At 45.5% G+C, this 71,711-nt stretch overlaps 3 protein-coding genes and 1 non-coding gene across 7 annotated transcripts; 3 read left to right on the top strand and 1 right to left on the bottom strand.

The window, feature by feature from the left end:
- Positions 1-2,643: 2,643 nt before the first annotated feature.
- LOC119650752 (collagen alpha-1(XI) chain-like) lies at positions 2,644-35,354 on the top strand. 4 transcript variants are annotated; one of them, XM_038053843.1, is made up of 13 exons: positions 2,644-2,780; positions 17,930-18,198; positions 28,489-29,784; positions 29,853-30,424; positions 30,484-30,561; positions 30,628-30,738; positions 30,803-31,063; positions 31,119-31,407; positions 31,587-32,215; positions 32,269-32,844; positions 32,907-33,716; positions 33,800-34,918; positions 34,980-35,123. In XM_038053843.1, exons 2-13 carry the CDS (start codon positions 18,027-18,029, stop codon positions 35,121-35,123), a joined length of 6,057 nt encoding a protein of 2,018 aa, XP_037909771.1. In that variant the 5' UTR covers positions 2,644-2,780; positions 17,930-18,026. The 4 variants fall into 4 exon arrangements, with proteins under 4 accessions (XP_037909771.1, XP_037909773.1, XP_037909770.1 ...); XM_038053845.1 differs by having other exon boundaries at positions 2,690-2,888; positions 34,980-35,354; XM_038053842.1 differs by having other exon boundaries at positions 2,692-2,843.
- Positions 35,355-45,077: 9,723 nt separating this feature from the next.
- LOC119651385 (small integral membrane protein 4) lies at positions 45,078-45,820 on the top strand. The gene is made up of 3 exons (XM_038054964.1): positions 45,078-45,216; positions 45,284-45,497; positions 45,561-45,820. Exons 2-3 carry the CDS (start codon positions 45,344-45,346, stop codon positions 45,671-45,673), a joined length of 267 nt encoding a protein of 88 aa, XP_037910892.1. The 5' UTR covers positions 45,078-45,216; positions 45,284-45,343; the 3' UTR covers positions 45,674-45,820.
- Positions 45,693-46,020, top strand: LOC119651387 (protein brawnin). The gene has a single exon (XM_038054965.1). The coding sequence runs from the start codon at positions 45,731-45,733 to the stop codon at positions 45,923-45,925; it is 195 nt and encodes a 64-aa protein (XP_037910893.1). The 5' UTR covers positions 45,693-45,730; the 3' UTR covers positions 45,926-46,020.
- Positions 46,021-54,786: 8,766 nt separating this feature from the next.
- Trnal-uaa lies at positions 54,787-54,870 on the bottom strand. The gene has a single exon. It is a non-coding gene; the product is annotated as a tRNA-Leu (tRNA).
- Positions 54,871-71,711: the final 16,841 nt, after the last annotated feature.

Genomic DNA, 71,711 nt, shown 5'->3' on the forward strand with positions numbered 1-71,711 from the left:
GGAAAGTTAAAATAAGGACTTTTGAAAGACTGTCGAAGAATTCATCGAACAGATAGGAGGACAAGGGAAGTATACGCAACATATAATAAAAGGTGATACAATCATAGGGGGTAGAAGATGAAGAAAAGATGGATTGAGCTCGGCGGGGGTACTTAACCGCGATCAGGGCACCTCCGCCAGCAGACTTACCTGAAGCTATGCAATCTCTGCCGCAGCGAAAGACAGAGAACCCCACGAGGAGGATCCAAGCACGTTTCAGTGATACAGATTAGACGATGTTCGAAAGCCAGGGCAGAAAGATTGAAACACGACAGATTGGTACGTAGACCTCTCACATTTTGATAATAAAGACTTGAGCTACTTGACAAGTTATTTGCATGAGGCGATCATTCCATTTTGGACAATTTGCATTTGAACCCAGCGCACGAGTTCCTCTGGTACTAGGTGTTGTCGTAGAGCATACCAGATTAGTTCGTGTGATACACCGTCTTTACGTGCTTTCTCCCGATGCAGAAATGCAATGGAAAGAGAGCGATGTTTCTCACGGTGTTTCTCCATGAATAATGGCGTAGTGAATATTGTGTCAGTTGTTTCACAGTTTTTGAGAAACCGGGCTTGATTCACGGTTATTTGAACGATCTCACGAATACGGTTGTTAAGAATGCGTTCAAAAATCTTCATGGCATGGGGCAACAACCGAAGCGGACGGTCATATGAGCATTCTGCTGGATCACGTTTCTTTTTCCATATTGAAACTTCCCTGGCACTTTCTTGCCAGTCGGATGTTGTTCCTGAATAACCCGGTTGAGGAATTGATTGAGCCAGACTTCGGTGGCGCTGAGAGATGGAATGGCTCCAAAAGTCGGGAATGCTTGTGGAAGTGGAGGATGAACGAATTCAAACAAACAAAGTACCATAATGAACTACTTACCTGACTTGGTGATCCGGAGAGTTGCAGGGGCCGCTTTGTGGATCGTGTTTAACTTGGTTTCACGTTTTACCACATTCGTAACGGTTGGTAATCACTTAAGCCAGATCATTTCTTCTTTCTTTTCTCTTTGTAGTCGTGACGGTGGTAAAATGTGGGCGTCCTTGGATTCGATTTGTTTTTTACTGTTCCCACTATAAAGTGTTGGAAGATGAGACGATCTTGTGATGAACCACATATTCATTACTACAATATCATGGTGCTCTGAGGTGGCGGGGAGGAAGGCGGGGCGGCAACCCTGTCGGCTGAACCAAAACCAAGTGGTCGAGGAGAACCTCCACGCGGTGGCACCGGGAACCGCTGTGTCGCATTGGCTTGTCGGCCGTGATGCAGTGGGCGAATGCTCCAAGGCCTAATTAGGGCGATCAGACCCGAGTCTGCACGGGGACTCATCGGTAGAGATTTAGGTAGGTCTTGCATCCACCAGTATGAATGCTAAGTCATGTACTTGCATAGACTGGTACCGTTGTTGCTTGTCACAGCGGGGCTCTGATTGTGGTCCCAAAATCAATCCGTGTCTTAAGAAGACCGTAGGATTAAGTCTCCACGACAGGCACTTACGTTAAAACCCAAGGACTTAACTACAATATCATGGATATTGCAAAATCGACTATACGTTCGCCACACTCATTGCGCGCTTCTGCTTTGTCACCCACATGATAATTAAGGTCGCCATCTTTCTCGGCACCAGGCAGACCTGTCTGTGGTATGTACGCAGTGAAGAAGTGAATAGTGGGGTTCGATTGATATAATGGTGACCTTTATGCGCAAAGAGCCTTGCCTATTTTTGGACAGAACCGAGGCCCGCCCTGCTGCGTCGACTGAGGTGAATGCCCTAGCATTTTTCCGAGGGTCACTCAACCCGACCATTTTGTTTTTAACGAGATTGGAAGCTTTTGTTTGGTCGACCTGTTGCAGGACTAGTTGTCACGAGAGATCAGGAAGGATTTAGCATAGTAGAATATTTATTTATTATTTATCTCTTTCTCTGACCTCAGCACTTTATTTTTGTTTTACTTTAACCCTCGTCCTTTATTTGGGTTGGAACAAGCATGCTCTCTTTTTGGATTTGAATATAATCTCCTGAGAATAGGTGTTCGCTTTAAATATCTGAGTATTCGTATCCAGGGCAGTATATTTTGATATGGGGAGACTTATCATTCAATCTCATCTTATATTCTAAATTTAGAATACAGTTATATCTTGGATGACATAGAATGCATAGATTGCCATCCAGAATGCCCTTATTGCTCCAAATAGCACTGAAATGACTTTTCCAACTGATCCGCATGATCAACTAACACAGAGCTCCAGATAGGGAAAGTGTGGCAATGTCTTAACCAGATAGTACCCAATGTCCGACAATGTAAGATGCGTCCCACTGATTAGTCAACGGTCGATTTGTCTAAAGCAATCAATTCAATGATTGCGCGCATCTCATGATTCGGACGATTCGAAACTTCATTCATGCCAGTTAAAAAACGCACCAGAATATTTGACGGAGTTGACCGTCTGATACCGCTTGCCTACTTCAAGAAAATTCTTCAGCGGCGTCTTGTAAGAAGTTCAGATCACTTAGTTTAATTTAGAACAGATTTCAGATGGTTTCTAATTGGAGAGGAAGCAATATTATCAATAATTGATAACTTCTTGTGAACGAAGAGACTCCAGATTCTCCAAATTCGAGCTGGTTTGCCAAGACTCGAATCAGTTGAAAATTGTCGGTTGGCCGTTAGACAGTGCTCGGGAAGATCTCCCAAGGAGTGGTTGTCTGATCCTACTCAGTTCTGTTGTGAGTGAAGAACCAAACGAATAATAGATACTCGCATGTGCTGGTGAAACAATAGTGAAAGTGGTACTGGCAGAAGTGCAAATTTCGTTGCTATGAAATAATGCAGAAGTGCGTTGAATATCGAACACTAGTGCATCCGCTATTTTTTTGAAATTCACTCGAAAAGCAAACGTCGTCAATTTGAATAATTCTTCCGAGTGCCGAAAAGTGTTTTGAGCGATAAAGACTTGCAACTTCCTTGTTAAGGCCAAAAGTTATCAGACAATTATTAATGTAGCATAGTACCATCTTTTTTCAAAAAAAAGCAGTTGATTTTCGAATATAAAGATTTCTAAATTTTGGTTTTTTTTGTCGCCTGATAATCGAACTCTAACGTTCTCTGGGTATTTCGTAAATTGAATTTTGAAATTTTTTTCCGGTTTCAATGATTTCACACAGAATGAAAAAATGTTGTCGCAAAACTGAACTTTAGGATTAGCTTCAAGAGAGGTCTCTTATCAGCGGAGATGACCAAATACCCTAAAATATCTTTAGTGCAAGATACGGATTATTTTGAATGGAATAGTAGTAAGGTGAAAAGTCAATTAAGTAAATAGTTGTTGAGATAGGAGGTTTCAAAATAAAGTGAAAGTAGAAGTCGGATTAAAGCTCCAGAAAGATTGCAGCGGAACGTACGTAAAGAGTCATTATCGTGTACTGGGTGATCTAAATCACAGGAAATATCTCTTCCTACTATATTACAAGGTTACACTTCTATGCCCCTTGGACTACTGTGGAGATAGCACAAGCTATAAGGTGGCCAATCTTGTTCTATCAGCTGTCCCCTGACTTTCGTTAACTTGCTTGTTCTAACCAACATGGAGCATAGGAAAGGAGAATTTTAGAATAGGTTGTACTGACGAGGATTAGCTCCATATAAAGGCGAAGACAACTTTTTTTTATTTCCTAAATGTAGCTTTTTATAAAGTTTTTGCTAGACTTTAAATAAAAGAATCAGATTAAGGAGAGTGTGAACAGTTGGTTTCCGAAATGTAGTATTTACGATTTACGATGCTATCTGTATCTCCGAAACCTGGCTGGACGATGCCATATTAAATTCCGAGCTCCCCGAACGGTACTCCACTTTCCGCTGTGACAGGGACCGGGATGTATCTCGTAAGTCCACCGGCGGTGGGGTCCTAACCGCAATAAAAGATACACTCCCCGCCAAACTCGTCTTCTCCTCCTCTGGCTTTCCTTTTGATTGCATTGCTCTTCGTGTCTTCCCACCCAAATTCCTCCTGTTCATTGATTCTTGTGTATATGTCCCCTGTGCTTGCCCTTCTCACCTGTATGAAGAATTGTTTGACAGTTTGTCTGAACTCCTTACTGTCAAATTTCCTTCCCTCCCTTTCGTCCTTTGCGAAGATTTTAACCTCCCCATGCTCCATTGGCCTAATCATCCTAGCCTTCCAATTCCTTGCAACAACCTTTCCCATTCTTCTCTTCTACTTTCTTCCTTTATGAACACTTGCTCTGCTCTGAATTTCAATACCAGTAAAAACTCCCTGAGCCGCACTCTCGATCTCTTCCTCTCCAACCTCCCCGAGCACCACCTCTGTTTATTTCCTTACACATCCCCGTATGTCAAAACTGACGCTCATCACCCCGCGGTTGAATTTGAAGTGCAGCTCCCTCGCTCAAAACCAAGCGTAAATCTACCAAGTTCTACTTCCGCAAAGCCAATTTTGACCGTCTGAACTCAGCTTTAGCGTCTTTCAACTGGGTACATATATTAAGCAACTCATCGTGTGATCAAGCTCTAAACAACTTTAACAATATCCTGTCCGATTTCCTCTCCTATTATGTCCCTTCATCCCCTCCCTGCCTACGTTCGTACCCAATTTGGTTCACAACGGAAATTCCTATTAACATTCGCCTGAAACATACACTGCGGAAGAAGTTTCGGGCTTTTAAGAATGACGTCGGCCTTACCCACTTTAAGGCTATACGCTCTATTGTGAAGTCAATGATCAGAAAAGCGCATAAAAGGTACTTATTGAGTGTCGAAACCGTCCTTGCTGGCGGTAACTTGAAACCCTTTTGGTCTCACGCTCACAATTCTCGTAATCCCACTCAATCTCTCTCTTCTTCTATCAGTTTCGCTGACTCCACTGCCAACTCCCCACAAAAATCCTGCAACCTTCTCTGCACTTACTTCTCTTCAGTGTCTGCTCCCTCGGGCCCTCCACCCCCTACACCTCTCATAACTGCAGACTGCTCCGAATCTCTGGCCATTCCTTTCCTTACGCCTTCCTTGGTTGAGTTCCTCGTTGGTAGTCTTGACCCCAATGTCGAACCTGGCCCCGATGCGCTTTCTAACCTCTTCCTCCTTAACTGCAGAAAATACATTTCTCTCCCCCTGACTATAATCTACAACAAAAGTCTAGATGAATGCTACTTTCCTCATCTCTGGAAAGAGGCCCTTATCATCCCTATCCTCAAGAGCGGAGACCCATCTCTTGCTTTGAACTACCACCCCATTTCTCTTTTTTCCTCTTGCTCCAAAATCCTGGAAAGATACGTCAACGACTGGTTGACCGCGCACTTCGGTCACCTCATTGTCAAATAGCAGCATGGTTTCGTGAAACATAGATCTACGACTCCAAATATTCTGGTCTTTATCAACTTTGGTGCTAAATGCTGCTAAACCGGTATAAATAGCATGTACCTCCTGCCGTGAATTAAGATAGGGGGTACATGCTATTTATACCGATTTCTCCAAAGCCTTTGATACTGTTGAGCATAACATTCTCCTTTTTAAGCTTTCATTACTAGACTTCCCTCCCTCAGCCATCTCCTGGCTCTCTCATACCGTTCCTGCAAAGTTTCTTTTCATGGTTATTCATCGCGTTCCTTCTCCCCTTCCACTGGTATTATCCAAGGCTCAATACTTGGCCGGCTACTCTTCCTGTTTTTTATCAATGACCTCACCGCCATCCTCACCTGCCCGTATTTGCTTTACGCAGACGACCCTAAATTCTTTGCCTCTGTTTCGTCTCCGTTGGGCTGTGCTCTTTTACAGGCCAACCTTGATAATTTAGTCCATTGGTGTTCGGTCAACCAGTCAAAAACTGCCACTGGATGTGCTAATCGCTTAAACCCTCCCCAACATCCTTTTCCTATTCTCTCAGTGGACAACCTGTTTCACTACTGCCCGCCTTCAAAGACCTGGGTGTAATATTTGACGACAAACTTCGTTCAATAGAGCTTCCAAAATGTTTGGTTTTATCCTAAGTTCCTCCTCCGACTTTACCTCAATTCAACCCGCCTTAACAGTCTCCTTTTCCCTTGTCAGAAACATCCTTGAATATTGCTGTGTAGTCTGGTCCTCCTTTCGCATTCGTGACTGCCGCGCTCTTGAAGTTGTACAATGCAAATTCCCCCGGACCCTCTTTTAAAAAAAGAACCTTCCACGGAATGGTTATCCGTCACGATTCCGCACCCTCAATTTCCCCTCCCTACAGCAACGCCGTATCTTCCTTGATATGTGCACTCTTTTTAAACTCTGCAATTGTCTGATGGACTGCTCCGCCAATTCGAATATTACTTTCCTTATCGCCTCGTCTCATAACACACGTAGTCCGGACATTTTTGACGGACCCTTCGCGGTGTTCAAGATTTACTTCCACTCTCCGATCCCGAGGCTATGCCGGTCCTACAACGCTCTATAGTTTGGGTCGTTGGACTCTATTTCCTTCTCTAGTTTTAAGCGTAACATAAGCGACTCACTTGCTCCTTCCTCTGTGGACAATATATAATAAGGAATTTCTTTTCTGTGTATTATCCTCATTAAATTAATAAATAAATACATGTCCCATCAGATTCCACTGGAAAAGCCTACCTCAGCATAATGGGCCATAAGCCTGCTGATTCTCAACACAGGAATAGGGGGTCCAGGAATTGCTATATTCCGATCTTTTAGAAGCCACGTTCTTTATTGATTACTGAATGTGTTTTCCTGTGATTTAGGTTCACTAGAGAATCAAATTCGTCAGCAGCTCTCCTCTGAAATTCATCTACTGTGAGGAGGCTTTCTTTTCTGTTGGAAGTCCACACGCATATTATTACTCCCGGGTTAAGGAGGAGGTTTGTCAATTTTAGTCCTGTCAAAAGTTTCATAATAATTCGTTACGTAACGTAGGTAGGAATTCTTCATCATTATTGTCATTGAAGGATAAAACTCCTCAAGATGTCTTGACCCTTCCCTATCTAAGGTAGTGCGTTAATCACACCTAGGTGGTACGATTTTTCAAGAAGCTTGTCCTCCTCTTCCACTTCTCTACGACCCATGGTTCCAAGCTTATCCAGCTGTCGATCACTCTTGTGTAGTGGATTCCATTGTGAGACATAACCCGCAATGGAGCTGTTATTCTATGTTCAAATTTCTTCGATTGTTGTTGTCTGAGACCACAGTGTTTGAATGACATCATACAACTATGACTTGATGAAAGTTTAGAGCTTCTGTGGACCGAAGGTAGTCATTTTCCATGTTACTTTCATATAGCCATGGGAACATTGGTATAGAAAAGCCTTAATTTAATGTTGCCCGTTAATACAAACAGGATGAGTGCGATAACTTGTTAGATTGATAAAACTAGGTTCTCTTCGTGTTTACCTTCAGTCCGAACCTGAACCTCTTCCAAATGCAGACGCATTTGGCCAATGTCCATAACTGGGCGAGAACAAGCAAATATCGTCAGCGTAAGGGATAATATTGTCCATTGAACTCCCTAGACGTTCTCCAGGAATCCGTCTAAAGACGTTTCCGTCTTTAGAATTGTAGCAATAACAGAATGCAAATTTCTACGATTTTGATTTGTCCTTTGTGTCTTCAAAGATTGATAAAGCACGTGACATTTTGCTATAATGCTGCAATGTGGTTACTACTATTAGTTACTACTATTAGTTTCTCCGGAATATCTGCCTGCGTAGAACATTCCAGATACACTATCTGTTGACGCTGGGCTGAGCCTGAGAATCGATGCAAAGCATGTAAAGTGGAGATCATCGGGCACTACTTCGTAGGGTGTTGATGTGGTCAGTGCAGGAGGATGTAAAGCGGAAACGATGAATAGCTCTTTGGAGACACTGTCAATTCCATAGGTTTTACTCCGTTTGAGTGCTTTGATGTCAAATATGATTTCGTGTTCATTCGGAGGAGTAATCCGTATCCGCATGACACGGTGGTTAGCTATTTCATTCACAGTTCGAAAAAGATAGTGAAGTGCTCCTTTCATCCGTTCAGCCGCCCATCAAAGTGAATGAGGAGTCGGGGGTTAACTTCCCTCATAGGAGTATCGATCAGTTTGCGACCATATGTCAGCTCTGAAGTTATTGTTATTTGCAACAACTTCAACTTCCATGACCAATGTAATATTCAATTCTATTTTGTCAAGGCGCACGCCAGGCTAAACTTTCCGGGATCCGCGCAGTATTGGAGTTATAGCATTCAATGTAGCCTTCAATTCCATGATTCTGCAATCAGCTAGATCTTATGACACCCTCCTATCTTCCAGTATCTTGTTCGAAATCAGTCCCAAATAATGGGAGCACGTCTTGTGATTGCCGTATATATTAACGCTGTGTTAAGGCTCCTCCATCAGTCTCTCCGTAGTACAATAGAACAGTGCAGCAAGTGGGAGATGCCTTCGTTAGTAAGAAACTCGAAGCATTCCAGTTTTGCGCCATGGGCTCCAATGCAATATTCATAGTTAGTAATGGTAAAAGGTCTTAAAAGTGATCCTGATGCTTTTATCTGGCCTCTCACATTGATTAGGATCAGTCTATTGAGTTTTATGTTCTGACATTCATCCTGGCTGAAAAGTGGCATCCGCTTGGCACGTGATGAATTTAATTTGAAGTGATACCATTTTGAGAGCCCAGTGTTTTTCAAGTGGATCTCTTTCCGCGCAAATCAACACTTCCAATGACTATTTCCTATGATACTGCTAGTTGGATAATCCGCAGTCTATTGTGATTGGTAGAAGTATGCAAACTATACACGTTGACGATCATATAATCTGAATACTTTCTCCCTTTGATTCTTGTTATCAGACCTGAGGCAGGATTTGAGAGGTCGTTCCACTGCTTCTCACAAGGTGCCCGTTTTCGACTCTGTAGGGCATGAAAGGTCACAGTTTTTCTCCAATTGGGAAATCTTTGGATACTATTTTCACAATTCTTTCTGCTAAAGATATGGGAATGTATTCTTCAGTATATTATGTAGAAGGATTTAAAGAAAAACCGTAGCTAAAGCAACCAACAAATGCACGAATTGGAAATGCCGGAGATAAAGAATCTACTTTGAACGTTAGCAATTTGACAAATTCCACGAGAAATTACTGTGGTAAATAAATTTCGAATGCTGCGGATCCTGCTGCGCCACAAATCTACTCTGAGCACATGATTTACTAGTTGGCATCCGTCATATATGGTGTAGTTGCTCTTCTCTAAGAAATATGTCCTTGTCCAGCGCATTTCTTGTAACGCCATATAGCAGCTTCATATTAGGACAGATTCTGGTTAGCTTTCGCTCCGTAAAGGAAGCGCAAGTTCCCTGTTGTGTTTTATTTTAGCCTTCTAATATCACATGGTTCAGTCAGGAGCCAATTGTGCAATTATTGCTATTCTTCTGCATAATCTTAAAATTGGCGCTTTCCTATAGCTCTTCTAAACGAGCCCAAGCAAATGAAAATCGCAGAGCGATAGATTCTTGCTATAGGGAGGATGACATGTAGCGCAAATTATTTCGTTAAGTTTTGAGGCTTTTGCAGCTGAAAAATGGGGCGTGGCGTTGTTGCCTTCGTCTTGTGGACTAATATGCAGCCTTTTTTATTTCCAGCAGCTTGCTATAGTAAGGAGTATTTTTTATGCGACTCTTATGCAAAAATCAATAAGCAAAATGCTTGGCGAACTTCTCCCTGGAGACTATTGCATTTGCCTTGCCAACTGAGGGTTGAGTCTCTAGCTTTCATTGGGGTTGCCTGAAATTTTTTCCTCCATCTCATAACAGTTTTTTCCAGTCGAGAGTATAATGGTGGATCCATGTTTCACCGCAGATGGCGATCTGACTCTAAAACATAACGCCTCTTTCAGCAAATGTTGCTGCAAGTCTCCGGCAAACCTTCAAAGTACGTATTTCACGGAACTCTAGATCATCCCGCAAACTCCGATTCACTTCCCCGCTAGTAATCTTGAACTGCCCAGCTGTTTTCAACTTTGATGTTGATTTGAAGACGCGATTAATTTTTACTCGTGTTCGTCCTTCCTCGAACTCGTTATGCTGAGTAAACATAGGAACAAACATAGGAGAGGGCGTATATTGCTCCATTATACTGAGTAACTATCATCATCGACAGTGCAACAACCGGTATCTGGTCTAGCCTTGCCGAAGTCCATCAATTCGATATCCCTACAAGCCCTACAAGCGTTCCATTCTTCTTTTTCTACCATAGATATTGCCCTTATAGACTTTTCGGGCTGGGTCATCCATATCCATACGGATTAAGTGACCCGCCCACCGTAACCTATTGAACCGGATTCTACCCACAACCTGACGGTCATGGTATCGCTCATATATTTCGTCGTTATGTGGGCTACGGAATCGTCCATCCTCATATAGGGGGCCAAACATTCTTCGGAGGATTCTTTTCTCGAACGCGGTTACTCATGGAGAAACACCGTGAGAAGCATCGCCCTCTTTACATTGCCTTTCTGGATCTAGAGAAAGCGTTTGACCGCGTACCACACGAACTCATCTGGTATGCTTTACGACAACACTTCGTGCCAGAAGAACTCGTGCGCTGGGTTCAATTGCTCTACCATAATCCGAAAAGTAAAGTTCGAAGTATGGCGGGTGTATCAAAACCGCTTCGTGTCTCCGTTGGTGTTCATCAAGGAAGTGCCCTCTCACCACTCCTCTTTGTCCTTGTTATGGACACCGTCACACGGGATATCCAACGTCCAGCGCCCTACACACTGCTTTATGCAGATGATGTTTTCCTAGCATCTGATAGCAAAAATGATCTCGAGCAACTTGTTCAAAAATGGAATGATCGCCTCATGCAACAGATTGAATTTAAACAAAACTGAATTTTTGACGACCGATACCCATGAAACAGGCACAATCACTGTCAGCGGCAGTGATCTGCCCAGAACTGAGTGATTACGCTATCAGCCAATGGAGAACTGCGTTATGAAATCGCTTCACGCATTAACGCAACCTGGATGAAGTGGCTTTCCACAACTGGTGTCCTTTGTGATCGACGTATCAACGAACGTCTCAAATCTAAAATTTACCGCAATGTCGTCCGTCCAGTCGCTCTCTATGGTTCTGAGTGTTGGCCGACCATAAAAGACAATGAACGGCGTCTTGCGGTAATGGAGACGAAGATGCTACGTTGGACTAGTGGCGTCACACGTTTGGATCACATCCGAAAGGAGGATATCCGCGATCGTTATGGGGTTGCGCCGATCGTGGAAAAGTTGCGAGAGAGGCGTCTTGGATGGTATGGTCACGCAATTCGTGCAAACGAGAATTCACTTGCTAAGATTGGTCTGAACATCGTCGTCGATGCTAAACGACCAAAGGGCAGACCTAAGCAACGGTGGCTTCATACGCTGGATGGGGATTTGAAAGCCTCGAGATTGCACCCAGATCAGGCATTCGATAGAGCCAAATGGCGAAGCCGATCACGACGAGCCGGCCCCGCTTGTGAACGGGACAAAGGCTGAAGAAAAAGAAGAAGATCTCCGAGGAATATATAAGGATTGAGCTTTGACCCAATGCTGAGGCGTTTCGAGCGAAACAGTTTTTGTAACCTGAAATAGGCTTTGTTGGCTGCCAACAACCGTGCGTGGATTTCATCGTCATAACTATTATCGGTTGTGATTTTCGACCTTAGATAGGAGAAATTGTCAACGGTCTCAAAGTTGTAGTCTCCTATCTTTATTCTTCCCGTTTGACCAGTACAATTCGATGTTGTTCGTTCTTTAGTTTTTATCGCTGACCTTGCCACCATGTTCTTCGTCTTGCCTTCATTAATGTGCAGCAGAATTTCGCGCCGCCTCCTCGATTTGGATGAACGTAGACTGTACATGTCAGGTTATTCTTCCCATAATGTCAATATCGTCAGCATAGGCCAGTAGTTGGGTGGACTTGAAGAGGAGGGTGCCTCTCGCATTTACATCTGCGTCGAGAATCACTTTCTGCAGAGCCAGGTTAAAGAGGATCGGGCATCTCTCCTCTTAGACCGTTTTTGGTGTTGAATGGTTTCGAGAGTGATCCTACTGCTAGCCTCGCGCATTGGTCAGGGTCAGTCTTATTAATTTCGTCTGGATACCGAATTCTCTCATGCCTGTGTACAGTTTTACCCTGGTTATGCTATCATAGGCGGCTTTAAAGTCGATGAATAGATGGTGCAACTGGTGTCCATATTCCAACAGTTTTTCCATCGCTTGTCGTAGAGAGAAAATCTGATCTGTTGCTATTTTGCCTGGAGTGAAGGCTCTTTGGAATGCGCCAATGATGTTCTGGGCGTATGGGGTTATCCGGCCTAGCAAGATAGTGGAGAATATCTTATAGATGGTACTCATCAATGTGATACCTCTATAATTGTTGCACTGTGTGTTATCCTCCTTTTATGAATGAGACAGATAGTGCCTCTTTGCCAGTCGTCAGGCATTGATCCGCTGTCCCACACGTTGAACATAAGTTGATGAACCGCTGAGCTTGACTGTAATTTCATCGGCTCCTGGTGACTTATGGTTTTTAAGCCGGTGGATTGCGCGGACTGTTTCTTGTATGCTTGGTGGTGGCAGCATTTACCCGTCTTCAGTTGGCAACTCGCCGATCTTTTGGTTGTTGAGCAGTTCATTAAAATACTCAACCAATCGCTCTAATATGCCCATTCTGTCGAAAAACAAATTTTCCTCTCTGTATTGTCAGGATAAGCATCGAGGTGTAGGAGTTTTCATTCTGCGCCTGGTGGGGTTGCCCTCTGTACTTTTCTAGTTCACAGACTTGTTGTTCTCCCAAACTTCCTTTTTCCTCGGTGAAGTCGCTTCTCCGCTCGATGGAGTTCGTGATAGGTCTGTGCGCGTCCCCGCGTTCTTTGAAAATGTAACATTACTCGCTATGCAGCATTCTTCCTTTTCCTTGCTAGCTTACATTCATTGCCGAACCAGCCGTTCTAACTTTTTTTGCGCCTGGCCCAAGTATGTTTTTGGCCGTATCAATGATAGTGCTCTTCAGGTGCTTGTGAAGATCATTTGTTGATGCTTCATCTCCAGGACCTGCGGTTATTGCGGCATCCATTTCTCCCCTATAGGTGTTACCTAGGGCTGTGCACTGTTAGCACTATGCTAACGAGATAGTGATCCGAGCTTATATTGGCCCCTCTATATGTTCTGACTTTCATCAAGGCTGAGAGGTGGCGGGGTTCGATGAACGCGTGGTCAATTTGGTTGAAAGTGGTCCGGTCTGGAGAGACCTACGTATGTAGGCAACCATTTCATGCGATACTGCTAACTGAATAATCCGCAATCCGTTATAATTGGTATCCCTATGTAAACTATGAGAGCCAAAGTATCGTTTGAATATGGGCTCCATCTCTACTTGACTGTTAAAATCTCGAATTTTGATTTGGATCTGGTCTGGATGGTCACTATAATATATGGTGTAGTAGCTCTTCTCCAGGAAAGCGGTCTTTGTCCAGCGCATCTCTTGCAACGCCGTTGCATCAGCCCTATGTTGGGACAGGGTATCGGCTAGCTATTCAGCAGCATTCGGTCTGTACAGGAAGCGCACGTTCCATGAGAAAATGCGCAAATCGTTATTCTATTTTCGTTGCCGGGTTCGTCGTTTTAAATTCTATCCTGTCCGAAGCTCCTTCCGTGGCTTCGTAACATCGGTTTTTTGCGTAGGGTTGTCAGCCCTACCCAACCCCCAGCCTGCAAGACTAGTTGGTACAATTTGTTCCGTTTTTAGGGGGAGACTCGCCTCTATCGTTCTCCGTCTGCAGTTTTTCATTAAGAAAGAACTCCCAGCTATCACCACGTGGAAGTGGAGATAGAGTTTGGTAGTAGAGCTGTTGGTGTTGGTTCAGTGGGCGTTTTCTTGGTTTTATGCTCCATCGTGGGTACCAATCCACGTTTCGCCCTGAGACCTGTATTACCGTTTGACCTGCGGAAGAACGGATCTCTTGTGCAACCGAGAATTGTAGAAAATCAGAAAATCAACTAGATGAATCGTACTGGTAAAAGTAATAACAATGAACACTGGTTAAACTTCAGGAGACTTGTCTAGAATATACTGTGAGGAACTGGAGGGCGAAAGAAAGACTTCAATGCTGTGCAGAGTCTTTAGAAGGAACGAGTAGGCCAAATTGGATTCTCTTGGAAAACCGGATGGAACTTTTACCAACTCCAGAGTTAGATCAGTACAGACTCTCTTAGAAGTACACTATCTGGGAGAACAGCTGGCAGAGGTGAAACTGGGAGAGCTGCCAGTTCCAGACAATCTTTCAACATAAAAGTGTTCCTATGAGGGGGCAGCTTATATACTAATTCGTTTCGATCTATGTGAAAACAACGGACGTGGGGGTACAGTGTTAATCCTTAAACATGTGCCATCAGGATTTAATATATATTTCTTTTATTATCAAGATAAGCTAAACTTGCTTGTAGAATGGAGAAGAAAGATCGTTGATCGTCCATTTTCCTCCTTACAGGAATATTTATCTTGAAGTTATCCATTTTGATGCACACATATACACGTCTAGTGCCTTGCGTAGTGCTCAATTTTGCTTATTATTCTGTTAAGGTAAAGTCGTACCGCGTCCTTAAGTAATTATTGTGCTTATTAGATAATAGATTCATTTGCATCTTCACCTGTGCTGTAAATTTAAGTCACTGGTGCATTTCTAGAAATCTCGATCAGAAATGTTTTGGGAGTTCCTTTTTAAAGTTTTGTCCAATCTTTCTCTGCCTGTTTGCCTGTCTGTCGCCGCAGTCTCCACGATTTTGCTAACTTTGTTTGCTTTTCCTTTTGCCAGTGAGAGGGCTTTTCGCGTCCTGTGAGCATCCGGAAGACTCATTCGCGCCCTCTCTACTCCTCTTTTCAAACTTATCGTCCTTTGGATTTTGATGGGTTGTTACTTGTGTTGCCTGGGTGACGCTTGATTTCTTCGAGACATTTTTTCATCCTTGGCACCATTGTATAGTACATGAATGGTACGGTCCATGTTTTTGATGGCCTGGTGGACATTGTGTTTGTCTTTTATAAATTCAGACAACTCTACTATTTTACCTCCGAGTAGGGTAAACGATGATTCGTCCGGATTCTGACACAGCTCCGCTGCTTGGTTTTCCCACTGAGGGCTTACGTATTTATTAGCCTTCCGGGAGCTTCCTTGATTTCTTTCCGTCATCAACGTTGATTTTGGAGGAGATTGCAGGATCGTCGAGCTTCTCGTAAATGGATCAAACACTAAGTCCTGAGGCATGTTCTGACCAAGTGTAGTCACTCCACTATGGGCTAATGGATGACCAGTTTGTGAGGTATTTTTCCGTGTATTTTGAACAGGCGTTCTCGCGAGTGATATACTCCTTTTAAATGCCCCTTCCTCCAGGCTACTTGTAGTATTCGATGCAGCGGTGACGAAGTACTCCACCACCGAGGCACTGCAGTCGAGGGATGTCGGCAGCCGAGAGCCTGCTTTTCCATTCCCAAAAGCCGCCGGTACTCGGTATCCGAAGCCCTGCACTGCAATTTTATTCTGCTTCTGTTCCTCCATGTTTGGTTCCATTTCTGGCCAATTTTTATCCACGGTTGGGCATTTACTTCCCACCGACCCGGCCTGCGCATAAGCATGCCCATACACGCACACTTCCAGATGCGTATATGTGCATATTCCTACGCATTCGCCGAGCATTTCCTTATCCGTACGAAGGGACGTGCCTGATGGGAGATATGGCAACTGCGCACAGGGCTGTCTATCAGCCACACGCACTTTTCTCAGAAACGGTTCTTCCGATTGGCACGAAATTTGGTGAGAAGTTGGGAACTGTGAACGCCTAGACATTCAGTGCGTGATATCCTTCTACGTTGAGATTTATGGGGGAGAGGGGGGAGGGGGTCACCATACATGCAAAAGGAGAGTGTAATTTTTTTGCGCGGAAAATAGTCATGCTGGGTATCAAATGAAAGGACTCGATTAGTACTTTTCGAAACCGTTCTTAGTTTTGAGATTTGTTAGAAAGGCGGGGAGTGGGAGATGTGAAAAGTGATGATTTCTTTAACGGACCCATTCTCAGAAACTGCCCAACCGAAAAATCTGAAAAAAATCATGAAGCTACCTCTATATGGTGTCCAGACCTCAAAATACTCTCCATAGTGATATCTGCTCAAATTGTTGCTAATTGCTAATAATATTTAACTCCGAGCGTGAAGCGTATGACGTTGACTATTATCAATACTGTGCTTTCCGTCAAATGATTTATTATGATCTACAATGATTTCTAAAAAAAGAGTGACAAGGAATTTTTAACTATGCGACACGGAACTGTCATGCACTCATCGCTCCTCACACTTCTACTTCTTCTTCAGGCTTTGCTCTGTTCACAAGGTGGATCGGCTCGCCGTGATCGGTTTCGCCATTTTATTTTATCAAATGCTTGACCTGGATGTAATCGCGAGGCTTTTAAATGCCCATCCACCGTATCAAACCACCGTTGTTTCGGCCGGCCTTTTGGTCGTTTACCATCGACTTCGATGTTCAGACCAATATTTGCAAGTGAATTCCCGTTGGCGCGAATTACGTGACCATACCATCGAAGACGTCTCTCTCGGAGTTTTTCCACGATTGGTATAACTCCATATCGATCGCGGATATCCTCATTTCGGATGTGATCAAAACGTGTTACGCTACTAGTACAATACAATATCTTCGTCTCTATTACTGGAGGACGTCGTTCATTGTTTTTTATAGTCGGCCAACACTTAGAACCATAGAGAGCGACAGGGCGGGCGACATTCCGGTATTTTTTATTCCAGTATTATTTATGAGACGTTCACTGATACGTCGATCACAAGGAACACCAGTTGTGAAATGCCACACACATGAAGGTTGCGTTAATGCGTCAAGCAATTTCATTACGCAGTTCTCTATTGGCTGAAAGCATGGGACCAAGGTATTTAAATCGCTCAGTTCTGGGCAGGTCGCTGCCTCTAACAGATCTGAGCGATTTAACTATATCGGGTCAACGCTATCAACCAATGGAGAACTGCGTTATGCTCCTTACATAAGGAAACACAACAACTCTTATACCTGAAGCGTCAAGCTTCCAGTTTTCCGACTTATTTTTATTTGTTCTTCTGGGAACTGATTTTGGTTGAAATCGTACCATGGGATCTGTAACATGGCTCAGTTATCTTGGGCGTCGCTATAGGTATATTCTGAAAAAGGAGAAATTCAATTTCTATAATATAAAGTATAGTATAAGCTGATATATTTTAGGTTTAATATAAAGAGCTGATTAGCAGGACCAGGCCCTTCTTCTAGTCTAGTCTGTTTCAGGACGAAACTTAAAGTAAATGATAGGTAGAGTGGGTTTTGATGCTGTCTATTGGTTGAGGCGCCAGAGAAGTCTCTAGAACCTTGGTAAAATGCTAGTAAAAAAGTATCCACTAAAACAGCGAAACACAAGTCAGCATCATAGATACTCAACAAGCTTATATTAATTTAAACTCAGCTCCCAATTGTGCAGCATGCGACAAATTTAATAAAAAAATCGTCCCATCCCATTGATGTGCATCTGATTGAGTTTAGGTTCTTCTGCCAAATGTTTTCAAAATAGGTCAATTATTTTTCAATTCCTACATTGATTTATGACATTCAATTCAAAATTAACCATCCAATTGTGAAGCGGCCATAAATCATAGAATCACGAATAGGTTCAACAAACTTGGCGCCAATTGAAAGGAATCCGTATCTTTTTCCAGTGGATCCCGGACTATATCGCTCGAAACACTTTTCAATAAGCATAATATCAAAGGTTTCCATTAGCTGCTACGCAACACCGAATAACTAACAATTTCTCCCTAAAAGGTGTGTCCCCGACATTAGTGACTAGTCCTGTTGAATATATTCATCCTTGAATAAGAAACAAATCTAAATTAATTCAAATATCAATGTGGTTACCGAGATGAATATAAAGATGATACCATTGCTCCTATATCAAGGGAGCATGAAGACTCGAATAAGAAGCAGATGGCGACCAACGAGGCGATCCAGTGACCCACTCATCTTGCTTTACGTCTTGGCGATTGTCTTCAATTATTCCGCGTTGCTGGTCTCAGCTGCAACACCCAATCAAAGTAAGTAGTTCCATCAAATAGTTCCAATATGGTTTCCATGGTTTTGAGTATGAAACTTCCAATTCATCTAGTGTAAGACGCGGAGTTATGATTGTTTCGCTTTGTAAACTATGTCACTCTGGACGAGCTGCTGAAGCAATTATTGGGTCTGTAAGTCGATTCCGCTCGATGTGTCGTGGAATGGAATGAGGATGATGCAAATTGCATTGCAATTGACCCTTTCAGTGAAATCAAGTGCCTGCGAGATGCATTCTGTGGTCCAGCAATTAAGTTGCGCGTAACAAATAGATTCCTTCGTCTTGTGCTGGTTGATTTGTAGGCGTTTCAGTAGTTTTTCATTGAAGGAAGGAGAGAGCCCCGGGGAGAAATCTGATCTTTGCTCAGTGTCAGCCTCTATCGATTTGCCATCTATGACTGTGTGATTTATCATATTGAAGCAATCAACTTCTGGGGGTTGCAAATTGGTTAGAGGGCAAGGCTATGATTAGTTTTAAAATATGGAGCCTTATGAAGATTCATGGACTAAAAAGGCACTCTCGATCTGTAATTTGTTGCAATGAAGAACCTGCATCGGCCGTGATCCCGCTGGATACACTTTAAGGAAACTGCCGGTCAGAAAACGAACTATAAACAAGCCGGGAAACCAGGAGCTGGACGCTTCAGGTATGAAAATGAGCTGAATGCACATTTTTGCATTGGTACCTAGCATATATTAGATATCCCCAGCTTCCCAAAGTGATAGTTTAACCGACAGGGACCAGTGAGGATTCTCACGGAGGTTCTTTCTGGTGAGGTTTAAGCAATCCTTTGTGCGCTTGGGTTCGTATCCCCCAGAAAGCACCCTGGACTGCTCCGTTCCTGGTGTGCCCAAGATAGTTCCCTCAACCAATTCTCTACATTTTTTAATGTCATAGCCATGAAATCGATTCTGATTCCACGGAAGGGTTCTGACCCGTGTAAAGGGGTCCCTGCTCCCTTCTTGGCTAGTTCGTTCACTGCCTCATTGCCTTCCAACCCCAATCATTGCCTGGAACCCAGAGTATCCATACTTTGTTGGATGAGCCGAGCGTATTCAGTCTCTCAAGGCATTCCCATACATGTTTAGAGTTCACCTGGTTCGACCTGAGTGCTTTGATCGCTGCTTGGCTGTCGGTGAGAATAGCAATGTTCTGCCCCCTGTAGTTCCTTTGGAGATTAAATGAGGCACATCTGTCTATGGCATATATTTCTGGCTGGAATGTGCTAGTGTACCTACCTATTGGCTCCAAGTACATTCTCCTTGAACCAATGACACCGGCACCCGCTCCCTCTGCTGTGAGGGATCTGCCAGTGGCTGGTTTAAGTCGAATGTCGCAGCCACACTCTCCTAGTTTGCGCTGTTACTCCAACGTGTTCCAAATTTCTTATCAAAGTGAAACCTCGTTGTAATGTCATCCCTTGTATCAGTGATTCGGGAAAGAATATAAATCTTCCTTTGGTTTAGGCAGCTCCCCGCCTCACTGATTCTCCTGGCCATCCTGAATATTGCCCCCTTGCCTGCATCTGTATGTGCAGATAGAGAGGGGTTAATCCCAGAAGGACCTCCAGGGATGCTGTTGGGCATGTCCTCATTGCCCCATTGATACATATGCAAGCCAGTCTTTGTAGTTTGTGTAATAGTGTCTTCGGTGTGTAACCCCTATTTTTCCTAATGAACTATAAGTCATCAGAGCTCTCATGCCTTTCCGACAAGTGTTTCCGACATGTGTCTTTCAGAGTAATTTTTGGTCAAGCGTAATTCCTGAATATTTCACCTTTGTTTCTCGTTTCACCTCTATGTCATGTAACCTTATGGCTCTCTGGCGATCAAGCTTACGTCTCCTAGTGAATGGTACTATGGTGGTTTTTGGCTAGATTGCTCGGCAGTTCCACCTTCCTGCACCAGGCTCTAGTAACCCTTAATACAGTCTGGATTCTATCACATAGGGTATCCTCATATTTGCCCCTACAGATTAGAACAATGTCGACTGCGTAACCCTGGACTTGTATTTCATTATCTGTTCACACGTCCTAGAGTTCGCCAACTACTATACTCCACATAAGCGGCGATAGTACCCCGCCCTGTCTAGTGTCGGTCACAAAAGTTGGAATGTTCCCTAAGTTATATATTTCTAAATTATTGCTAAGAATAAATTGAAGCAAGTACTCACCTCTTCAATTGATGTGGCTGCTTCATCTTGACTTCGTGATGAGCGTTGGCATCGCAGCCGAGGAGAAGTGGTAACGCCCTCTTCTCACAAAACTTCACCAGTTCGACGATTTTTTCAAGTGAAACCCGGATGTCGTCCCCAGGAAAGTATCCCGATGCCACGACTACCTCTCGAGTGGTCCTCCCGGTTTCCAATGAAACTTGGATAGCCACAAGTTCCCCGGTCAGGAACTCTGAAAGACATATATATTTTAAATTATTTTTAAGAATTATACAAGCTGTTGATTTTTCACAAGAGGAATCTCAAATTACCTGCATGCTTCCTCCTTGCAGCCCGCGAATCTGTCGCCGGTACAGCCAGGGCTCTTGAGCCAGCACTATTCCAATGTTCTCCTTAAAATTTGCCCTTGCAATTACCGCAGATGTAGCTTTCGCATGGTGGAGGTTTATCTTGGCTATCTTTGTGCTGGTCATTGGCTCCGTTTTCGTTTGGAGCTCTTCTCCACTGTTGGAGGGAGTGTCGCCCTCCTTCCCCGAAATGGCCCTTTCCTCAGCTTTAGAAGTCCTAGCACTCGGTTGTCCAGCTTCTGCTCTTCACTGGGCAGCAAGTCTACTTCCCTAGTCCTTTCCGCCTCTATGGCTTCGCGATTTCTTCGAGGACCTCAGTATGCTCTCCACCCGGTGTCTCCTCCGAAGTGTCTTTCCTTGGCTTTTCCTTGTGCCGGGGTATGTTGCCAAATCGATAGTTGATATGGCAACTCCGACGTTTGATTGCCTCCAGGGATTGGTCGTGTACCCCGATCGTGAGGAATTTTCCCTTTCCTTTCACCTTGCTTCTGAAGAGCCTCCATAATCGCGTATGAAGATCCTTCATTCTGAGCGCTTAGGGGGCCCATGAGATCTTCCGTCTTTATTGTCGCGGCTTTTGGGAGAAAAACTGTCACCATGTGTGCTCCTGGTATATCATCCCCAGCACATGTTGGCAGTTCTGCTCCTCCCCAGCCTGGCAATTTACGAACTAGGGTTCTAAGCCACTCTGCAGTGTCTGCCTTCGCGCAGTCCATCAGTATAAGGCCACAACTTTCGCAGTCCAGCCCTTCCACATCTGCCTGAGTTCAAGATCTTCGATGGTTTCCTGCTCCCCACGAGTGAGTATTTGCTCGGGAAACATTTTCAGCAGTATGGCCAGTCGAATGCCTTTGACCGAATTAGCATAGCTAATGGCGGGCTTCCTATTTCCTGCCTTCACCATGACCTGCCCGGGTCCCCCCTCCCTTGGGTTCAGGTTTGGATTTTTTGGGAGCATTCCCTTCATGCGGGCTAATCTCTGCTATCACCTTGCTCTCAGTATTTCAGAGATGTGCCTCCGCCTGACTGACCAGTTTGTGTGCGGTACGGGGTCCCGCTTTATTGGTTTTAGTTTTTTTATTTTTACTGCTGGTACTCATTTGATTTCCATGAGTATGGGGGTTAGGAGGTCCGCCGTGCCATAGCCCCCTGTAGCACGGTAAGGTCTAACTTGCTCACTGAGGCGACCAGGTATCAGTGAGGCTCTGTTCGAATTCAGTCAATTACCTCCGACTGCAAACTATCCAATGGACACGATTCGCTTGACACCCTGGATTGGGGAGAGACAGCTCACCCTCAGAGAGAGATAGGTTGGCCTCAGGGAGCTATATTCCGCGTCAGTCTATCCTGCGATGCACTGATTGACCCCTTCAGTCATAATATTGAGTGATGATTCCTCTCTACTTGCATTGTCTCAACTGGAATGAGTCAGCTCTCTGATACGCGTTCCACGTCACTTGAGCTCTCTTCTGCGCGTATCTTACAGTTGGTCAACCTCCGCTTTTCCTCAGCCAAACTGTCAAAAATGCGGTTTCGTCTGACGCTGTTTTAAGGCATCAAATTTCTTTGCTTTCTTACTTGCTCAAATGAAGCATTTCTTGGGAGCGAATCGATGATCCAGCATAACACTGAGGTATTTGGTGTACTGCTTGGAGTCCTAACACATACTGTCCAGCACGATTCCTCAAAACTTCCTTCGATGGCACTTCGCGGACAATTGCTGACGAGGGCTTGGAACTTTCCAGTAGTAGACGGTGCCATTCTCCTACTCCCACAAAGAAATACATAAAAACATTAGGACAGAACAGTCTTAACATGATTTTGGCATTGAGATAACTGCATTTCCTGATTTGAAATAAGGGAGATAAGGCAGGGATCTAGGGTCGTCGCCAGAAAAGGCCTTTCCTAGATATTAATACTGATCGACGCTTACGATGTAAGTAAGTACGATGACCCGTCAAACTGAAATCCTTGGATTTGTTGGTATTTATCTTCACTCGAACTTGACTTGCCTCTCTTTCCAAATCCATAACCATTTGGCCAAGATGCATGGCAGATGTCATCAGTGTCGTCAAGGTGTTTGGAGAAAGATATCATGGTTCATTTAACTTCTCCACGTCCTCCGGATAAGGCAGTATGAAGAAGATAACAAGAAGAAATAATCTCAGTGACCAGATGTAACTTTGGTGAACTCCGCCTTGGACCTCAAGATTTTACCTCTGTGCCACCGGTGACATTTTTCGCCATTATATGTCGCTCTGATAATGGCTATTGGTTTCTCCGGTATCCTCCCTATGCATAGGGAATTCCACATACAATTCCGGTTGACACAGTCGAAAGCCTTTTCGAAATCGATGAACAGCGGGTGTAGTGAAGAATTCCGGACATTGTTATGTTGATGTTGAAGTGGTCTCTGCAGGAGAATCAAGAGAGGAAACCAGTGTGCTTCTTGGCGATCATGCTTTCGTCGTGTTCCTTGATCTTTTGCAGGACTAGTGTAGCTAATATAGTTGAGGCAGGCAAATGCCCTTGTATCGCGTTGTCCGGATCAGTGATCATCCCCTCTTACGTTTTACGTTGCCTGGGAAACATCTTGGATTCTGAGGATTTCCTTTTAAGTGAAAGCTGGAATTCTTCAGAAACTGCAAGGGACTACCATGAACACTTTCGCAGGGGAACCGTTAATCCCGGCAAGTTTTTAAGTGAAGTGTACACAGTTCAAAAATTGCTGGTATTTGTGGCAGCTCTTTTATTCCTTATCAGCGGAATAGAAAATTTCCTCTTGTAAAAGGGCACACCACACTAACCTTCCCAAAATTTTTCACGATATCAGAGCTCCTAATCCCTTGCGCGCATCTAACAATTTTTACAATTTCGTAGTCAGCAAGGCCTTGTAGTTCCCCTTTGGGACGTGCCCAACGGCTTGAGTATTCATCAATAATATTGGGCATACTATTCACGGCACTTGCCGTCGGATCAGCGAGATAGTTTTCCTACTGTAGAATAACAACTGGATCATGTAAGGGGTCGGTGTTGAATTTGGGGGTTCAAACTTTTCTGTAACATAATAACAAAGACCTGCAAAGAACCATCAGATGATTCTTTTCGAGCTCGATGGCAGCGTCTCCTTGTTACCAACATTTGGAGCATAGTTCCTAAATCTACTACTGCGACGAAATATAGGAACACGTTTTCTGTGGGTAGAGCACAGTCCGGGAATCGTACCTTCCTAATTTTTTGTAGGTAGGGCTGGAAACCTTCATGCCTGCTTAGAAACTGAATAAAGAAGCAATCAATTTCACCATGCTCTCGAACCAACCACGGATCTAAATTGTTGATTAGCCACGCAGTCTGCCTTTCTCTTACCTCGTTTTCCCGTAATCGTTCGCCGCTCTATTAGTATATGCTGCCGCTCTTCATGACCAGCCACCTTCCTTGAGTCTTCCTTGCTCTTGTGAGGACAGTAAAAACAACACGTTTCTTACGAAGGACGGTAACAGGGATGACTCCTTAGATCACCAGCATGGCTGGTTCTGAGCAGTGCGATAGGTAGACGCCACCCGCAAAACTCCTTGTTTCTGTACTTGGGCAAGGCGCTTACGATACCTTCTTGCCAAGAGCATCAGTCCTTCCCTCCGTGTTGTAGCTCAGAATGGACAGTGTTGCACTTATCGGAAGACGCCTCTTGCTAGATGAAGGACTTCATCTATTAGCTGATTTAAGTCCCAAGTCCTAGCTGTAGGCAGACAATGCGGTCCATCTTTTCTGCACAAAATGAGCAGAGGTTTCATGGAGCTCTGATTTTCTGGGTGACAAGTCCATAACTGAGTCCCCTTCATTTGCATTCATTTCATCGATTAGGTCATGCCACCAGCGAGCTTTACTTTTCTCTATTAGAATAGATTGCGAATTCCCCTTTTAGCTGATCTGTATTCTGTCACTTTAGTGCATGCCTTCTCCTTGTGTTTAAACCTTGTGTCAGCAATTTCCGCCCGCCGCCCAGGTACCCTTGCATTTCTTCAATTCTCCTGCCTCGCTGTTGTATCTGATCTCAGAGCTTCCGGTACATGTGCTTATTGAGATGGATAAGGAAGCTCCGACATTGGATATGTGCTGGTAAATCGCAAACATCCTAGCCGCAGATTTGTTTGCGGTGTTAAGAATCTGCTCAAAGGAACTCATTTTCGTGTCTATCTTGATTCCGCGGTATTTCACTGCTGGCTTTGACAAGACCAACTTGAATAGGGAGCACTATGAGGACCCTCTCTTTGATCGTGACAACGATTTCGGTTTTCCCCAGAGCTAGGGAGATGTTTGAACCAAGGATAGATCCCTGAGTAGTGTCCGAAATGACTTTCATTTTGCGATGCCCTTTCCGGGCCCTGTAGAGCAGGGTACGGCCCTTTAAATTCTCCCCTAATATCTACAAAAGGTAGCCTGAAGTATGGAAGCGAGTTTTCAGTCACTCAAGCAACAGCATCACCTAGCAGAATTGAAGACGTTTCTTATGCCTAGGGTGATAAGTAGCACTACTCGCCCACAGTGGTGCCTGTCCGTATCAATCAGTTTCACAGGTTGGACCACTTCCTCAATCCGCAATTGTGGATCGCCGTGCTCTAAAACTATATAATTCTGTTGGTAAATAGTGTCCAGTAGCATGTATTGCGTCAGTTATGGTTTGATAAGCTTCTCGAGTAGATTACCCGTTGTGCCCAATATACTGAGAGGAGGGTACGCTGAAGGCGCCCCGGGGTCGGCTCTGCCCCTGCTCATAAGCAAGAGCATCGTAGCCTTCCATTGGGAGGGGAAAATACCCACTATCAAACATGTACTGAATGCGTTTAGTAGCAAGCCCGTGGACCACCTCCTCCAGTTTCTTTACCGTGATGAGCGCCATTCCTCAGTACTCACCCTCTCATCGAAAGGGACAGCATAGTTTCATCTGTCTTCACCGTTTTCATAGAACGATGTAATCGATGGCTGAATCGTTTGGTAACCAGTTTATACTCGAGGCCCCATGATTCCCTGTTAATTTCATTGATTAGCACCTGCCTGGATCTAAGAGTTATCTCATCTTGGGGTCTTACTCGTTGAGCAATTCGCCAAAGCCCTCCACCAGTAGACATGTAACTTCTCGTGCGAAGTCTCCTTCTGGGTGCCGACATATTGCTACCTGTGGTGATAAGGTTCATTCAATTGAATGTACTAGCGATTCGGTTGCATTTCTTCTGTCCGCGCTTGTGTCTTGCAGTTCATACCCGATTTTCAACATCGGTTTTCCGATGTTTTACCCGGTAGGCCTTTGCCCAACGTTAGAACATTGAGAAGAGCTGCTTGTTACTCTTGAGGAACTGTACTGATGATCACTGGTCGTGAATTCTTCCAGTACCTTCCATTGTTGAATTGCTGGCACTGGCTGGCAAGGGTTTCATAGTAAAGGTTACATCAGCAATAGTGCCCTCGCAACCTGGGCTTTGGAAGGTAGGAGTGCGACCGATATTTAGGACAATAAGTCCTGCCCTGGCGGACAATTGCCTTATGTTCCAGAAAGCGAACATAGATTCCTTCAGTGTGGGGTAAGCGCTTAGAAAAGTAATTTAGTAAGCTTGGTCCGTCTGATAGCCAGTTCGCGGAGTTCTTTTTCCTGCATCGTTGGTGGCAGATCCACGCTATTTTTTCCTCGCCTCCTTTTATAGACTGTTTGTTCCCCCTCTGACGGATTGAGGGCACTACGTTTTGCGCAAGTAGGGGTTGCTCTAGTGATATATTTTTTTCCACAGTTCCTTTTCAGCTATTTTTAGAGAGTTTTGCTGGTGGCCCAGCGGTTCTTCGATCTTCATTATACCATTTTTGGCATCCAGAGAGATTTTTCGTTGGCCGATGGTAACAACCTTCATTTTCCGTAGAACCACCTCGCATTTCTTGAGAAGTTTTTCTTCCTCTATCTGATGAGGTCCATCCTTTCCGGATAGATGACTTGGGATTCCACCTGGCTAGGTTCCGACAGACAGGCATCAGGCAGTTAAGATCTCCATCTTCTTTTGTATTCTTTTTTTTGACCTTGAGTTTGATCGCCTCTCTCCGTTTGACTGTTAGGCCTCTTACCTATCACGGTGTCACTCCCTTTTTCACTACTAGCTGGTAACTTCGTGCATCTTCCAGAGGGATCTATAGTAGGATCTCCTATTTAAGCTGCCAGAGGTAGTAAGCTTATGTAGCGTTGTAATTGCTGTTGTTGACGTTGTTATTGCATTTTGAGTCCCAGCTGCGAGCTGCTATCTCCACTAGAAAGTGCAGTCGCTTTAATTAGTTCCCTTGATTTTTTACGTAAACAGGGAGGTCATGCGTGGATTGACGCAAATCCTTGGGGAGTTTGTGTTCAGAATTTCGATCAAGCGCTAATCCGGAATCCATCTCAGCTGAGAATGCACTGCCAACTTAAGGGTGTTATAGATTTAAATGTCTTTTCAGCCCTGCCAAGTTTATTATCGGGGAGTAGCTGTAACATCAACCTGAAAGCCGTTTTTATGAGATTTATAGTAAGATAGCAAAATGCTGCATCTGTCAGCGCATGTCCAACCTGTTCCGAGTCACGCCATGTCACGCCAGTTCGTCTTCGGTATCGCCGCTCACGTCAGTTCACCACTTGGTTGAGGTGAAGGTGAGAGACGGCTTGATTCGGAAATTACAAGGGACTGTTGCCCATTTGGCCCTGTCCTCCGGGCTACCGGCTATCGCTATCAAGTACTTAACAAAATTGCGGTACCATTCTCCTGGGCGGCTCGACCTGCTGTAAGAACTTCGACAAATTTACTACCTCCTCTAACCACAGCGTGCACACCTAGAGATAGCGTCAATCATTTCAATCGAGATGTATTGATGGTCGCTTGCCGAGAAGTCTTCCAGAACCTTCAACCCATCTGTCGACAACATCAGTAATTCCGACGCGGAGGTTATGTCGGGATGCTTCCTTTGTGGCTTGGGTGGCGAAGCGTTGTCGTGGATTCGGTGCACCGCCCAGTGCCTTGGCCTTGTAGTCACTCTTAATCAGGATCTGCCCCTTCATGTCCAGGGCAGCCTCTTCCAGGGTATCGCACCTGCACCAAAAGTTCGAGATTGTCTCATTGGGTATTAGGTAGACCCTGGGAAATGTTATCTCCAAAAAACCGAATCCAGACAAAGCCCTCGGTCTTGGTGCAAAGCGCACTAGCAATACTAACGAGGTAGGGCTTCCTTACAGTAATATTTAGTTCCAATTTTTTGATCCATTTTAATGAAAGACCGAAGATTGCATTAGAAATTAAGGTAAGCCACCAAGTCCCAATTTATATGGGTCATCAATTTGTAGCTGCATAGTTTGCACAAAAAGGGAAACGGAGGGGAATACTTCATCTCGCTTGATATTAGGTGCCATCTCAATATCCGCAATTCAGCACCCCCAAAAGCGAACGTCCAGGTGGAAACATTTTTTCTACTTCCGGCAATTACTCTAGTTTCAGATAAGATACGTTCTCCGTTGCTAAAAACATTAGACAAAAACCCGAACATCTTAGACAGCTCCAAAATAGATGAATGGTAATCAGCATTTCTCAAGGGTTATCTACATTTTGTCAGAGAGTTCAATGTTTTCCTCTTGACCCGAAATAGAGTCTCAATGACAACAAATCTCAACTGACAAAAAATACTCCAGATTTGATTAGGGCTAGAAATGGAGAACTGACATAACTCTTCCTTCCGCTTCTGCTTTGTTTCAGATGGCTTTACTGACCTTATCCGCGAGTTTGGGATGTACGATTTACCTGCTGGCATCAACACGACGTTGGGGATGTGCGGGACAACGAAGAATTCTTACCAAGTTCACCCCTCACCTGCCTACACTATCAACCGAGATACTATCTTAACGATTGGAAGCAATCAGGCGTTCCCGAATGGGTTCCCGGTTGACTTTTCGATACTCCTTGTAATTCGTCCTACCTTGGGGTTGGAAAAGGTGCCAATCTTTACATTCTACTCTTCGGACAGTGAGGAGGTGCTCTCGATGCTGGTGGGGAAGGAGATAGCGTTGTTCTACCAGGAAATTGATGCTCCTTACGATGAATTAAATACCATAAATTTCGGGGTCGGCATAGATGATGGGAAATGGCATAGAATCGGGATAAGCATGAAAGGGAATGCTGCCACGCTGACACTTGATTGTAACAGGCAGATAACGAGAAGGCTCGACAGACGGAGCGGTGCCACGATTGCCACCGATGGCTTGATCCTGACAGGAGTTCAGTTAGAGGAGGAGGCTGGGTATTTCACCGGAGATGTTCAGTTGATGGCGGTCGTTGACACACCCGATGCTGGTTTCGAGTTGTGCACAAAATATGCCCCTGATTGCGAACAATCATATATAACGAGTGGGCGATCTAACCGCGCTCCTGGCACATACTCCTATTCGTATAACAAGACTAGCAGAACAGGCGATGGAGGCAACGTTGTATCATATACCACCTACAGCGAGACCAGTTCCGGATCAGGAAGGGAAGGATCAGGCCTGACAGCTACACCGAACCCTATTGGTGGAGCAGGTGGCAGAACCACAACTTCATGGACCAGTCATAGCACAAGTGGAGGACGTGGTAGTGGCAGTACCTACACAAGCAGTAGTAGGAGTAGTAGTAGCAGCAGCAGGGGAGGGGGCAGCCAAACTGGCTCAGGAGGAGCGATTAGTGGATATGGCACTTTAGGTGGAGGTGGTACTTTTGGTGGAGGTAGCGTAACTAGAACTTCCAGCAGTAGTAGCAGCAGCAGTAGCAGAGGAGGCTCTGAAGGAGGTTTCGGTGTATTTGACGGCTCTGGAGGAGGCACATTTGAAACAGGATATCGCACCACGAGTAGTGGATCTCGAACATCATCAGCAGGCGGAAGTGTGAGTCGCGGGGGAAGTGCTGCAGCTGGTGCTGGTATTGGGATCACAGGAGCAACCGGAGGTGCAGGGGGCTATACAATAGAAACGTCCCGATCTAGTGGTGGAAGAGCGAGTTCAGGTGCATCAGCAGCTGGAGGTAAAACTTACTTAGTTTTAAGAAAACCCCCTCCCTGTTTTTAATTTTTATCTCATTTTTTTCTCTAGGAGGTGCATTAAGTGGTTTCACAATAGCCGGAGGAGCTTCGTCTGCAGGAGGCCAAACAGCTTCAGGTGGTCAAGCACAAAATGTTTTCGGGCCAGTATCTCCAACAACAACTGACTTTGACTCATTAGAGGGATATGATGAGAAAATCGATGAAAAGGTTATCGAAGATTACTATGATATCGACTTGGATAAATTGAATGCGGATATCAGTGAGGAAACTCAAAGGAAAAAAGGGAAAAAACCTAAAAATGGGAATAAGACGGATAGCGGTCCTGATGGAAAAAACAAAACAGTTGACTTCGACTCTTCACCAACTGGAGGAAATGCCACCGTGGGGTTGGGACCTACAAATAACGTAACCTCTGTTAGTTTAGGGGGAAATTTCAGTAATCGAACTACTGTTATAACCACTTATGCCCCAAATGGACAAATTTGTTACCCTGGACCTAGGGGATATACAGGTCGCCCGGGACCGAAAGGTGATCCTGGTCCAAAAGGTGAACCAGGCAGAGATGGGATCCCAGGCCATTCTGGCGCCCCTGGGCCACCAGGGCATGTATTCATGGTTCCGGTAAGTTCTCGGTAATATCCTGCTATCAATATGATACTGTATATTCTTTTTCAATTCAGATTAGTCAAAGTGGCGGCAACGAAAAAGGGCCTGATACACAAGCAGAAGCCATGCGCCAGATGCTCTCCCAGCACATGGTAATGTTTAGTCAACTCAATGTAGTTGAAAATGACAATTAAGATAAACAATTAGGTATTTTTCAGATGGCGATGAGAGGACCTGATGGACCCATGGGGCTCACCGGTGTTCCAGGACCAATAGGACCTCGAGGGTTACCAGGAATTAAAGGCGAGCCAGGAGATACTGGCGAACCAGTAAGATCATTATGAATTATTATCCTGTTAGTTATATTCACCACTATAAACATTTTTCTCGTAGGGACCTAGAGGTTTGCGGGGACCGAGTGGCCCGCCTGGCCGAGAGGGTAGACGCGGTCGATCCGGGCGTGATGGTGAACGAGGTGTAGCCGGCCCAATGGGTTTAAAAGGAGAACCAGGTCCTATCGGTGGTATTGGGTTACCAGGTGAAAAGGGCCACAGAGGAATTCCTGGCTTACAGGGCGAAAAAGGTGACCGAGGTGTTGAAGGCTTGCCCGGCGAAGATGGCCCACCTGGCTTGACAGGTTTACCTGGAGAGTTGGTAAATGGGTTATAACATAAGAAAGAGTTAAATGTTCACATAATTTTTATTGCAGGGTCCTCGTGGATTCACAGGACCACGAGGTTTTCCAGGCCCACCAGGAAATCCAGGAGTACCTGGTTCGGAAGGACCTCCGGGCGGCAAAGGAAATCCAGGCCCACAAGGACAGCCAGGAGCTCCAGGACAAACCGGTCCTCCTGGTGCAATCGGACCCCCGGGACCACAAGGAAATCTAGGACCGCCGGGAATTGCAGGACCTCCTGGAAAGCCTGGATTACCCGGCTTACCCGGAATTGATGGTTCACCGGGAAGTCCTGGAAATCCTGGTGTGATTGGACCAAAAGGTAACATATACATATATTTCTAGCCATATCAACACGGTTTAAGAATTTCCCTCGGTATTGCGTGTAGATCGCTACTAATTTTTTAATAATTTCGGTGTGCATGGTATTGATATGTATCTAATAAAATATCATTTCTAAAGCAACGAATGTAAAATGCATTTTGTTATGACAAATTACAGGTGATGCTGGCCCGCAGGGTGTTCAGGGTCCAATTGGATTTCCTGGACCACGAGGTTCCAAAGGCGATGATGGCCCTCGCGGTCCTATAGGTGACAAAGGCGACAGAGGCGATCGTGGAGCAGATGGCGAGAAAGGCGAAACTGGTCCACCGGGCGAACGAGGGCCAACCGGTCCGGCAGGCACGACGGGAGCTGAAGGACCTGAGGGGCCAAAGGGTTTTGAAGGACCTCGGGGTGAAACTGGTTCCATTGGAGCCCCTGGTGAAAAAGGGAAACAAGGATTGCAAGGCGTTCCCGGATATCCAGGCCCAGCTGGAGAGAAAGGGGACAAAGGAGCTACAGGCGCACCAGGACTGCTAGGAATGAAAGGTGATCGCGGCCATCCCGGACAACAAGGTGAGCGTGGGGAAATTGGACCGCGTGGTTTTAGAGGTGCGAGAGGACGGCGCGGAGGGGAAGGTCTTCCAGGACCTAAGGGAGATACCGGTCAGCCTGGCCCACCAGGACCCCAAGGTGAAGTTGGTGCTCAGGGCCCAGAAGGTCCACGCGGATTTATTGGCATGCCAGGTCCTCCTGGAAATAATGGAAAGGATGGTCCGCCGGGACCAGCTGGCGAAAGAGGATCACCAGTAAGTAATTTTGACTTGCCTTTCCTTCATTCATTCTAAAGTGATTTTTTTAGGGAGAAACCGGCAAACCAGGACCAGTTGGTTTGCCAGGTGTAATTGGACCAAGTGGACCTGCTGGAGAACCAGGACCTGCAGGGGAACCTGGAGTGCCTGGTTTACCAGGATTGCCAGGGGAACCAGGAGCGCCTGGAGAATCTGGAAAGGAAGGTTTGCCTGGTCCTCCTGGACATGCGGGCAAGCCTGGACCACAAGGACCCGTGGGTCTCCCTGGATTCCCAGGAGAACGAGGTCATCAAGGTCAACCAGGTTTGCCTGGTCTTAAAGGTGAAGTTGGTCCACCTGGACAAATGGGAGTGCCTGGAGATAAAGGACAGCAAGGAGAAGCTGGAAAAGACGGACCTCCTGGACCTGAAGGCCGCCCAGGGTTACCTGGAAGCCCTGGAGCACCCGGGGCAAAGGGAGAGCGTGGCGAGCCTGGTTTAGCAGGCCCAATGGGTCGAGATGGAATGCCAGGATTAAGAGGTTTGCCAGGACCACCAGGACCTGCTGGAAGTCCTGGGGAAGATGGCGATAAAGGCGATGTCGGTCCACCTGGAGAAAAGGGAATTAAAGGCGGTCAAGGTGAAACGGTTAGTATTATTAAATTGGGAGGTAATGTTTGTAATATGTAACTAAGGTACTTCTTCGCTAGGGTCCAATGGGAAGTCAAGGCACGCAAGGATTACGTGGAGAGCCGGGCCCACCAGGTACCCCAGGTGAAAAAGGTCCCCCCGGAGAAATCGGAAGACGTGGTGTTAAAGGTGAGGATGGCCCTGTAGGTTTTCCGGGTCCGGCTGGCCCAGCAGGTCCGCAAGGATTACCCGGACCTCCAGGAATGAAGGGCGAACGAGGCGACGACGGTTTGATGGGCATGACGGGTGCTATCGGCCCGCCAGGTGAACCTGGTAGGAGAGGACCTATCGGAGCAGATGGACCACCTGGGCCTCATGGCCCTCCAGGCTCTCAAGGTGCACCGGGTGAACCTGGGCCCACTGGTCCACCAGGTGAGGTTGGTCCTGTCGGTAAAGATGGAGAACGAGGCCCTGCTGGTCCAAAGGGAGAGGAAGGAAAGACTGGTGTACCAGGCCCGCCAGGAAAACGCGGTTCCCCGGGGCCTGAGGGCCCTAAGGGAAGCATTGGTGCCAGAGGTTTTCCTGGAAACCGAGGAGAACCGGGGTTGGTTGGTGCAAAGGGTGAACCAGGACGTGATGGCGATGACGGCAAAATAGGTGAACCAGGACCACCTGGAGATTTTGGTCCTCCTGGTAGAGTGGGAGAACCCGGACCACCAGGAAAGATGGGCCCTGAAGGACCAGCCGGAACGCAAGGTAACACGGGACTTCCAGGAGACAAGGGTGATCGCGGCCCAGTGGGACCCACCGGACCGATTGGCTTAACTGGTCCACAAGGATTGCCAGGACCACAGGGATTGCCTGGATTACGAGGGTCCCCAGGACCTGTGGTAAGTTCTTGCTAGTGATGGGAGATGCTTAACAATTTTCAATGTTTATTTAGCGCTAAATTTAACTTTTTTTTTATTCCTAGGGTGAAGCTGGTTCTATAGGCAAGCAAGGTTTACCAGGACACCCGGGCAAGCCAGGAGATATAGGGCCTAAAGGTCCCAAAGGAGATCGTGGGCGTAGAGGCCTTAAGGGTCATCGTGGAGAATTAGGTTTAGTTGGAAGTAAGGGTGACCAAGGCGAAAAAGGAGATCGAGGAATTCGAGGACCGCAAGGTCCAGAGGGGGCTAAAGGTGATACCGGCCCAATAGGTTCCACCGGGCCTAAAGGAAATGATGGACCACAAGGACCACCCGGTTTGCCTGGGTTGCTTGGACCAAAGGGTAGTGATGGCGCAGTCGGACCAAAAGGTGAAGAAGGACCGCCAGGACCTGCAGGACCACCAGGACCTCCAGGAGAAGCTCCCTTATTACCTCCTGAACTTCTATTTCATCTTGAAGGAGGCTCCCCGGATAAGGGTGAAACACGAAGAAGAAGAGATGTTGACGATGGAGTAGAAGATATCGATGATGACGATATCATGGAATTGATGGGAGTGGATAAGAACGCAGCATCAAAGAAGAAGAAAAAGTCAAAAGCCAAAAAGGACGACTTAGGACCTAAATTCCTCGATATGTATAGTTCGATATATTCAATGCGTCAAGAACTAGATAGAATTAGGAAGCCAGTTGGCACTAGAGAAAATCCGGTTCGGACATGTCGGGATTTGTACTTTGGACATCCCCACTTCAAAGATGGTTGGTATTGGATTGATCCAAATTTAGGAATGCCAGACGATGCTGTGTATGTTTACTGCAACATGACTGCTGAAGGCGAGACTTGCGTATTCCCAGATGTCCACAGCTCACAAATGCCCAATATTCCTTGGAGAAAGGAGAACGGCAAAGACGATTGGTACTCTAATTTGAGGGGCGGATTCAGAATGACATACGAGACTATCGGAATGGTACAAATGACCTTCCTGAGGCTTCTGTCGCAACAAGGCTACCAGAATTTTACCTACACATGTATGAACAGTGTCGGTTGGTTTAGTAGCAAGCTAGGAAATTACGACCAAGCGATTAAGCTTTTAGGCGACAACGAAATGGAAATTGCCCAGGACGGAACAGTGGTTAAGCCGACGGTCCCTGCCGATGGCTGTAGGGTAAGTTGCCTTTGTAATCTAGACAGATTTTTTAGACAATAATACCTTTGGGTTCTTGCAGAGTGGCCGAACAAAGTCTGAGACAGTGTTCGAAATAAGAACGAAACGCCTTCACTATCTGCCGATCATCGACTTCTACCCGACCGACTACGGTGAACCTAACCAGGCCTTCGGGTTCCAGGTGGGACCCTTGTGTTTCAAATAGCCGGGCACGACAGATGGCTCCTACTTAAATACGTACCTTAGAAGATTCAACATAATGTAGTTAATTAATCGTTACGCAATTCCATGGCTTTCGCATTGCTCTAGACACTCGTTCTTGCCTTCTATGGAAATCAAGCGATTGCACTCTATGTCTATTTCCTTGTATGTACATAACTGTACCACTGCCAAAGAAATATTATTTTAAAAAAAAATTATGATGTTTTCACGAGAACGCACCGCGGAGTTTACTTTATTGATTCCCGAAAGTCCCATTACCGAAGCCGAAGCCAACACGCGCCTCTCTCTAGGTGGAAGGAACCCATTTCCAAACCCATTTCCAGGATTAGGGACCCCGCTGGGACGGGATCCAATACGATGAGTTTAGCTCGATATGATTTTTGATTTCGCAAATATTTACTCTGGAGCGAATTTGATCCTTAACAACACTCACTTCGGGACACTTCGTTCTGTTTTAGACAATTGGCTCCCGCTGATGATGTACCTTTCCCTGTCCTCAGCCACTTTACCATTTTGGCTCAACGCATTTGATTTTCTGTTTATTTAGACGAATTGGCACGAACAAGTTGTTCTCAGCCAGGCAGAAGGATTGCTTGGCAGTGACGTGTCCTGACGCCAACGAAAGTTTGAATTGTGGATGGAACCATGAGGAAAATTCAAACGTGGAAGGGTAAGCTTCAGAAATGAAAAATGGGAGAAGACTATCACCCAATCACTCTAATGTAAAGACTTGAGACGGTAAGGGTGAGTTCGAGTCCTTCGTTAAAAATGTTGCCCACATTTTGTAATCCTGACATCTAAGACAATCTTACACGATAAAACCCCACGAAAGCGTAGAGCCATAATTCACATATTACTCAAATAGAGACGTTAGCTTCAAAATACGTTACGCGTCGTTGGGGACGAACTTTTCACAAAAAGGAGCTTAATTTGTGATCACTACTAATGGTAGTTTTACATTATGGGTGGTCAAAGGGTAGTATAGGTCCCAGGGCGAAACATGGATTGGTACCCACGATGGAGCATAAAACCTGGGAAATACCTGCTGAACCAACACCAACAGCTCTTCTTCCAAACCCTATCTCCACCTCCACGTGGCGACCGCTGAGAGCTCTTTCATAGTGAAAAGCTGCAGACGGAGAAGGATGAAAGCGAGTCTCCCGCGCCTAAGAACGGGACAAACTGTACCAACTGGTCCTCCAGGTTGGGGGTTGGGTAAGGCTGACAACCCTACACGGAAAACCGATGTTACGGAGCCACGAAAGGAGCCTCGGACAGGATGGACTTTACAACGACGAACCCGGCAACGACAACAACGATTTGCGCATTTTCTCATGGATCGTGCGCTCCCTGTACAGAGATAAAGCTGATGAGCAACTAGCTGATACCCTGTCCCAATATAGGGCTGATATAACAGCGTTACAAGAGTAGCGATGGATAGGGACCGGTTTCCTGGAAAAGAGCCGCTACACCATATATTATAGCGGTCATCCAGTAAACCATGTGCTCGGAGTAGGTTTCTTAGTCAGCCAAAAAATGAAACCTGCTGTTATCGGCTTTGGAAACATAAGCGAACGGCTATGCACTCTGCGCTTGCGAGGCAAATTTAGAAATAAAGCCTCATTAACGTTCACCCCCCTACAGAGGAGACTGCAGAGTCGGAGAAGGATACCTTCTACGAGGCAGTAGAACGAACCCTCGAAGCCTGTCCCAGATATGATATCAAAATCATACTTGGAGATTTTAACAGCCAAGTAGGGAAGGAGCCGGTATTCAGGTGATACATTGGCTCCCATATGTTACACGAAAAAACAAATGATAACGGACTGCGGATTATTCAATTAGCAGGGTCACACGAAATGGTTGTTGGAAGTACCTTCGCTCGGGAAACGGTCCACAAATATACGTGGGCCTCTCCAGACGGGACCACTTTCAACCAAATTGATCACGTGTTGATCGAACGCCGCCACCTCTCAGCCTTGATGAATGTCAGAACATATAGGGGGGCCAATGTAGAGTCGGATCACTATCTCGTTGGCATGGTGCTCCGAGCTCGAATAACAATACCACCTAGAATCCCCTCTGACAATCAGGTGAGAGTGAACACTGAAGCCATCCACAACACAACCCTCCGCGACACCTATAAGAGGGAAATGGATGCCGCAATAACTGCAGTCAACAGAGGACTTGGAGATGAAGCATGAACAACAAACAACAATCACAATCACCTGAAGAACGTTATCATTGATACGGCCACAAACATACTTGGCCCCAGCCGCGAAAGGAGTCGGAACGGCAGGTTTGACGATGAATGTAAGCTAGCAACGGAACGGAAGAATCCCGCATACCGAGTAGTGTTGCATTCTCAAAGAACGCGAGCACACGTCCAGCGGAGAAGCGACTTCACAGACGGAAAAAGGAAGCCTGGGAGAACCAACAGGTCTGTGAACTCGAAAAGTACAGGGAGCAACCGCACCAGGCGCAGAAGGAGGAAGTTTTACCAACAAGTCAGCAGGATGAAGCCTTATACACCTCGATGACCATCCTGCCGAGACAAAGAGGGAGATCTGATTTCCGACAGAATGGGCATATTAGAGCGATGGGTTGAGTACTGAACAACCAGAACATCGGCGAGTTGGAGGTCCCGCCAACTGAAGACGACGGACAAATACTGCCACCACCAAGTTTAGTAGAAACAGTCCGTGCAATTCATCGGCTAAAAAATCATAAGTCGCCAGGAGCCGATGGAATTACAGTCGAACTGGTTAAATATGGAGGCGACCAGTTACACCAAGTGGTTCATCAACTTGTGCTCAAGGTATGGGACAGCGAATCAATGCCTGACGATTGGCAACGAGGCATTATCTGTCTCATACATAAAAAGAGAGATATCACACAGGTTGGTAATCGTGAGGTCGTCTCAAAATCGGTTGTCAAATACCTGGGGGTGATGATCGATGCCAAGTTGAGTTTCAAGGGACACTTGGATTATGCGCGAGAGAAGGCAGCAAATGCCAGCTCATCCCTTGCAAGGATGATGCCTAACGTGGGAGGGCCGAAGTATAGTCGCAGGCTACTCATCGCGGGAGTGGTGAGGTCGATCCTGCTATACGCGGCCCCTGTCTGGGCGGTAGCGTTGAACCACGCTGTCAACCGGAGGAAGATATGTTCGGCATACCGGCCAATTGCGCTAAGGGTGTGCAGCGCATTTAGGACGGCGTCGACGGAGGCAGTGTCTGTTATCGCAGGAATGATCCCTATAGACCTTCTAGCGAGCGAGGCACACTGGCTCTACGAAAAATGGAAGGCAAATCCAGCCGAGGTGAATGCGGATTTCCGAAAAGCCATCAGGAGAGAGTTGTGTGGCAAGTGGCAACAACGATGGGATAACTCCGACAAGGGCAGGTGGACCCATACATTGATCCCGTGTATCGAGAAATGGGTCAACCGAAAGCACGGAGAATTGAATTACCACCTGACACAGTTCCTTACGGGACACGGTGGCTATAGGAAGTACTTGCATCGCTTCGAGTTGGACGAGTCTCCCAAGTGTCCTGAATGCGGTGCTACACTCGAGGATCCGGAGCACGTTATGTTCCATTGTCCCAGATTTCTGCAGGAGAAAAGGAGGTTGAACAGCATCTTAGGGGCGGACATCCAGCCCTCGAACCTGGTGGAGGAGATGCTGAAGTCGGAGGAAAACTGGATGGCGGTAAATGAGGCAGTAGCCGTGGTGCAGACAAAACTCCTGGAGTTGGATCGAGCTCGGAAGGCGGCGCGACGGAAACGCGACATGGACGAGCTGGTATAGCGAACCAGAGCCTCCCCGGCGCAGTAATACTTCACGGTGGTCTCGCGGGGAGCCGCGGAAGAGTGGGGGTGGTTTTAGTGGGTGTGAATCCCACACACTGCTGACACTGCTGCAACCTGGCGCAGCAGCGTCTTTGTAAGATTTCCACCTCCATCCATAAAAAAAAAAAAGATATCACACAGTGCAGCAATTATAGAGGTATCACGTTGCTGAGTACCATCTATAAGATACTCTCCACTATCTTGCTAGGCCGGATAGCCCCATATGCCCAGAACGTCGTTGGCCCATACCAAAGAGGCTTCACTCTAGACAAATCAGTAGCAGATCAGATTTTCTCTCTGCGGCAAGCGATGGAAAAACAGTTGCACCATCTGTTCATCGACTTTAAAGTCGCCTATGATAGCATAGCCAGGGTAAAACTGTACACGGCCATAAGAGAATTCGGTATCCCGGCGAAATTATTAAGACTCACTAGGCTGACCCTGACCAATGTGTGAGGCCAAATAAAAGCAGCAGGATCACTCTCAAGACCATTCGACATCAACAACGGTCTACGACAAGGGGATGCCCTATCATGCGTCCTCTTTAATCTGGTCCTCGAGAAAGTGATCCGTGATGCTGAGGTGAATGCAAGAGGTACGATCCTCTTCAAGTCCACCCAACTACTGGCCTATGCTGACGATATCGACATCATGGGAAGAACCACCCGAGACGTACAAACTGCCTTCATCCAGATCGAGCAGGCGGCGCCAGAACCTGGGCTGCACATCAATGAAGGCAAGACAAAATATATAACGTCAGCACCGAAGACGAATCAACCAACAACATCAAACCGCACTGGTCAAACAGGAAGAATAAGGTTAGGAGAATACAACTTTGAGACCGTTGACAATTTCTCCTATCTAGGGTCGAAAATCACAACCGATAACAGCTACGATGATGAAATCCGCGCAAGGTTGCCGTCAGCCAACAAAGCCTATTTCAGCTTACAAAGACTGTTCCGCTCGAAACGTCTCACCATAGGGTCAAGCTCTTACTGTACAAGACAATGATCTTGCCAGTCCTCATGTATTCCTCGGTAACTTGGGTTCTTAGCAAGCCAACTCTTGGCCGCGGTCGAGAGAAAAATCCTCCGAAGAATTTTTGGCCCCCCCTACATGAGGATGAACGATTCCGTAGCCTACACAATGACGAAATCTATGAGCGATACCATGACCGTACGGTTGTGGATAAAATCCGGCTCAATAGGTTACGGTGGGCGGGTCACTTAATCCGTATGGATGGGGATGATCCCACCCGGAAAGTCTATAAGGGCAATATCTATGGTAGAAAAAGAAGACGAGGCAGACCCTGCCTGAGATGGAGCGATGGCGTAGGTCAGGACGCCAGACAGCTTTTAGGGATATCGAATTGGTGAACCTCGACGCAAAACCGGGATGTCTGGATTTCCTTATTAAGGCAGGCCTAGACCGGATACCGTTAGGGTAGGTAGGTAGGTATCAGTGGCCGCTCCGAGGAGCCCAATTAGCGCTTTGGTGCGCCGTTTTGATGCCACAAACTCCTAACACCGTGACTGTTTTTATGGGAGCAGGGAAGCAGAGTTCAGCCGGCTCGGGTCTTCAGAGCCAGCCCGTAGCATTCACGAAGGAAAGCAGCTCTCCCACCCTGCAGCTAGAAATCTCTCTGAGGTCCCCAAAGCATGGTTTACCCAGCGTCCGCAGCCTGACTCTAGCCAGAGCTGGGCAATCGCAGAAAAAGTGCATGAGGGTCTCCCTTCCTTCTCCGCAACTTCGACAATGCGAGTTGTAGGGTAAGCCGAGCCTAGCGGCATGGTCCCTTATGGGCCAGTACCCCGTGGAGACCGCCGTAATATTGAATGCATTTGCACGCGTCTGGCACAGGAGCTCTCGTGTTCGGGCTATGTTATAAGCGGGCCAAATTTTCCTTGACTTGACACAGCTTGTAAGCCTTCGCCATCTCAGGCCCGTAGCTGCTAGGTAGTGCGAGTAGACTCGGCCCCCGACAGCCTCCAGCGGAACACCGACTGTATTCGCCGAGAAACTGCCAAGAGCAGAGCCTTGCCTGGGGAATGTTATGCTTGGGGCTCGAATCACGCTCCAGCCATCGACAGACTTCCAATATCGCCAGTACTTCCGCCTGGAATACACTGGTGAAACCTGGGAGACCATACGACTTGGATACACCGTGTGTATTCGAGAAAACCCCCGCGCCGACTCCATAGGCCATCTTTGATCCGTCCGTAAAGAATATCGTGTCATAGTCTTGCAACACGCCGCCGGTCTTCCTCTTTGCCCTGCTTGGAAGGTCCACAGCAAAGTTTCTCGTGAAGTTCAGCTTGCGCGTGACATAGTCCGTGGGGGATGCCCAGATTTCTCGAGGTATTTCATCTAGGATGTTGCTGTGGCCGTAGGACTTCGCTGCCCAGCATCCGGACTCACGCAGTCTGACGGCACTGCACGCTTCAACATATTTAATGTGGAGGTCTAGGGGGAGGATATGCAGGAGTCCATTGAGAGCATCTGCCGGGTAGGACTGCAGGGCCCCCATAGCACCTGCACACGCGGTTCTTTGAATCCTATTAAGCTTCGTTCTACTGTATTTCTTCTTCAAAGCTTGCCGGACGCACTACAGCGGTGTACATCCAGAGAACCATCCTCGGCCGGAGACCCCATTTCCTTGCAAAGGTTCTCTTACAGGCATAGAAGGCTATACAGGCCTTCTTAACCCTCAGTTCTATGTTCAGCCTCCAATTTAGCTTAGGATCCAGGATTACACCCAGATACTTTACATTAAAGCAAAGAACCAATCTTTGTTCATTCAGTCGTGGTAGATGGAATTCAGGTATCCTTGTCTTGGTGGTGAATAGCATCAGTTGCGTTTTGGTTGAGTTTATGCTGAGTCCGCATCTTGCGGCCCACAGGCACATCCCTGACACTAATATCACCAAGTCGTCGGCATACGCCACCACCTTCACCCTGCTGCTGTCCAATTTACGTAAAATTTTGTCCATTACTATTAACCAGAACATCGGTGAGTTGGCATCACCCTGGGGCGTGCCTCTGTTCACAGCTCTGGTCAAGTGGTTGCCTCCCAGATTGGACTGGATTATCCTGGTACTCAGCATGGATATAATCCAATACGTGAGATACCCCTCCAATCCAATACCGGTCAAGGCTTCCTTGAAGGCGTTGGTACTGACATTGTTGAAAGCTCCCTCTATATCCAAGAATGCAGCAAGGGTGTACTGCTTGTACTGCAGCGACCGCTCAACCGTGCTAATTAGCTCGTGGAGGGCGGTTTCTGTGGATTTTCCTTTGAGGTAGGCATGCTGGGACTTAGAGAAAGGCGTTCTCTCCATAATCGTACAGGACGCGTTTTAGGGCCGTCAGCACGAAAGAGGTCAGGCTGATTTGTCGAAAGTCCTTCGCGGACTCATGACCGCGCCTGCCCGCTTTCGGTATGAAAACCACCCGTGCGCGCCTTCAGGACTGCGGTACATATCCTAAAGTGATGCAGTTCCGGTAAATCTCAACAAGCCACGGGACAAACCTTTCCTGCTGCTTTTGTAGCATGACTGACATTATGCCATCTGGGCCTGGAGATTTGTATGCGGAGAAGCTGTTTATAGCCGAGCCGATCCTATCCCCGGTAATTACCGATTTGATAGTCTCGCACAGCTGGGGTTGCCGCAAAACCCTCCAAGCGAGGTTCTGACTCACAGTCCTCCTCGTTGGAGGGAAAGTGCGTTTGCACCAGCAGCTCCAAGGTTTCGCTAGAAGATTCCGTCCAGGAGCCTTGCGACTTTTTAAGCTAGGATGGACTCTTATGTTCCTTGGACAGAATCTTACTGAGCCTCGCGGATTGACTAGTGCTTTCAATGTTCTGACAATAGTCTAGCCAAGACCGCCTCTTGGCGGTCCTGATGGCCGACTTGGACTTCTTCAGGCGGTCCTTGTATGGCTGCCAGTATTTTTGCCTGTAGCAGATGTTGAAGATTTCTCTGGTCAGCTTCCTGAGACTAGAGAGATCTTCGTTCCACCACGGTGGCAGGGTCTTTTTGCTGTACTTCGCAGGGCACGAGACTTTGAAGGCGGTATCAAATGCCTTCTCCAGAACCCCGACCTTTGACTCAAGTTCGTCTGTCGTGCCAATCCTACCAATTTGCGCGCCGGAGAGTTTGTTCTTAATTACCTAACCAAACTTTCTCCAGTCGATCCTCCTGGGGTCTCTCAAGGGCTTGGAGACCTCTGCGGCGAGATCTAGACTGAAGAGTATCCAACTGTGGTCAGAGAAGGATCTCTGGTCAGACACTTTCCAGTCCTATACCCTAAGAATCCCGTTGTCGGTTATTAGGGTGATATCAAGGACCTCCTCTAAACCGTCGCAGTTCTCCGAGCAGGGGAAATGAAAGGTTAGTGTACTGCCCCTGTTACACACGGATAGATTTGAAGTAATAATAAAATCAAAGAATGACTCACCTCTTTCGTTGATTTTGGAGCTGCCCCAAAGCGTATGCCTTGCATTCGCGTCGCAGCCTATCAGCAGGTTGCTTTCTTTACTGTTATGGTGTTCGTCAAATGTTGTAGTTCTTCTGGTGGAGCTGATCGGTCGTGAGCCATGTAAGCCGAGGAAATATACACGTTCTCTGCCCCCGTCTGCTCCAACTTGACCACAACTAGGTCAGTGGAACTCAGGTTCGGGCACAGGAAAGCGTGCAGACTCTTCCTCGCAAGAATACATGCTCTAGGTTTATCCTGGTCAGCGTCTCCTGTGCTGTGGAATAAATTAAAATATTTGCTTTGGAGCCCTTTGATGGTTCGGTCGCTTCCGACCCAGGCCTCCTGTATTAATGCGATGTCGATGTCTTCCTCTAAGAGAAAGACGAGCAGATTAGCCGAGGCGCACTTTGAGTGCTGCAGATTTATCTGCGTTACCCTCAGCATGATTTGCTTGCGTGGGGGGTTTGTCAGCCCCCGTCGGACCGTCGATCGTCATCTCCTCCAACAGCTGGTTGGCGGCGTCGATTGGGTCTAGGTCGTGGCCTTCTGGTACTGGCTCTTGAGCAGGACACCCGTGGACCTTCGCTTCCGGCGACCGACATTCTTGTCGGTTTTCGCTTTCGAGGGATCCCCCGACGCTGAGGGCTTCGGGTCAGGAGTACTATGTCTAGTACTCGCTTCACCCAACTAGTCCGTCTGCTGCCTCGCTCCGTGAGGTCCCTGCGGTTGGTTTCAGCACAACGGTGCTACGGCTGGCACCGAGTGTACTGCTCTCGACGGCCACTGTCTCCTGGCTGGAGGTCAGCAGCTCGTCCTCCGATGATGCCGCTGGCATCATCGCCTCCTCTTCTATCGTCGTTTTTGTTTTTTTGATAATTGAGTCCATGTCTTGGTCCCACGAGTAGTCCGGGAAGAATGTCCACCCTGGCTGGCCCGGCCACCAGGGTAAGGGTCTTATTTGAAACTGAAGGTGCCCAAGGCATTCAGAGTTCGCATACCAAAGACCAAGCTCCCCATTGGCCACGCAGCCCTCGGCGTATGCTGCTCCACCTTGGCCACCTTGGCCACCCCGGGCTGTTGCTTCAGTCCATCCCCCGCCAGATCTACTTACCCCTAACACATGACTAGCAGACAAGCAGATCCTCGTCAGTTGGATGAGTCTACTCCCAGCCCGGCCCTACACACTCTTGGCCCGCCCGAAGACGGTTTCCAGGGGCCACCACGCGGAGGTCGTGTGAGGACTTGCCGAATTATGCAACTTTAACCTGAAGCATAATCAGACCGGGCCGCCGGATACCGGTTTTGCGCCGTTGATGATGATGACTAATGGTAGAGGGTCTGAGCTTCAAAATGGTATATAGGGCGGAAGTGTGGATGCCGGAAAAATTTCTGAAATTTCGAGGAATCTTGGGAATGACTTGAAAGCTGATATCTCGGTTAATATTGATTACTTCTGTGAATTTGTTAATATTGCTAATTTCCGAAGCGGAGTGGGGTGTCGGAGGTGAGAATGTGGGGGAAATGGCGGTAGATGGCGGTGTTGGTTTGAGTAGTGGATGGGAGTGCAGCTGAAACGCAAACCTGCGTGTTCAGTTTTAGAAGTAGCCTTAATAGTTGGCTGTCAAATGCTGTTCCGCTGTCAGTCGTGTGCCGGTGCACCTGGGTTGAAGGTTGGTTGTTAATTGGTTTTGGTGTGAATTCGAGGAGAAAGTAACTCAGAAATCCTAGTCTGTAATGGCCGTGAGGTATCGGCTGAGTGTCATGCAATTTTTCTTGCGTTTGCCCTTATATAACGCGATGTTTTGGTTTTAGGTTAAGTTGAATGGGGGCTCTCGTTGGAAATATTTAGTTGCAAATCCCATTGGATTCGTTATGAAATTCTACAGTTCTGGATTGAGACATTTCCTGGACAGTTGGCCTGGTAAGAAGCGTTTCGGAATCTACAGGTTCCTGCCGGCGTTCTTCCTCCTGGGGGCCGCTCTGGAGTATTCCATGATCAATTGGACAGTTGGCGAGACAAATTTCTGTGAGTGGTCCATCCCCCCTGAATCGATGGTTTTGTAACCAATTCATGTCGTTCCCTTTCCAGATAGGACCTTCAAGAGGAGGCAGGCGAAAAATTTGATAGAGGACGGCCTAGAAAGTCACAGCATCCAAATTCCTTCGGAAACAAAAGCCACTCCCGCGTCGAAGGCGTTGTAGGGACTGAGTATCTTCTGACCCTTGCTTGGGACCTGGTGCGCGCTTGTGGTCACCGATATGCCTGCCGGAGTGTCGTGGGCTCAGTATTCGAAATTCTTCGTCGCCGCCATGCTCTCCATGCTCGCCGGCTCCCAAGTGGTCCACATGTACTACCGGCCGCTGGACGACCTGGACGTGTACATACAAAAGGAACTGGAGAGCGTGGAGGGGGAGGCAAAGAAGGGTGGCGCGAAATTGACCGATGACAGCTGATATTTGCGAACTTTTACATTTAAGAGTAGAATTAAAATCATTTTGTTGGTAGAAAGTAGGATTCGCATAAAATAAAATGTTAATATCGAGTTGAAGGCGGGAGTTTCAAATTTGCTATGAACTGTCCTTGAGGAAGATGTTTTCCGCCCTGGCTACGGTTTTCTCTACCCAAGACCTGTAGTGAACAAGCAGGAAAATTTTGAAGAGGGAGGCGGCGGAGGCAAACTCAATATTGAGCTGTTGGCTTGGGCATAATTGCAGAGGCCAGCGACAAGCTCAGATATGGTACAGATACTATCTGAATTGAGGGGATTGGAAGGAGGAGCCGAGTGACGAATACCAGGGGCTAGATCTTACTTGAAACTTTTGATAGTTGGATATTGTACTGACCAACGTTGGATGCATGCCAACCTCCCTAGATAAATGGTTATTCTGGACACATCCACACGACGTCTGGAGTTCTAGATCATAACGGAGGAGTCTGCGGACCAAAAACCGAGAAAGAAAGTTTCTTTCCAATTGCTATGGTCCGCCATCAAGTGGACAGTGGATTCAGGGCTCCCTCATATTCCTAAAAAAATTTAAAAGGCTAGGCTGGGTCGCCAAGTTGACTTACTTCAGTACTTAAAACGTGGCAGGTGAGCTTTCACCATACCCACGGTGATAACCAGGGTGCGATCCTCGGCATTGGAAACGAAAAAGCGATAGTCCAGAGCTCAATATAAGCATACCTTGACATATCACGTTAATTCCTTACATGACCTCCTCGTGGTGGCCGCTGGAAACCGTTTTCAGATGGCCCAAGAGTGTATAGGGCCAAGCTGGGAGTAGCCTCATCCAACTGACGAGTAGATCTGGCGGGGGGATGGACCGAAGGAATAGCCCGGGGATTGTCCTCCCTGCACCGGAGAAGGTGCTAATAGTTCCACAAGCCAAGGTGGAACAGCATACGCCGAGGGCTGCGTGGCCAATGGGGAGCTTGGTCTTTAGTATGCGAACTCTGAATACCTTGGGCACCTTCAGTTTCAAATAAGACCCTTACCCTGGTGGCCGGGCCAGCCAGGGTGGATATTCTTCCCGGACTACTCGTCGGACCAAGACATGGACTCAATTAACAAAAAAACTAAAACCACGATAGAAGAGGAGGAGATGATGCCAGGCGCATCATCGGAGGACGAGCTGCTGGCCTCCAGCCAGGAGACAGTGGCCGTCGAGAGCAGTACACTCGGTGCCAGCCGTAGCACCGTTGTGCTGAAACCAACCGCAGGGACCTCTCGGAGCGAGGCGTCAGACGGACTAGTGGTTTCCAGCCTAGAACCCACTGCCGTCAAGCTGGGTGTAGCGAGTACCAGACATAGTACTCCTGACCCGAAGCCCTCAGCGTCGGGGGATCCCTCGAAAGTGAAAACCGACAAGAATGTCAGTCACCGGAAACCGGCTAAGAAGCGAAGGTCCACGGGTGTCCTGCTCAAGAGCCAGTACCAGAAGGCCATGCATATTCTCGGCAAGATTGCTAAGAATAAGGAGGCCGGTACTGTTGACGAGCGGGATGAAAAAGACCTCGCTAAATACCAGGCGATTGTCGAGAAATACTAAAGCAAAAGCCTGGCAGACGAGCGGAAGACGAAGCCCATCGCTTTAAAATGCAACCGATCTCAAGACAAGGTCGACCAAGATCAGAAGCGGAGCAGAGTGGGCAAGAGCTCAGATGCTAAGCAACATCTAAAGAAATTTGCGCAGTAACAGTCAGCCGACGGGCCACGAACTGCGAAACCCTTCGGCGACATAGCCAGGAGTCACTTACGTGTGGCGCTGGCGGATGGTAATTCTGCTAGCGGCAAACTAGCGCCGGAGGTGTGGATTAGTGTTGAGGCCAGGCTGTCGGGAATGGTCTTTGAGCATCTCCTGGACACCGAAGGCAAACACGCGGGACTCATCCCCTGCTTTGATTCCTCTCAGGTGGTCCGTGGGTTCTACGTTATAACTTGCGTGGACCAGTTATCTAGGGAGTTTCTCGGTGCGTGCGTCGCTAAGATCAGCAACGTCCGGAAGGGCGTAAAGCTCAAGATCATCCCTTACGTCGAGATTCCCAGGAGACCGGTCGCTCGCATCTGGTTCCCGAAGATCCGCATAGATAAGAACAAGCTCGTCCAATTCTTGCGCCTTCAAAACCCCAGGATTCCCATGGACGACTAGGTTGTCGTCAAGGAGGAGGACCTCAGACAAACAGCCAACCTTTACTACTCAGTATAAGCGAAGTGTACCTAAGGCACTGAAAAAAGCCGACTATAAAGTGCGGTTCGGAGTGAGGAATGCAAAGGTAAAAGTGTTACGCTCTGCAAAACCGAACGACGACCTAGATCCAATCGACGCCGCCAACGAGCTGTTGAAGGAGATGACGATCTACGGTCCGACGGGGACTGACGAACCCCCCACGCAAGCAGATCATGTTGAGGGACACAGAGATAAATCTGCAGCACTCGAAACGCACCTAATCTGCTTGTCTTCCTCTTAGAGGAAGACATCGACATCGCAATAATACAGGAGCTCTGGGTCGGAGGCGCCTGAACTACCAAAGGTCTCAAAAGCAAATATTTCAATTTATTTCACAGCACATGAGACGCTGATCAGGACAGACCTAGAGCATGAATTCTTTCGAGGAAGAGTCTGTATGCTTTTCTGTGTCCGGACCTGAGTTCCAGTGACCCAGTCGCGGTCAAGCTGGAGCAGGCGGGGGCAGAGAACGCGTATATTTCCGCGGCTTACATAGCTCCTGCCCGATCAGCCCCGCCAGAAGAACTACAACATCTGGCGAACACCATAGCAATAAAGAAAGCCAACCTTTTGATAGGCTGCGGCGCCAATGCAAGTTATACGCTTTGGGGCAGCTCGGGAATCAACGAAAGAGGTGAGTCATTCTTTAATTTTATTATTACTTCAAACCTATCGGAGTGTAACAGGGGCAGTACACCAACCTTCCATATCCCCAGCTCGGAGAACTGTGACGGTTGGGAAGAGATGCTTGATATCACCCTAATAACCGATAATTCTTAGGGTGGAGGACTGGACAGTGTCTGACCAGAAATCCTTCTCGGATTACAGTTGGATACTTTTCAGTCTAGATCTCGCCGCAGAGGTCTCCAAATCCATCAGAGACCCCAGGAGAATCGACTGGAGAAAGTTTGGTCAAATAAGAGAGAACAACCTCTCCGGTGCGCAAATTGGTAAGATTGGAACGACAAACGAACTGGAGTCAAAGGTCGGGGCTCTGGAAAAGGTATTCGATACCGCCTTTAAAGTCTCGTGCCCTACTAAGTACAGCAAAAGGACACTGCCACCGCGTTGGAATGAAGACCTCTCCAGCCTTAGGAAGCTAACCAAGGAAATCTTCAACATCTGCTACAGGCATCAACATTAGCAGCTATACAAAGACTGCCTGAAGATGTACAATTCGGCCATCAAGACCGGCAAGAGGCGGGCTTGGTTGGACTAATGTCACAACATCGAAAGCACCAACAAATCCGCGAGGCTCAATAAGATTCTGACCAAGGAACATAGGAGCCCATCTTTTATTAGTGAGGATAAGATCGGCTGGACTATAAACAGCTTCTCCGCATGTAAATATCCGGGTCTAGATGGCATAATGCCAGCCATGCTACAGAAGCAGCAGGAATGTGTTGCGCCGTGGCTTGTTGCGATTTACTGAAGCTGTATCTCTTTAGGATACGTACCACAGTCCTGGAGACACGCACGAGTGGTTTTCATACCGAAGCCGGGCAACCGCGGCCAAGAATTCGCGAAGGACTTTTGATCATTCAGCCTCACCTCTTTCGTGTTGAAGACCCTAGAACGCGTCCAAAACATGCACTTAAGAGCGATTATGGAGACAAAGTTTTTCTCCAAGTCCCAGCATGCCTACGTCAAAGTTAAATCCCCAGAAAACACTCTTCACGAGGTAATTGGCACGATTGAGCAGTCGCTACTTCAGTAGTATACCCTAGCTGCCTTCTTGGATACAGAGGGAGCATTCAACAACGTTAGTACCAATGCCATTAAGGCGGTCTTGACCAGTATTGCGTTGCTGGTGTATCTTACGTATTGGATTATATCCATACTAAGTACCAGTATCATCCAATCCTATCTGGGAGGCAACCACTTGACCAGAGCTGTGAACAGAGGCATGCCCCAGGGCGGCGTCATCACTTCAGTACTCTGTTTAATAGTAATGGGCGAAATTTTACGAATATTGGACAGGACTTCACCTCACTGCTGTGGCGTATGCCGACGACTTGGTGATATTAGTGTCTGGGATGTGTCCGTCAATTATGAGTGACATCGTGGAAGGAGCGTAGTGAAAGGTGTGATTGTGGATCGCATAAACCCAACGAAAACGGTACTGATGCTATTCATCAGCAAGACAAGGGTACCTGAATTCCATGTACCACGGCTGAATGAACAAAGATTAATTTTTTCCTCTAATGTAAAGTATCTGAGTGTAATCCTGGATGCAAAGCTAAATTGGAGATTGAACATAAAACTGAGTGTTAAGAAGCCCTGCATGGCCTTCTTTGCCTGCAAGAGAACCTTTGCAAATAAATGGGGTCTCTGGCCGAGGATGATTCTCTGGACGTACACCGCTGTGGTGCGTCCAATCGTAACGCACGACTCTATTCAATGATGGCAGATTTTGAGCAAAATATACAGTAGAAGGAAGCTTAATAGGATTCAAAGAACCGCGTGTGCAGTTGCTACTGGGGCTCTGTAGCCCTGCCCGGCAGATATTCTCAATGTACTCCTGCATCTCGTCCCCCTAGACCACCACATTAAACATATTGCAGTGTGGAGTGCCGTTAGACTACGTGAGTACGGATGCTGGATAGCGAAACCCTGCGCCACAGTAACATCTCAGACGAAGTACCTCGGGAAATCTGGACATTCCCCACGCAAGCTGAATTTCACAAGAAACTTTCCTGAGGACTTTCCAACCAAAGCAAAGTAAAAGACCGGCGGCGTATTGCAAGGATATGACGCAGTATTCTTCACCGATGGATCAAAGATGGTCTCTGGAGTCGGTGCGGGCGTTTTCTCGAATACACACGAGTTGTATAGTCTATCAGGTTTCGTCAGTGTATACCAAGCGGAAGTGCTGGTGATACTGGAAGTCTGTCGTCATTCTAACCGACAGCCAAGCGGCCATTAAGGCTTTGTACTCAACGACGGCATCCTCCAGGCGGTTCGATCAAGGTTTCATAGAAACATTATCATCATTAACGGCGCAACAACCGATATCCGGTCTAGGCCTGTCTTAATAAGGAACTCCAGACACCCCGGTTTTGGACCAAAGTCCATCAATTCGATGTCCCTAAAAGCTGTCTGGCGTCTTGACCTACGCCATCACACCATCTTAGGCAGGGTCTGCCTCGTCTTCTTTTCTACCCTGCCTTTATACACTTTCCGGACTGGATAATCCCCATCAATGCGGATTAAGTGACCAGCCCACCGCAGCCTATTAAGCCAGATTTTACTCAAAACCAGATGGTCGTGGTATCGCTTATAGATTTTGTCGTTATGTAGGCTATGGAATCGTCCATCCTCATGTAGGGGGCCAAAAATTCTTCGAAGGATTCTTCTTTCGAATGCGGCCAAGAGATTGCAATTTTTCTTGGAGGAGGAATACATAAGGACTGGCAAGTCTTGTACAGTAAGAGCTTTGACCTTATGATGAGAGTTTCGAGCGAGACAGTTTTTGTAAGCTGAAATATGCTCTGTTGGCTGCCAGCAAGCGTGCGTGGATTTCATCATCATAGCTGTTATCGGCTGTGATTTTCGATCCTAGATAGAAGAAATTTTCAGCGATCTCAAAGTTGTAGTCTCATATCTTCATTGTTTTCGTTTGATCAGTGCGATTCGAAGCTGTTGGTTCTTTGGTGTTGACGTTGACACCATGCACTTCGTCTTGCCCTCATTAATGTGCAGTCCGAGATCTCGCGTCGTCTGCTCGATCTGGATGAAGGTAGACTGTACATCTCTTGTTGTTCTTCCCATCATGTTAATATTATCAACGTAGGCCAGTAATTGGGTGGACTTGGATGGTGCTTCTCGTACTTAGATCTGCATCGCGAATGACTTTCTTCAAGGCCAGGGTAAAGAGGACGCATGATAGGGCATCCCCTTGTCTTAGGCCGTTGTTAATGTTGAATCGTCTCGAGAGTGATCCTGCTGCTTTTATCTGGCCCGAACTCTCTTATCACCGTGTATGGTTTTTCCCTGACTATGGTCTCATAGGCGGCCTTAAAGTCGATGAAAAGATAGTGCAACTAATATCCATGTTCTAACAGTTTTTCCATCGCAGAGCGAAGATCTGATCTGTTCCTGATTTGCCAAAACTGAAGCCTCTTTGGTATAGGCCAATGATATTCTTATCGTATGGGGCTATCCGGCCTAGCAAGATAGAGGAGAATATCTAATAGATGGTACTCAGCAAAGTGATACCTCCATAATTGCTGCACTGCGTGATATCCCCCTTTTTATGTATGAGACAGAGAATGCCTCGTTGTCAGTCGTCAGGCGGTGGATTGAACGAACTGTTTCTTCTACGTTTGGTGGTGGCAGCATTTGTCCGACGTCTTCAGTTGACGGGACCTCCAACTCGCCAATATTTCGGTTGATCAGCAGTTCATCAAAATACTCAACCCATAGCTCCAATATGCCCATTCTGTCGGAAATCAGATTTCTGTCTTTGGATCTCTGTTGACTGCGATTATTCCGGTATCCATTTCCACCTTATAGGTGTTATGGAGGCCTATGTTGTGAATGGCTTTAGTATTCACTCTCACTTGATTGTTAGAGGGGATTGTAGGTGGTGTTGTAATACGAGCCTGGAACACCATGCCAACGAGATAGTGATCCAAGTCAATATTGGCCCCCCTATATGTTCTGACATTCATCAAGGCTGAGAGGTGGCGATTTATTGCATCTGGCATCTCGAGAGGCCCACATATGTTTATGGACCGCTGGACCAGGTACTTCCAACAACCATTTCGTGCGATTCTGCTATCTGGTATCCTTCTGCGACTCTGCAGTCTCCTCTGTAGGGGCGTGAACGTTTATGGGACTTATATTTCTAAATTTGCCTCGCAGTCTTCATTTTTTGGCTGACTAAGAAATCCACTCTGAGCACGTGGTTTACTAGGTGGCTCCTATAATATATCGTGTAGTGGCTCTTCTCCAGTAAACCGGTCCAACGCATTTCCTGCAACGTTGTTATATCGGCTCTATATTGGGACAGGGTGTCGGCTGCTTGGCAGCGCCATCTCTGTACAGGGAACGTACGTTCCATGAGAAAATGAGCAAATCGTTGTTCGGTTGTCGTTGCCGGATTCGTCGTTGTAAAGTCCATCCTGTCCGAGGCTCCTTTCGTGGCTTCGTAACTTCGGTTTTCCGTGAAGGGTTGTCAGCTCTACCCAACCCCCAACCTAGAGGACCAATAGGACAATTTGCCTCGTTTTTAGGCCTGAAGACTTGCCTTCATCCTTCTCTGTCTGCAGCTTTTAGTTAAGAAAGAGCTCCCAGCGATCACCACGTGGAGGTGGAGATAGGGTTTAGTAGTAAAGCTGGTTGGTTGGTTCAACAGACGTTTCCCAGGTTTTGTGCTCCATTGTGGATACCAATCCACGTTTCACCCTGGAACTATACTACCCTTTGACCACTATCTAAATTATTGGTTTACACAAACGGCCACTAAAAAAATTATGAAGACTACTAATTTGATGTGTTTATGTTACGTTTATTTCCTTTATTGAACATGTGATGATTGATTTTATTATCAACGAATTTTATAAACTTTTCTTTGAATCTCTGAAAGTAAGGTGATTCGTTGGTCGTAATTTAATACAACAATCGATTTACTAACAATACATTTTAGCGATGACCTCATTTTTGGTGGTAGTATTAACGAATCTGTGATCATCTTGCCAAGTTGGAATTTTGAAATCGAATTTCTCTAAGACTTTTTTACTGATTGTCATAGATATGAACTCTATTCATAAATAGAGATGATACCTACAAATTTTAATTCATAACTTTTCTTTAGCCATAATAGTTCCAAAGATAGAAGATGTTCATTAAATTTCACTACCCATTGCGTCGATTATCAGCAATTTGAGGTTTCGTAATGATATTACCTTGTCTAGTCTGTGTACACTGAGGGAGTTGCGAGCGTCCAACTGTCAAAACGGAATTTTGAGGAGGGCATTGTTTAGAAAATACATTCGTGTATCTGTTTTGAATATCATGTAATTTAATGCTATGACTATCTCAGCAATCTCGTCCTTCTGGGTATCGGAAAGAATTAATTCCTGGTTTGACATTTCGTTTCAATGTTTTTGAACTAATGACCCACCAACGGACATAGATCGTCACGAGGGAAGTGTGGGCGAAAACTGACGTTTACGAATAATGCTCGCGATTTACCGGAAACCTCAAACAGTACGTTTCGAAAGGAAACTCATCTACAGTTACAACTAATCGTTGTATTATCCGGTAGAGGGATCCCGCGTCGGAGAGGAGGCACCATGTGTCTTGGCTCTATTTAAGTTCGCAAGGAACTGTGGTATGAATCTTCTGTCAGATTACGAGCTTTGGTTTGAGTCTAGAATGAAAAGCCTTTTCAATGGCCCGAATTTGATTTGTATCAATCTCCATTCACTCTCAAATGTTCGTTTCAATCTAAAGCGGAATCTAAGGAAATTAAGGAATTGTATAAAAATGCGTAATGGGAAATGAATTTTCAATAAAATGATTTATAATTTCATGAAAACAAAATATTTTGTACAAAAAACCAAAAAAGGAACTTGTCCGATTGTCAGGTGTGGGGTTCGAACCCACGCTCCCTCTCGGGAACCAGAGCTTAAATCTGGCGCCTTAGACCGCTCGGCCAACCTGACTTACATCCGTCTTTGTATATATGTTCACATAACGGAACCTTTCATTTAGTTTTCGTGTTCGACCAGATGTTTCTAAGAATAAACGAAAAAAAATTTCCATTAAAAAGAAAGTGGACTCAATAGATCTGAACAGCTCTAAAGGTAAGCGTCTTAAGAAATGTGCCTTTATTTCAAGTTGCAGTAAAATCGTGTAATTGACAGAATGGGCAGAAAAGTTAATAGTCCAGCAGCCATAAAAGGAGCCATTCTTGCTCTCATTCGTAATAGTTTCACTTCCCAAATTACCACATCAGTTAAAAAAAGTTAATTGGGAATGCTCATTTGTTAATTATAATGGTTTCAAAATTGAATTCTCACAAGGCGGAAAAGAAAACGCGGTCACGTTATCGAGCGAGCACTTTGAATCTTATCTATAATACGTGGAGGCATCCTCAGTGTATGTTATTTGTTACTTTTCAAGCAATCAGTCAATTTTTAACAGGAAAGTGGGGAATTCATGCGTGAATGGACAATCCTTCAAGTTACTTTACTTTCGGCGGTAATGGTAACAAGCTATATAGAAAATTCTGACTGTTTTACCTAAACGGCAATAAAATGTACGTTTCTGAAAGATTTCAGACCGCAAAAAATAACATGGAGAGCGGGATTCGAACTTTGGGCATGTTGAATATTTTGCGGTATCTCTTCCTCTGTAACTTGATTTGAATTTGAATAATAATGGCGCAAAATTCTAACGCAGTCATATATTATTAATTAAGTTTGGAGTTAAGGTTTAAAAAATGTTAACTCACATTGAATTATCCTCACAATTTAAACTGGACTCCAAGGAAATTGGATTTCGTCAGACGATGGCGACCAACTTCATCCGAAAATCACCTTTCGGAACAGCCCAAAAAACTTTTTGTGGAGTTATTTGTGCTGTAAGACACCAAACAATCTTTAATCGTTCTCCTTAGCATTTCACCCGGGAAATTAATATTGACAGTTTTATAGTAACTGCCAGTTACCGGGCTACTGAAGTGTCTTGGCTTGAGTTGTGAATTTGGTTGAAATTTCAAATGCTGATAATTTAAAGAAGTCGGAAACCGGAAGCTTGACGTTTCAGATATAAAAGGTTTTGTGTTTTCCTATGTGAGGAGCGTACCACAGTTCTTCATTGACTGGAGATATTTAAATCTCTCAGTTCTGTTAGCGGCACTGACCTGCCCAGAACTGAGCGATTTAAACACCACGGGTCAACGCTATCAGCCAATGGAGAACTGCGTAATGAAATTGCTTCACGCATTAACGCAATCTCGATGACGTGGCATTCCACAACTGGTGTTCTTTGTGACCGACGTATCAGTCTCGAATGTAAAATTATACTACAATCTCGCCCGTCCTGTCGCTCTGTATGGTTCTGAGTGTTGGCCGACTATAAAAGACAATGAACGGCGTCTTCCGGTAATGGAGACGAAGATGTTGCGTTGGACTAGTGACGTAACATATTTTGATTACATCCGAAATGAGGATATCCGCGGTCGTTATGGGATTGCATCCATAGTGGAAAAATTGCGAGAATTGAGACGTCTTCGATGGTATGGTCACATAATTCGCGCTAACGAGAATTCACATGCCAAGATTGGTATGGACATGAAAGTCATTGGTAAACGACTAAACGACAAAGGTATTTCATACGCTGGATGGGGATTTAAAAGCCTCGCGATTACATTCAGATCAGGCATTTGAGACAGCCAAATGGCGAAACCGATCACGACGAGCCGACCCCGCTTGTGAACGGGAGAAAGGCTGAAGGAAAAGAAGAAGATGTAAGGAACGATGAGTGCATGACAGTTCCGTGTCACATAGTTAAAAATTCTATTGGCCCCTATTTGTTAGAAAGCGATTTAATTAAATCATTTGATGGAAACCGTGTATTGATAATAGTCAACTTCACAAATGTGAAGAACTGACAACAGATGGAAACAAGTCGGGAAACTGGAAGCTAGACGCTTCAGGTATGAAAGGTTTTGTGTATTTCTTTTATAAAGAGATTTGGGTGTGCATTAGCATGTCCCATTAGCATGTAGCACGTAAAATATGCATATATTATGTGAAAATAGCCACTTTCAAGTGATATTGACATTCATAATCTCGAATTTGCAGAGAAGCGACAGCTTTGACCTAATATTACTTTGTTGGTAATAGTGCGATTTTCACCAAATTTGGCAGGATCATGCTCTATGCTGTAGCCTATATTGTTGCAAAATTTTGTGATTCTAGGGTGAACTTAAGGGGGGTTTTCCTGTCAATTACTAAAAATTATAGTAATGTACTATTATTTACTTTATTTGAACAGGTATCGGTATGAAGGGTATTTCGGAGCCTAGGCACCATATAGTGACAGCCCCTTGATTTTTTTCAGATTTTTCGGTTTGGTAGTTTCTGAGAATGGGTTCGTTAAAAAAATGACCACTTTCAACCCCCCGCACCCCCCACCTTTTCAACAAATGTCAAAACTAAGACTGGCATCGAAAAGTACTAATCGAGACCTTTAATTTGATACCCCACATGACTATATTTGATGAAAAAAAAATTTACACCCTCCCTTTGCATGTATGGGGACCCCCCTTAAATCCGTCGTAAAAGGATGTAACTCACTATATGCGTGAGCGTTCACAGTTCCCACCTTTTTCCAAATTTGGTGCCAATCGCTACAACCGTCTCCGAGAAAAATGCGTGTGACGGACAGACAGACGGACAGACAGACAGACAGTAAACCGATTTTAATAAGGTTTTGTTTTACAAACAAAACCTTAAAAAGGGCGGGGATAAGTAGATTCTTAATGAAGGGAATTTTAATATTTCACTCGAATGTCAATTATTCTCGCTAATTATGACGTCAGCATCTTATTTGCATGGCTTTAGGAGCAGCAAATTCGCGCGAAATTGCCAACTTTGAACTACTATAACTTTGGCGTTAATAGCCTAATTTCCATGAAATTTGGCACGTGTATGTAAGATATTGTCCTCTATGCTGCTGCTATTCCTAGCATGAACTTAAGGGGGGTTTTCAGTAAATTTCTAAAAGTTGGTAATATATTATTAGTAAGTTTTTTTGAACAGATATCGAAATGGTACATATTTTGAGGCCTAGATTTTATCTAAGTACACCACTCTGGTTTTTTTCGGTTTTGTTTTACACAAAACCTTAAAAACAGTTTTTTCTTCAAAAACGGCCTTTGAGAGTTTTGTTAGATTGCGGCATAGAAGTGATTTCCGTCATTAGTGACATTAAAGTGGGGAGTCTATTGGAAAGGATCCTTGTTTCTCACACCTAAATAAAAACGGAAAATAGACGACTTGTGTTTTCGTCCAGGGCAGAGACAGCTCCCAAACGCTGCCTCTACACTGGAACGTAACCGAGGTAGTTACTGGGCGTTATATATAATATATAACCATGATGTGTTATGAATTACATATAAGAGAGCAATTATATATAATTCATAACACATCATGGATATGTATTATATTCATGATAAAAACCGCCAAAGAGTTCAGGCCTAAGCCATATGAGGAAGTCCTAATTTCCCCATCCAGAGCTAGTGTCTGATGAGCTGCCTCTTCCTTAAACGAAGCCTAAAGTTGTCTATTTTTTATTTCAAAACAAATCGTGAAACCGGATGCTCCGCGCTTTAGGTATGAATGGTTTTGTTTTTTTCTTAGGTAAGCATATTTGAGTGCAGAATTATCCCATTTGTACGTAGCTGGTAATGTATATGCATTTAGCATGTTAAAATACTCAATTTATTGCGATATTTATCATATATTCAGCACTTTGGGTTGCAGTAAGTTTACACGGTAAAGATAAATTTGAGCTACTGTAACATTGTTAGTAATAGTACGATTGGGATAACATTCTTGATATTATAATCTATATTACTGCAATTATAACTCTAGGATAAAGTTAAGGGGGGTTTCTAGCCAACCTCCCCAAAACATAATGATATACTATTATTAACTTAATTTGAACAGATATCGATATGGAGATTTTGAGGCCGCAAAGAGGCTGTTTCATGATTTTTTTTCAGATTTTTCGGTTGGGTAGTTTCTGGGAATGAGCCCATTAAAGATTTCATCACTTTCGACCTCTCCCACTCCTCCCGTTTCCAACAAATGTCAAAACTAAGACCGAGAAATCACTAACCAAAATCTTTCATTTGATACTCAATATGACTATATTTGGTAAGAAAAATGTACACCCTTCTTTTGCATGTATGAGGACCCCCTTTAATCTCACCAAATTTCGTGTTAATCGGTACTTCCGTTTCTGAGAAGAGTGCGTATGAAAGACATACAGTTAGACAGACAGACGAACAAACAGACATCCAACTGATTTTAATAAGGTTTTTATTTGCAAACAAAACCTGACCTGAACCGGACTGAAAGCACGGAAGGTGAAAAACCTGTGCCGCAAGTGCAAGCGTCAGTTTGCGCAAAACCGATAGCTTTGACACCCAAGTGAAGAACTCGCTTGGGGAGATTGTCGCAGTTCGGGCCCAAAAGCATGAGATCTACATACAATGCAAGGATCTTGACAAAGTGATATCCAAAGAAGAAATATGCACTGCGTTAAAAGAACAATTTAAGTTGAATTGGAAGAAGAATCCATCGTGAACTCGTAAAAATCTTATGGTATTACTCAAATGACCCCAATGCGACTATAAGTGGAGTCAGCGCAGAAATTATTGTTGGCCAGAAAGGTTTGAATTGGATAGGTTGCCTTCCGCCAGCGAGACCAGGTTTCATTAAAGAAGTGCTGCAAGTGCCTGATGTTTGGACACTTTGCGAAGGCATGCGTCACCGGCATTGATCGATCCGATTGATGCAGAAGGTGTGGGTAAAAGGACATATTGCCAAGGAGTGCAAGTGGGATCTCAAATGACTATTGTGCTAAGGAAAGGAAGGAAGGGATAATCGGCATATTGTCGGAAGTGGTAAATGCCCGGAATTTAAGAAGACGTTGACTCTCATGTAAAAATGAGGTTGATTCAAATAAACCGTAATCATTGCCGGGTCGTTCAGGATTTACTTGGACTACTTATGAATCTCAGAGAGGACTCTCCATGTCACATATTGCATCACCAAGGTATGTGGCATATTCATGCCTAGGAGACCCAATTAGTGATGGAATAGTCAATTGGCGAGCCTTCGATCAGCCTGCTGCCGAGTCAGATGAACAGCTCAGGGGGCGGTAGGAAGAAGTGATCAGGGACAAAAGGAGCATGTGTACAAGGTAGCTTGCTAAAATCTCAAGCTTGCCATTCAGTGGAGGAAGAAGGAATTCTTTAAGGAGCTCTGCTCGGAAGCGGATGTAAATCCGGGGAGAAGTTCCTATATAATTGTGATGGGACGGTTGAGAGGACGGCTATCCCCACAGATTATATGCTCTACACTCTTGATGAAAATCATCCAGGGGTTATTTCCCCAGCAAGAGAGGGGCACTGACACATTTCAGAGATCCCTGAATATGACGAATTGAATAGAATAGACACTACAGTTAAATGTTGGAGCGGGTAATTAACAATGGGTTACTCTCGATCGTCGACAGGGTCCCGTAAAGCTAGATCGACCATTAATGCCATCAAAATGATGGCCGAAATTTCAATTCACGGAAGGGGCAGTACCAGGAAATATCCCATGAGGGTGATTCCGGAGATTTTGACTTCTCACCCGTGCACTTTACAATTCACGTCAAAACTAATATCAGCTTTGGAAAGTACTAGCTGAGATGTTTCGTTTGATATCCCACACGACTGTATTCGGTAACAAAATTTTACATCCCCCGCTTGTATGTTTGGTGAATCCCCTTAAAATTCCCACTTCACTCACCCACTGTATGCGTGGGATTTCATAGTTCCCATATGTCAACCAAGTTTCGTTCGACTCCGTTTAGCTGTTTAAAAAGAAGAAGTAGGGAGACTACATATTTCCACCAAACTTAGTGGGATCATGCCTTATATTACACCCCCCCCCCCCCCTAATCATCAAGTAAAGATTTGTTGGTATTCTCAGCCATGGCCTGTTCTGCAGCAACGGGGGTTCTGATTTGCCTAATTCGCACGATTTGCGTGGAGTATGATGCACATTAAATGGATAAAGCGGCTATCGCTAGAGGATCTTGAATGCCATCGAAAATTCTTGACGCTGGTAAAGTTTGAATTTTCATTCCCGGAGGGGGTGAGGAGTTTATGGAGGGGAAAGAGGGAAGTCTCCTCTCTTGAAAGTCGACGAAAACTAGAGGGGCGGGGGGTGTGGGCTTAGAAATGCTGGCCTATCAAAGTATTGTTTTCTATATCATGACGATAAAGTTTTTCAACCTTACCGCGTTATAGAGAGAAGATGGAGAGGCTATGATAGAGAAGGGGGGGATCCGCCTCAGCTATTTTTTTTGAGGCGCCGTAACTTTTTAAGTGGTGAGTTCGCTATGGGTTGTTAGCCAGGACCTTTCCTTTCCTCTTTTATATCCCGGGGACTTCTAGGGGTGGGGTTTGTAGCGCCATAATTTTTTAAAGAGGGTTAGAGTTCATAATTGAACCCCACTTTTATGAAGTGAAAGTAGTGTCAATTGCTCTTTCTTCTACATATCCTTCCTATCCTTGTCCCTTCGCGGGGTGGGTGGTCTTCAGAAAAGTTTTCGAAAAGGCAATGAATGAGCAACATACATAAGTTCTGCTTAAATTGACAGGAAGAAAGCGATAGCAACAAACCACTCCGGAATAATTTCACCTTTAAAAAAAAAACTCAAAAAAAGACTATGGAATGTAATAGGGAACTTCGTTGGGGGATTGTTTTACAAAATCACACTTTGCAGGGATGCAGTTACTTCCGCATGTTTGAACTCATCCGGTTTCCTGCTAAATGTTTGCTACAATTTGGGGCCCATTGATAGCTGAAATCGCTTCATTAATTATATGAGTCCATTGTTTCCAGGCTCCCACTTTTACTAAAGTAATTATCGATGCAATATAGATTCAATGCGTGATTTACAAATGCCTCCACAGGGAACGCATAGGGCTGCACCGGAAAATATAATAATTAAGTCTCCACTGAATTATTTTCCTATTCACGTAATTTATTGAAAATTTCGAATTCAATTTGTGAAATTTTCCAGATGCGTCCTATAAACAGCTCGTGTTGGTTACAATGTAATTTTGTGTCCTAAAAATTTATAAGAGGCCAAAGTGAAGTTGTGCATTTTCTATGGCTAATTTCGAATACTTATGAGGAACATGCATTTGGCTCTGACAAACAAGTTTATTTGTAACATATAAATATGTTATTTCAGAAGGCTTTGAATGAAGATATTCTTTGGGTGTTTAATAATAATATCATAATAATCCATATAATACAGTTCTCGGTGACATAAGCGAAAGAGTATTGGGGTGGACTTTGGGGGTTACCTGTCCAGCATGTTGAGCATGTTGAGTGCATCACCGCCGAAGGCACCCGCCATGCCAATACGCCTGGCATGAATTTTGCGGATGTTACCGAAGAGGAAGTTCGACGAACCATAAACAACTCGAAGAACTGGAGGGGTCCAGGTCTGGATCCGGTGTAGAATTTCTGGTATAAGAAATTTACCAGCATACACAGTCGGTTGGCACGCAGTATAAATGAGTTCATGAGTCGGCCGGAGGAATTTCCATCCTTCCTCACTGCGGGGATTACCTACCTTATCCCTAAGAAGGACACGGTGCAGGACCCCGCAGACACAAGACCGATTACTTGCTTACCAACCCTCTACAAATTCATCACGTCCATTATTAGTGGAAGGATCAATGCGCACCTCGAGACCAACAACATTATGTTCGAGGAGCAGAAGGGCTGCCGAGTTGGGTCAAGGGGTTGCAAAGAGCAACTCATTATCGACTCGGTAGATGTAGGACAAGCAACTAGAGGCCAAAGAAACCTCTTTAGTTGCTATATCGATTATGCCAAGGCTTTTGATAGCGTTCCGCATACCGCATACCTATTCTACATCTGTATCGCATTGATCCGAAACTAATAAAGTTTTTGGCGACCTTATTAGTCTGTACATCTGAGGGTGCTAATACCTCAGAGCCCATCCGTATACGGAGGGGCATCTTCCAGGGGGATTCTTTGAGTCCCCTTTGGTTTTGTATGGCACTGAACCTCCTTTCATGGCTACTGAATGATGCCAGAGGGAATGGGTTTGCAATCAAATATGGCCTACATGCTAAGTGCGAACTGACACACTTGATGTACTTAGATGACATCAAGTTGTATGCTAGGATTGACAACCATCTTAGAAGTCTGTTGCGAATAATAGACATGTTCAGCCGTGATATTCGGATGGAGTTTGGATTAGACAAGTGTCGAAGCGTCCAGCGGCGGATACGGACAACTATGTCCAAATTCCGAATGCATCATCCAAAGTCTGCCGTGGAGCGGATGAACTTACCTCGTGACATCGGAGGTAGGGGCGTGGTTGACGTGGCGGCACAACATCATCGCCAAGTCGACTCGCTGCCCCCTTATTTTTACAGCAAAGAGCAGGCGAGCCCCTTGCATGCGGCTGTCTGTACGGCAGACTGTGGGCTGACTCCACTTAACTTGAAGGATCGATCTTTCAATCCTCTGAGTGGAGTGAAGTCGGACCAAGAGCGGATTGATGAATGGAAGTCGAAGGCTATGCACGGTAAACACGGGAATTGTCTTTAGCAGCCATTTGTTGATTTGCATTTGCCGAACAGATGACTGTGTGCTGGGGAACTCTTTGCTGAGACGGAGGAGTTCATGTGTGTCATTCAGGACGGCGTGGTCGCCACCCGAGCCTATAAGCTCATCATGAAAGAACGGGTGGAGAACGACCAGTGTAGAATGTGTGGTTCGGCGATAGAGACGTTGGACCATCTTATTTCTGGCTGTACTGTTATGGCACTGGTGCAATACATCACCAGGCATAATGCTGTATGTAAGGTTATCTATCAAAATCTTGCATACAAGCGTGGGCTGATCACGGGGACATGTCCGGTTTACCGATATGAGCCGCAGGCAGTACTTGATAGTTCTGCTTACAGCATGTATTGGGACCGGCAAGTTCTGACTGATCGCCGCACTCTACACAACAAGCCTGACGTACTGTTAGTTGACAAGACGGGTCGCTCCGCGTATATTATTGATGTTGCTATCCCCCATTATAGCAACATTGAACGGAAATACGTGGAGAAGAAGGTGAACTATGAGGCATTGGCTCGGGAAATCGAGGAAATTTGGCGTCTCGAGCGGGTGGTTGTAGTTCCCATAATATTGTCAGCTACAGGTATTGTACCTAAATCCCTCACGGCTTCCCTTGATGTCCTGGGACTTTCGCACATTCTAGTTCAAACCATGCAGAGTACACCATTCTGAATACGTGCTCGATGTTGTAGGGAGTGCTCGACGGATTCTCCCACTGATCTACCACCGGCCACCACCACCAGCGCCCCTTTAGTTTTTAAGTAGGTAGGATCGTCCGAGCCTAAATGCTCGGCACTTAGTGCTAGTATTAGGTAAAATCAGGCATTTGCCGAGATTGTGATAACTCGGAATAATAATAATAATCGTTGGCGCAACAATCCATACTGGACCAGGGCCTTGAAGTGTGTTAGAGCACTTCATTCAAGACCGTAACAGTACACTACAGTACACTGTAGGAGGCAATGTAGTCAGCATTGAGTTTGCCCGAGATTATTACCCTGATTGGACTCAGGTACTCATTCACAGCTGGGTTGACTGGCGTCCGGCGTCAAATCACGATACAAATCCCACTGCCTCCAGTGAGAATTGAACCGCAACCTTCCGTACGACAGCCTTGCGCTCTAAACACCTGGCTATTCGGGTGTTTAATATGATAGCAAGCTGGAATTTGTTTGCTAAACGTTTTGCACCGTTCAGTACTCAGTTTACACTATGCCAAGGTGCCATCCTACGCCACTTGGATTTTGTTCGAAAGCAAGCTGCTCCGATTTTGCATTAGGTTAAGGTTCCGTAATTAGGGAAGCACGAACTTCCACAGTGGCTACTTGAAATTGTCTTCAGTCAGACTTAAAGCACGCAGAGCTGGGGTAGGAGAGGGTCCATGCAACCGAGGAGGATCTGTTTGCCTGCTGGTCATATTCTTGGGGTAAATAAAGCAGGCAGGGGATGAATCGAAGCATTAGCGCCAAGATCGTCCTCCCTGCATTGTAAAAGGTGCTGACAGGATCCCAAATCAAGATGGAGCAGCGTACGCCAAGAAGGAGCTTGGTTATTTGTAAGCGGCTTAAATTATGATCGTTGGCTTGATGACCGGTCTAATCACAGGGGACTTTTGTTCTGGGTTACTCGTGATGGCAGGCTTATCAAAGGAGGGCAGTGGCCGTCGAAAGCAGTGCAATTGTTTGTTGCCAAAACCACTATCGCTGAATTAACCGTAGTAACTATCAGGCACAATGTTCCTGCCCTAAAACTGTTGAAGTAAGCGCTGCTCTAGTGAAAGAGGAGAAAACGGCAGAAGTCAACGAAGAATTGAACGTCTGTTGAAATCCTATTCGAGAGTCAGTTAGAGCAGGCCATCCATATTCTGTCCAACATTGCGAATAATACGAAAGCGGGATGAAAAGATACGAAGTGATTATTAATAATAAATGGTCGGAAAACTAGCAGAGGGCGAAACCTAACAATTTTAAATACAGTCGATCCCATGGCAAGGTTGAGTAGTAGAACAAAAGGAGCAAACTTTGTAAGGATACGGGGCAGTCATTTAAGGGGGTCCCAGGTATGGATAAGCATTAAGGCCTCGCTGTCGGAACTGATGATCAAGCATCCCCTGAATAGCAAGAGGAACAGTAGGTATGTATCCCCTGCTTCGATTCCTCTCAGATGATTCGTGGGTATTAAAACATGCGAGAAGCCCCAAAAATTTTGATGAAAATCGACAGTCTAGTCCCCATACCAGATTTTCTTCTCTACTAGGAAGGTGGACTGTAGGTCAGAATCTCGTTTTGAAGGTTATACAGCCCCAATCGGATGACAATGTTAGATCGGTAAACACCGAGGATAAAATCAGCCAAACAATTGATAGTTTCTTCACATATAATTCTCCAAATACAGACGACATAATGCCAGTTCTATTCCAGAAAACCAAGAAAATGTTGCTCAGAGACTTGTGGAGATTTAGTTAAAATTATTTCGTCCAGATATGTACGACATTGAAAACGGCAGGCACGGTCATGGATCCGTGAGACACTTTCGGTCAATCAACCTCACTCCTTTCATGTTGAATACTTAAGAATGCGTCCTGGACATCCGCTTAAGAAATGATGGAGTGGTAGTCCTTCTCCAAATCTCAGTATGCTTACTTCAATGGCGAATTTATAGAAACGGCTCTTTACGTTGAGTGATCATTACGCTACAAGTAGCACAACCTTCCTAGATATGGAATACCAACACCGTGAGTACCAAAGCCGTCAAGCAGGTAGACAGAATAGGATTAGATTGGTGTCTTAGTCAATGGATAGTATTTACCCAGAGATACAAGATAACCCAATTTGATTTGGGAGCTAGCACTTCAACCGATGCTCTGGTGATGCATGAAATTCTACGAATACTTTCCAAGGTGAAGGTAGTGGCTAATGACTGTTTGATAATGGTGCCATCGGTTTTACCGGCGAGATCATGGAAGGCGTTTAGAGGAAAATGCGTTTCAAGGCTTACAAGATGCAAATTCAGCTTAAATCCAATGAAAATGGAGGTGAAGCCATTTGTCGTCAAAACGAGGGTACCCAAATTCCACCTTTCGTGATTAAAGGAACACAGGCTATGATTTTGTTTCAATGTGAAGTATCTCGGTGGATCTTGGATTCTAAGTTAAATTGGAAACTGAACATAGAATTGAGGGAAAAGAGGGCCTGTGTAAGGAAACTTTCGTAAGGAGATGGGGTCTCCTGTCGAGATGATTTTTTTTTAGATATACATCGTCGTGGCCCGTCGAATTTTAATCTATGGTTCTTTTATAAGGTGGGCTATGCTGTATTCCAGACATCACGGTTTTGCGCCGAGGTCCACCAATTCGATACCCCTAAAAGCTATCTGGCGTCCTGGCCTACGCCATCGTTCCATCTCAGACAGGATCTGCTCCGTCTTCTCATTTCTTGTCTTTCTACCATAGATATTGCCCTTATAAACTTTTCGGGCGGGGTCATCCTAATCCATACCGATTAAGTGACCCACTCACCGTAATATATTCAGTCGGACTTTATTCACAACCTTATGGACATGGTATAGTTCATACATTTCGCCCTTATGTAGGCTACGGAGTCGTACATCCTCATGTAGGAGGCCAAAATTCTTGGGAGGATTCTTCTCTCGAACAAGATTAAGAGTTCGCATTTTTTCTTGTTAAGAACCCAAGTTTCCGAGGAATACATGAGTACTGGCAAGATCATTGTCCTGTACAGTAAGAGCTGTACAACAGAGTTATCGGTTGTGATTTTCGACCCTAGATAGGAATTATAGTCTCCTATCTTTATTATTCTCATTTGAACAGTGCGGTTTGATGTTGTTGATTGGTTGGTTTTTGGTGCTGACGGTGCCAACATATATTTTGTCTCGCCTTCATTAATGTGCAGCCCAACATTTCGTGCCCCCTGCTCGATCTGGATGAAGGCAGTTTGCATATCTCGGATCGTTCTTCCCATGATGCTGATATCGTCAGCATAGTTTGTGAACTGAAAGAGGATGGTTCCCCTCGCATTTACCTCACCATCCCGTGTCACTTTTCCACGGCCAGGGTAAAGAGGACTCATAACAGGGCATCCCCTTTGTTTTAGACCGTAGCTGATGTTGGATGATATTGATAGTGATCCTGCTGTTTTTATCTAGCCTCAGACATTGATCAGGGTCAGCCTAGGCAGTCTTATCAATTTTGATTTGTGAGACCCATATACAAGGTATCTGAGGGGCAACATGGCTCATTTACAGGTGGGCGGTGACATAAGGAGCGGAAACAATGGTTGAAGATTCCAACAAAGTCGTCATTGATGTTTAGAAGTTAAGAACAACGATGTTCACTGGTTACAACACTTCAATTATTTCATTAAAAACAATGGTACTGACAACTTCAACAAAGGATGAATTTCATAGAAACTTTTTATAAGAATCCTTTCACTTTTTCCAACAAAACAACTGGTGCTCGTTAATTTTAATTAGTTTTATGACATCTTGTCCCTTTCCGTAATCACTTTTCTGTCTATCAAAAAATATGACATTTTCCGTCACCTACTCCGCTCTTCACTCCTGTAGCGAGGTCTGAACTGAGTGGACAGTGCCGGTGACGTCATCTGTACGCTGGTATTCGCAACATTCGAAATAAATTTCGAATGCCGCGAATCCTGCCGCGCTACAAATGCATATGAGGATAGCTGCCATGTCATAATGGCATACCTCGGTGGAATAGGAACCTAGCCGGAAGATCCGAAAATTCCTCAGCCAACTGACGGCATATAGCAATGTATGCCACTGTCACTGACGGCATATAGCCACGTACAGCAATCAAGAAGGAAGACTTCTCTCTATCTTCATACACAGGTAGGGAGCTGTCTGAATCGAAGAATGACTGATATTCTTTCTGGGCGGTATCCCGAATTACTGACAACAACATGGCAACGAGGCTTCATTTCCACAAGAAGTTGGAGAGGCAGAGAAAACTGTGAAAGCTTGGCAGTGACCAACAGCTTAAACCAGCAATTGATTACCCGGGGCACTGACGGATCCCTCACAGCTGAGGGAATGGCCTCTGAGGTCATTGGTCTAAGAAAAGCGCACTTTGAATTAGCGGGTAAGCGTACTAACATATTTTAGGCGGAGATATATGGAATAGACAGATGTGAAAGAAGCACATCGAAAGGTACTAAAGGGAACTGAGTACTGCTATTCTAGCCGACAGCCAACCATTCTGAGGGGTTCTTGGCTATGACACTGAAAAATGAAAAGAAATGACTGAGCAACTTTAGTGGGTGAACTTACCAGGAATGGAATAGTCTAGGGTGCTCATGAGGGAATAAGAACCTAAGCGCTCGAAAGGTTGTTTAAACCTCACCAAGAAGAGCCTCCAGTTCATAGTGGGAATGTTCACTAGTCACTGCAGCCTAAACTATTACCTTGGGAAGCTAGGGATATCTGCGGACACTGCTTGTAGATTCTGTGATGAGAGTAACGAAACCTCTTCACGGGTTCTAGGTCAGTGTGCAAAGTGGGTTGCGGCATCTGGGAGAATACTTAATACCACATTTCAGGTGGAAACCATAACAAACAACAACATGATGGTGCTGAAGCTATTATCTTGGAGGATAAGTTCAGCCCGGTACTAGATTTTGAAAGGATCAATGAACCTGCTCATTGAAGGAGAAGAGACAATAAAACGGGCATAACATTTTGTGGTCTAACGCAATTGATACCCTTCCTCTTTATTTCGTCACTAAGCAGAATTATCTCTCCTACTGTTTCTTCATTGGACTTTTTAGCTCCATCGGTTCGCCAGTGTATACCAACTTGTTAAGTCAGGATATACGCTGTGCTTGTTTCAAGAAGTGTTGAATTTTATTGGCTGTAAAGTTTGATGTTTTGAATGCTCGGACGCAGCAAACCATTTTTATCCCTTACTTCTGAGAATCTGCCGGTCACCTGACTGGGTTCTTTTTAGATATTTTGATGCGCAACCTGCAGAATGTAACAGGTGTTCCGAAAACAACTCCTAGGTGATTGTTTCAGAAGTACTGCAGTCATAGCGATAGCCTCAAAGTATTTACATAGTCTCGGATTTCGAAAGCGGGGTCATGGTACCTAGTGGACAAATGTGAGCATGAAGAGGATATCTTTTCAGCATTTCAAGTCAGTAAGAACCAATGAACCAGATTTACGGTTGAGACCATTCGAATATGCACTTGCAGTACTCAGAATAATAGGATCAATTGCATTCGTCGATATGAATACTACAGAGAAGTATACTTTCCTAGGATCACGTCTCTCGATTTCAACTGAAATGATTCTGCCCTGAAGATACTTTTTCTATAGAACATTACAAGTGCACTCAGCATCAGCTCCATGAATATTCCAATTAGAGTTCATAACCTTTTTGCTGAATTTGTTTGTCGACGATTTCATCAAATATTATCCTTTTCGTTTTTGCCCAGAAAAGTGAAACAATTCCAATTTCCCATTACAAACGATCCCAGTCTAGCTTACTCCTCAGAGCGCATCCATATCGTAGTTGGACCGAATGCAACCAAAAAACCGTAAAAAAACATTTGCACTATGCAATCCACCAAGCGAAACCTTCAAAATGTGATTCGAATTTCATGAAAACCCAAGCAATAAGTACACAAGGACGGACGCAGACATACGGCAGATAGCCCTCAGCTCAGGATATAGACACAAGGAATACCAAAATGGTCGAAAAACGGTTAATAGGGCCGACGAGTTTCACGAACTCATTTCGACATTTCTTTCATGCTCTTAACATTTTCTCTGTTGCTTTACTCGGTTCCCAACTGAAAAACACCAAACTGCCAATTAGTGAACTCCATTAGTTCAAACGAGACCCCATCATAGTCCTGCGTCCTGATGATGTCGGGCAGGGAGCGGAGGGCGCTTAAATGACTATAAAAGAATTGCAGGATAACGACCGTTTACAGAAAAGCTCGTTTTTAAAACGCACGGAAAGCAGACCATAAAAAGTTTGCCATAATCATGGAACACAGACTGCACGAAGTTTTAGGGGTAGTTGCTGGAATTGTTCCAGCACATTGGATTATTGGATCATTTTACTGTTATCGCATTTGTTTTTCGAATATGGTAACGTTTTTGAGATTACTAGGAATTTTAGGACGAGGAATTGGAATTACAAAAGGACTGACGAGAACTACTAAGTCTAAAATTTGGAATAGACGATGAGGTATTCCCGGAATCATTCTGGACATTCTGACAAATTAGCAAAACTTTCAAACTTTAAAAATTGTCCAAAGTATTTTTTTGTTGTGAAAGAAAGGGGTTTGGGATCAACTGTTCAAATCCAACTACTACTTCGGGCTTGATTTTCGTTCTCCTGGCTTAGGAAGCTTTCAAATCAGGTAGTTCTGTTCACCAACGAGAGCAGTGTTGTTAGTTCAAGGAACCCATCACTCCATCGGAGAGTTCAATCCTCTTCCCGGGAAAAAGAACTCGAAATTAATGCATAACACAACTTCATCGGCCAGAACTCCTCAGCGTCTCTCTGCCAATGTTGTCTAAAGAGATCCCTTGTGCCTCCGTAAAGCTACTGACGAATCTAATTCCATCTTCAATAAGAAAAAACATGTGATCGGCATCGTCAACTCCATTGCAGTCAGGGATTAGTGATCTTATGCAAGTGAAACTGGAAACCTCCATTCCTACTTAGAAGCTGGGTAAGGAAACAATCGATCTATCCATGCTTTTGATTCTGCGACGAATCTAGAGTGTCAATGAGCTGCGCAGTCTATCTGTTTTTTCACCCATTTTGCCAAGAAAGTTGCCCCTCCTCTTGTGTAACGTACATGCTGCTGTTCTTTACAGGTAACCGCTTTCCTTGGGTCCTTTCCCACCTACATAGGTACAAAGCTTTGCGCTTCTTAGTAAGAAGGGCAACGGGGATTACTTCTGTGATCTCCATAGAATTAATTATCAAGTTTGTCTAACATATCTGTCCATCCTGCGGAATTGAAGTCATTTCTGACATCAAACGTGCGTCACACTGACGAACCGCCATAACAGCATCCCCCATAATTCTCCCTCCTCCAAAA

This window comes from Hermetia illucens, chromosome 3 (genome assembly GCF_905115235.1).
Source record: "Hermetia illucens chromosome 3, iHerIll2.2.curated.20191125, whole genome shotgun sequence".
Classification (NCBI taxonomy): domain Eukaryota; kingdom Metazoa; phylum Arthropoda; class Insecta; order Diptera; family Stratiomyidae; genus Hermetia; species Hermetia illucens.

Excerpts from the sequence above, each read along its gene's own strand:
- LOC119651387 (XM_038054965.1), top strand. The coding sequence starts at position 45,731 with ATGCCTGCCGGAGTGTCGTGGGCTCAGTATTCGAAATTCTTCGTCGCC.
- LOC119650752 (XM_038053843.1), top strand. The coding sequence starts at position 18,027 with ATGAATATAAAGATGATACCATTGCTCCTATATCAAGGGAGCATGAAG. Across the intron at positions 31,408-31,586 it reads TGGTGTGATTGGACCAAAAG|GTGATGCTGGCCCGCAGGGT; the intron begins GTAACATATACA and ends GACAAATTACAG. Across the intron at positions 34,919-34,979 it reads TCCCTGCCGATGGCTGTAGG|AGTGGCCGAACAAAGTCTGA; the intron begins GTAAGTTGCCTT and ends GGGTTCTTGCAG.
- LOC119651385 (XM_038054964.1), top strand. The coding sequence starts at position 45,344 with ATGAAATTCTACAGTTCTGGATTGAGACATTTCCTGGACAGTTGGCCT. Across the intron at positions 45,498-45,560 it reads AGTTGGCGAGACAAATTTCT|ATAGGACCTTCAAGAGGAGG; the intron begins GTGAGTGGTCCA and ends TTCCCTTTCCAG.